The sequence below is a fragment of the Salvelinus namaycush genome, chromosome 34, assembly GCF_016432855.1.
Source record: "Salvelinus namaycush isolate Seneca chromosome 34, SaNama_1.0, whole genome shotgun sequence".
In the NCBI taxonomy this organism is placed as follows: Eukaryota; Metazoa; Chordata; class Actinopteri; order Salmoniformes; family Salmonidae; genus Salvelinus; species Salvelinus namaycush.
In genome coordinates, this window is record NC_052340.1 from 30,243,662 (window position 1) to 30,314,164 (window position 70,503).

Consider the following 70,503-nt stretch of genomic DNA (forward strand, 5'->3'; position numbering starts at 1 on the left):
TTTATGTTACAAACACACTTCTTTGTCTGACATGTCATTGCTGGGTGAGAACACACCACTCCCTTGGGTGTGCATTAACAAAAATGAGTAAAAGCAATTTAGCACATTTTTTAAATAGGGCACCCACCACCTATCACATACACAAAGCTAAATGAAATACATGAACCATTTTAAATCACAAATGGTGGCTAACAGTTATAAGACAGTTATTTTTAACTGTTAAATAACAAGGACTATTCAATGTTGCGCGACATGTTCTTTGTCACTTCCTGTTGACAGCAGCCTACTAATTTAATAGTAGTATTAAACACTTGCAAGTTGTCACTTTCTGCGTTGTTTTTTCCCGAATCGAGTTTCACTGTCGGAAGGGCGGAGTTCAACTCACCAAAGCCCTCCATATTATAATCTAAGTGTCAGATAGAATCTATACCCTTGGGACAAACATCGAAGAGACCTTGTGCCTTGCTATTCACTCTTCTGGTAACTCGAGAGGCTGGTGTTGTATTTGTATTGAGTTACTAACCGGAACCGTTGTATGCTCAAATAACGTTTTTGGACCGTTTAAAACCAAACTATTCAAGTAAGGATCTACTATCTCCACATGGAGACGCGGTATACACTTTAAACATGTATGTAGGATATGGCAATGTAACTATGTTTCAGGCTAGCCTACGTATTATGTTCTTTGTATAGTTAGAGAGAGATGAGTGATGTGAGGCTACATTGTTGCCAGCCAGGATGGACGAGTATTCAACTTCTAGTGCGACTCTTCAAAGTTGATGTATTCTAATTAGCTACTTTGTAAACAATGATCATTATTGGTCAACACTTGGGTCATATTATCATTCTCTCGACTTCACGGTTACTGTACTGTTAGCAAAGCCTACACCCATTTCCATAACTGAAATGCAGAATTATACTTCGTTTTTTGTTTGTTTCAGTCATGGATAGTGTTTCTCAAAGTAAATGTCAAGGTGATTTAGTAGGCTGCTTGTCATCTAATTTCTTCAATCAAATTTCCAGACTGGCGTCCTTCATTTTTGTAACCAATTGTTTTGAATAGCCTACAGTAGGGCAGGCTTTAGCCTACATTTTCCTAACCAACACACACCGAGCTCTGAAGGAGTTTACAGTCTGTACATGTCTGAACTGGAGTTAGTTTAATTAACTTGTGGAGGAGAGGCAGGGGTGTGTTGTCCCCACCCTTAAATACCTCTGCTGCAGGAGGCTATGACTGAGTGTTGTTGATAGTTCCTGGTCATGTCACTGGGCTTGGTGTTGGGTTATCTTGTTCTGTATCTGTCAATAGCCTACTTTTTCTTTTACTAACAGTTTCAGAATAAAGTAACTGTGAAGAGGATTAAAGATCCCAAGGAACATCAGAGAATTCCAATGATTAGCTTGGTAACTTAGTTGATATACTATAGGCCATTGTGCAGAGACAAACTCTTTACCATTTTAAAATTATTTTTATTTAACCTATATTTAATTAGGCAAGTCAGTTAAGAACAAATTCTTATTTACAATGACAGTATACCCCGGCAAGGTCCCTAACCCGGACGACGCTGGGCCAATTGTGCACCGCCCTATAGGATTTTCAATCACGGTCGGTTGTGATACAGGAATCAAACCAGGGTCTGTAGTGACGCCTCTAGCACTGAGATGTAGTGCCTTAGACCACTACGCCACTATTATTTACTATTTTTTATAATATAATTAACCCACCACATCTGTTTCTCAATGTGCACTGAGACAATGGCTGTCTGGGATTTATTGCAAGCTGTTGCATAACTGAATTCATAAAGCCAGTATTTCCACAGGAAGGAGGCTAGAGCTGATGTTGTCTCCTAAAAATGTTATATGACTTTATATGAACTATAGAAAGACTGGCAATGAGGTGCCAATAACAGGATAAGTAGTGCACTACTAGGTCTTGGGGCCTGACAGTGTCTATTAGTCATGTTTAGACAGCATAACTAACACTTCACTTGACAATGGTGATACTGAAGCCAGTGCCATAGGGGCACAGGACATTGTAGCTCCTGTCAAAACCATAAGGAAGAAGGACATGCTAGACTGCTCTCTGTTTGGATTGTGGTGAACTACAGTGAGTCATAATCCTACATGCAAATGACTTCCATTACTCTCTCTCCCCCTCTTCCAGGTGGGTCAGTCAATCAGTGAGTGAGACCTGAGATGGGCCTCCCCTCATTACTGTGCATGTGTGTGCTGGTGACCCTGGGTGGCCACCGGGAGGTGATCTCCCAGGCCCCCTCCACCCCATCCTATGGCGAACGGGGCTCCGACCTGGGTCTCCAGGTGTTCCAGCAGGTGGCCCGCTCCAGACCCCAGGAGAACGTGGTGCTCTCCCCCCACGGCGTGGCATCCATCCTGGGCATGCTGCTGCCAGGCGCCCACGGAGAGACCCGCAGGCAGCTCCTCACAGCACTCCGCTACAAGAAGAATGGTAAGACTCCCTTAATACTAGTCCTTTCATAGCCTCATCCAGTGTCTCTCATTAAAGGGATATTGTGAGATTCTGGCAATTAAGCCACTTTTCTACTTGCCCACGTCCGATAAACTCATGGATACCATTTTTATGTCTCTGCGTGGTAGTTACGCGAGCCAATACTAACTAGTGTTAACGCAATGACTGGAAGTCTACAGGTATGCTAGCGTATGCTACTGTACCTGTTTACTTCCAGTCATACTCCTACCCTGAGGAACGACACTGTTTTCAGAGAATCACAACATATCTCATTGAAATTCCCCAATTCTTCTTTCCAGGCCCTTATAAGATGTTGAGAAAGCTCCACAAGATGCTGACGGCCAAGTCCAACCAGGACATCGTGACTATCGCCAACGCTATGTTCTCCCAGCAGGGCTTCCCTATGGAGGAGGCTTTCATGTCCTCCAACAGGGCCAACTTCCAGTGTGAGAGCCGGACCTTGGACTTCACTGACACCCAGGCGGCTGCAGCCACCATCAATGATTGGGTCAACAACCAGACCAAAGGTGAGACTCCAACTAGATTCAAACTTACTGTTGGACAGTCAATTAAAACATGACCATAGATCTCTAATGGTATGTAATTAGGCTACATTCATATAGAACCAGATATTATTTCACTAGGTATTGTGATGATTTTACATTAAATAGAAGTCACTAACTTGAAGGTTTATTTTGGTCAGTGTGTCATTGGTGTTGGAATGATACATTTTTCTGACTGTTGTGTTCTCATTTACAGGCCACATCCCCACTCTGGTCAAGGCAGACATGTTGGATGGCGCTCTGACCCGCCTGGTGGCCGTCAACGCCATCTACTTTAAAGGCCTGTGGAAGTCCCGCTTCCAGATGGAAAACACCAAGATGAGAACCTTCAACGCGGGAGACGGAAATTCATACAAGATCCCCATGATGTCCCAGCTGTCGGTCTTCAAAATTGGTGAGTTCTGCTCTGAGACCTAAGACACCACTCTGAACCCTTCTGACCTGCTTACTGGGCTAATATTCTGACCTGCTCACTGGGCTAATATTCGGACCTGCTTACTGGGCTAATATATCACTGGGCTAATATTCTGACCTGCTCACTGGGCTAATATTCTGACCTGCTTACTGGGCTAATATTCTGACCTGCTTACTGGGCTAATATATCACTGGGCTAATATTCTGACCTGCTCACTGGGCTAATATTCTGACCTGCTTACTGGGCTAATAGTCTGACCTGCTTACTGGGCTAATAGTCTGACCTGCTTACTGGGCTAATATTCTGACCTGCTCACTGGGCTAATATTCTGACCTGCTCACTGGGCTAATATATCACTGGGCTAATATTCTGACCTGCTCACTGGGCTAATATTCTGACCTGCTCACTGGGCTAATATATCACTGGGCTAATATTCTGACCTGCTCACTGGGCTAATATTCTGACCTGCTCACTGGGCTAATATTCTGACCTGCTCACTGGGCTAATATTCTGACCTGTGTGTGAAATGATATACTGTCTGCTGTAGACCACATAATTCCATCTTGACTGTAGTTTAGCCATTTAAGTGATGTGAGTTTGTCATGTCGGCCTAAGAGTAGTCGAGTTGGGTATTTATCAATGCCTTACAGTTTTAGCACAGAATAGCTACTCTCTGGACGGTCTGGGATTATTTCCCTGACATGCCTAGTTAATTTCTGAGAATAAATTGGGAAAACCTCTTGAATAAAATTACTGCAGTAAAACATTGCTCTTGGGAATCATTTTCATCCTCTATTTACAGAGAAAATGTTACAGAACAACACATTAGGCAAGCATACTTCTCAGACATAAATGACAGATGAAATCACTTTTGATATTTGTGTATAATGGGAAACATTGTTGCTTTATGACATGTGGAGTTCAGCTTTGATGACTTGTTTTATGGCTGTTTCACAGTATGACTGTATATAGTCCTGTCTATGAATGCTTGTGTTGTTGGATCGGTATCACTGTGGTTTTGGTGTCTGTCTTGCCACATCCCACCACAGATTGTTCTGGGAACCAACAAACGGCATCCTTCTCACTATGCAACTAAAGCCAAACTAGACTAGAAAACGAACATATTAATGTCACTATAGATGAGAGATATAGTATTTATTCACAAGATGACTATCCTCAAAGGTGTTGAATAATGTCAGAATTTCAGGTGGACCATGAATACAGTAACACTTCTTAGCCTACGGTATGGATACCCCTCACCACTGACCCCTCATCTCCTAGGTCTGGCCAGCACACCCCAAGGGCTGAATTATAAGGTCATCGAACTACCGTATCACGGCAACAGCATAAGCATGCTGATCGCCCTGCCATCGGAGGAGGACACGCCCCTAGGTGATGTCATCCCTCACATCAGCACAGTCACTGTACAGAGCTGGACCAAGCTGTTGCACCATAGAAAGGTTCGCCTGCTGCTGCCCAAGTAAGACCCAAATGTCACACTTAAATGACTAACTCCTAGGTACAACATTGTGCAATCTTTCTATTTGTTATGTGTATGAAAAGTCTTCACTAATTGTTGAAGGAAAGGCTCATTACGTCGTGTGTGTGTGTGTGTGTAGGTTTACTGCTGAGGCCGAAGTGGACCTGCAAGCCTCCCTCTCAGCCCTGGGGATAACGAACATATTTGATGAGGGGAAAGCTGACTTCAGACACCTCAGTGAGTGGCACTGGGATCATAAATCAAACATCACACAGAACTGTAATGTCTTCTTTATGACAGTGTATCAATCATTGGTCTGTCTGACTTGACACAACAATGACTGGAGCTAATATATGAAAGCATTGTTGACTGTTTACTGCAGTGAGATCTCCAAATAGCCATGATTCATGACTAACTGTCCGGTGTGAAGTGGCGATAAAGCATAAGATGTTCTTTTCTACTAACATCTTCTGCAGGCTTCCTTAAATTATGGATCAGAATTAGTGTGCATACTAATTGGGTTGTCCTTTAGCGCCACCCAGTGGGACATTGTTTTTATCATTGGAACTTTACAGCACTAATATTTTGTCATCCAACTTTTCCCTCAGGTACAGAGCCTGTGTATATATCTAAAGCTCTACAGAAGGCCAAGATCGAGATCAATGAGGATGGAACCAAAGCAGCAGCTGTTACGAGTGAGTGGTTGTTGGTTTAGTCATTTTGTTTCTGTTTGTGTTTAGTTTAGTGTGTGTGAATTGAATTTCGCATCTGTGTGGATATTCTCTCTGAATATTAGAGGAGATCAGGCAGGTTGAACACTTAAGTGATTTCATTTGTATTTCTAATTTTTCTCCAGCTGCCATCTTAATGGCCAGGTCTTCTCCACCTTGGCTCATCATAGACCGACCCTTCCTCTTCCTCATTCGGCACAACCCAACAGGTACAGCATGCTGTCTCTCTGTCAATCTCTCATTTTTCTATTACTTTTAGAATGTACTCTAATGGCTTCAAAAGACTGACATCCTCTTTGGCAAAGATCACTAGTTGTTGTGTAATTGACATGACATGCATCGGGACGCAGGTCAGGTCAAATTCTGATCTCCGGTCATATTCTGTCTTTGTTTTTCTTTCTTATTGACATTTACATTTACATTTAAGTCATTTAGCAGACGCTCTTATCCAGAGCGACTTACAAGTACATACATTCATACTTTTTTTTTGTACTGGCCCCCCATGGGAATCGAACCCACAACCCTGGCGTTGCAAGCGCCATGCTCTACCAACTGAGCCACACGGGGCCTATATGACATGTTGACTATGTTCATTTCCTTATATTTTCTGTAGAATTACTTGTTGTTTCCTTGGTCCTCAGGTACAATCCTCTTTATCGGCCAGGTCAATCAACCTTGAACCTTTCCTGCCTGCAGATATCCCTTTCACTGGAATGTGCCTTCCGAGCTTCAAAATAATACATTTTTAATATACACAGCACACACTTCCTTGCTCACATGCAAACACACCTATACAACACTTGCACACAAACAACATCCACACTATCGTACTCAAAGACTTGTATTTGTGTACAATGTGGACATATTATGATGCTATTTCTTTTAAATGTTTGCATTTGATATTACTTTTATTATGGTCCATAATATAGTGTTCTGCCAATTTCCATTGTGTTTAATTATCCTTTGTATACTTTCTAGAGTATTTGCACCTTTTTTAAATGACCCTGAATGTCAAACGTGTATATTATATGGAGTACATTTCAGTTTGAATTCATGTTATTGGTGATTTTACATGTTCAATTTAAGATTGGAAAGTTACACTCCAAGTCACTGACTTAATTTAGCCACTCAAACCCATGTTTTGATAGGCATTAAACTCTGTTTGAGTACTCCTATACTTTTTATTTTTTAAATAAACATCCTTTCTGTTGTATCAATCAAATTTACAAAACTTTCTATAAAGTAAATTCATATTATGTAAAGGGTACCTTCTATTATTGAAAAGTACCTTTGATGTGCATTTGACTGGGGGAGATTCTCATTTGCGAAAAAGACAGTATTCTCCTTGACTCCTTCATCCCCTCTCCTTCGTGACCTGGAAACCACTCAAGTGATCTAGTGGTCGAGGAGAGTGTCAATTAATTAGTAGGCGAATGGAGGAGTGTCCTCGCCTCCTTCTGCCAACGAAGCACAAGAGTCATGTGAACTAAAGTTTTGTGAGCATGGAGAGGCGAGAGATAGGCAGACTAGTAAATTGGGCTAAGGTGGGCATTGAAGAAAGGCCATCTTTGTGTGTTTTCTGAAAGCAGTACAGCGAATGAAGGCACGGCATGAGCATGGTGAACAGATAGACGTGATTATGGACAGCGAGGAAGAAGGAGAAGATGTTGAAGTACAAAATGTATCCTTCTGTCTCTGATGGCTCAGAAATTGAACCTGACCGAGTGAGAATTAATTACCTGTGATGGCAGGTGTGGTGAAGACCGAGTCCGAGCCTTACCGAGGTGGCGTTGAGGTGGATAAACTGAAGGAAAAAAATCCCTGTGTCTGTGACGCCCACCGTTTGGTGTGACGCAGACCCGGTGTTGAAACTGAGAAGACATTGTCTGTCCTTTTGAGATTTGAAGCAGCTTTTACCTGATAAAGTCATGTTAGGATATGTCAGTTATCCCGTGAGAGCTTTTGTGCCGAACCCACTAAGGTGTTTCAGATGCCAAGCTTATGGTCATGTTGCAACAGTGTGTAGGAGGGAGATTCCAAGATGTGATAAGTGTGTATGAGGGCATGGGACAAAGGAATGTGCAGTATCTGTGGAAAAAACAGTCAATTGTGGGGGTGCCCATGTTGCTGGGGATCAGAAGTGCCCGGTGCAAGAGATAGATTGAGTTTGCCAGGGTCAGAGTAGAACAGAAGGTGTTGTATGCTGAGGCAGTGAAGAGAGAAGAGGATGATGAGTCAAGGGTGAGCAGTAGGCCTAGGCTGATACATAGTGATACAAATTTGTGCTTCAGTAAGGTTGGCTCCTGAGCATTCATTACCATGGTTATCAACTGTACCGTAGAAATGGAACGTAAATCATAGAAGATATATGTTGTGGTGGCAGTTGCAGAGAAGTACTTGGGTGTACAAGGTTTTACTGCAGAAGAGTTACAAGGTGTGTTGAACGAAAGAGTCCCGTCCTTTCACGCCATCGGCCTGGTGTAGGATCAGTTAGGGTCAAAGTAGTGGAATGGGGTGGTGATTTTTATTTGATTAAATAGTGGTCTACAGGTGGAGGGTTAGTTGGTGGTGTTTAACAGGGGTATAGAAGTGGAGGGTTAGTTGGTGGTGTTTAACAGGGGTATAGAGGTGGAGGGTTAGTTGGTGGTGTTTAACAGGGGTATAGAGGTGGAGGGTTAGTTGGTGGTGTTTAATAGGGGTATAGAGGTGGAGGGTTAGTTGGTGGTATGTACTAGCGGTATAGAGGTGGAGGGTTAGTTGGTGGTGTTTAATAGGGGTATAGAAGTGGAGGGTTAGTTGGTGGTATGTACTAGCGGTATAGAGGTGGAGGGTTAGTTGGTGGTGTTTAATAGGGGTATAGAGGTGGAGGGTTAGTTGGTGGTATGTACTAGCGGTATAGAGGTGGAGGGTTAGTTGGTGGTGTTTAATAGGGGTATAGAAGTGGAGGGTTAGTTGGTGGTATGTACTAGCGGTATAGAGGTGGAGGGTTAGTTGGTGGTGTTTAATAGGGGTATAGAGGTGGAGGGTTAGTTGGTGGTGTTTAATAGCGGTATAGAGGTGGAGTGTTAGTTGGTGGTGTTTAATAGCAGTATAGAGGTGGAGGGTTAGTTGGTGGTGTTTAACAGGGGTATAGAGGTGGAGGGTTAGTTGGTGGTGTTTAACAGGGGTATAGAGGTGGAGGGTTAGTTGGTGGTGTTTAATAGCGGTATAGAGGTGGAGGGTTAGTTGGTGGTGTTTAATAGCAGTATAGAGGTGGAGGGTTAGTTGGTGGTGTTTAACAGGGGTATAGAGGTGGAGGGTTAGTTGGTGGTGTTTAATAGCGGTATAGAGGTGGATGGTTAGTTGGTGGTATGTAATAGCGGTATAGAGGTGGAGGGTTAGTTGGTGGTGTTTAATAGCAGTATAGAGGTGGAGGGTTAGTTGGTGGTGTTTAACAGGGGTATAGAGGTGGAGGGTTAGTTGGTGGTGTTTAATAGCGGTATAGAGGTGGAGGGTTAGTTGGTGGTGTTTAATAGCGGTATAGAGGTGGAGGGTTAGTTGGTGGTATGTAATAGCGGTATAGAGGTGGAGGGTTAGTTGGTGGTGTTTAATAGCGGTATAGAGGTGGAGGGTTAGTTGGTGGTGTTTAATAGGGGTATAGAGGTGGAGGGTTAGTTGGTGGTGTTTAATAGCAGTATAGAGGTGGAGTGTTAGTTGGTGGTGTTTAACAGGGGTATAGAGGTGGCGGGATAGTTGGTGGTGTTTAATAGGGGTATAGAGGTGGAGGGTTAGTTGGTGGTGTTTAATAGCAGTATAGAGGTGGAGTGTTAGTTGGTGGTGTTTAACAGGGGTATAGAGGTGGAGGGTTAGTTGGTGGTGTTTAATAGGGGTATAGAGGTGGAGGGTTAGTTGGTGGTGTTTAATAGCAGTATAGAGGTGGAGTGTTAGTTGGTGGTGTTTAACAGGGGTATAGAGGTGGAGGGTTAGTTGGTGGTGTTTAATAGCGGTATAGAGGTGGAGGGTTAGTTGGTGGTGTTTAATAGCGGTATAGAGGTGGAGGGTTAGTTGGTGGTATGTAATAGCGGTATAGAGGTGGAGGGTTAGTTGGTGGTTAATAGTGGTATAGAGGTGGAGGGTTAGTTGGTGGTGTTTAATAGCGGTATAGAGGTGGAGGGTTAGTTGGTGGTGTTTAATAGCGGTATAGAGGTGGAGTGTTAGTTGGTGGTGTTTAATAGCGGTATAGAGGTGGAGGGTTAGTTGGTGGTGTTTAATAGCGGTATAGAGGTGGAGTGTTAGTTGGTGGTGTTTAATAGCGGTATAGAGGTGGAGGGTTAGTTGGTGATATGTAATAGCGGTATAGAGGTGGAGGGTTAGTTTGTGGTGTTTAATAGGGGTATAGAGGTGGAGGGTTAGTTGGTGGTGTTTAATAGCGGTATAGAGGTGGAGGGTTAGTTGGTGGTGTTTAATAGCGGTATAGAGGTGGAGGGTTAGTTGGTGGTGTTTAATAGCGGTATAGAGGTGGAGGGTTAGTTGGTGGTATGTAATAGCGGTATAGAGGTGGAGGGTTAGTTGGTGGTATGTACTAGCGGTATAGAGGTGGAGGGTTAGTTGGTGGTGTTTAATAGCGGTATAGAGGTGGAGGGTTAGTTGGTGGTATGTAATAGCGGTATAGAGGTGGAGGGTTAGTTGGTGGTATGTAATAGCGGTATAGAGGTGGAGGGTTAGTTGGTGGTGTTTAATAGCGGTATAGAGGTGGAGGGTTAGTTGGTGGTGTTTAATAGGGGTATAGGGATGGAGGGTTAGTTGGTGGTGTTTAATAGCGGTATAGAGGTGGAGGGTTAGTTGGTGGTATGTAATAGCGGTATAGAGGTGGAGGGTTAGTTGGTGGTATGTACTAGCGGTATAGAGGTGGAGGGTTAGTTGGTGGTGTTTAATAGGGGTATAGAGGTGGAGGGTTAGTTGGTGGTGTTTAATAGCGGTATAGAGGTGGAGGGTTAGTTGGTGGTATGTAATAGCGGTATAGAGGTGGAGGGTTAGTTGGTGGTGTTTAATAGGGGTATAGAGGTGGAGGGTTAGTTGGTGGTGTTTAATAGTGGTATAGAGGTGGAGGGTTAGTTGGTGGTATGTAATAGCGGTATAGAGGTGGAGGGTTAGTTGGTGGTGTTTAATAGCGGTATAGAGGTGGAGTGTTAGTTGGTGGTATGTAATAGCGGTATAGAGGTGGAGGGTTAGTTGGTGGTGTTTAACAGGGGTATAGAGGTGGAGGGTTAGTTGGTGGTGTTTAACAGGGGTATAGAGGTGGAGGGTTAGTTGGTGGTGTTTAACAGGGGTATAGAGGTGGAGGGTTAGTTGGTGGTGTTTAACAGGGGTATAGAGGTGGAGGGTTAGTTGGTGGTATGTAATAGCGGTATAGAGGTGGAGGGTTAGTTGGTGGTGTTTAATAGCGGTATAGAGTTGGAGGGTTAGTTGGTGGTGTTTAATAGCGGTATAGAGGTGGAGGGTTAGTTGGTGGTATGTACTAGCGGTATAGAGGTGGAGGGTTAGTTGGTGGTGTTTAACAGGGGTATAGAGGTGGAGGGTTAGTTGGTGGTGTTTAATAGCGGTATAGAGGTGGAGGGTTAGTTGGTGGTGTTTAACAGGGGTATAGAGGTGGAGGGTTAGTTGGTGGTATGTAATAGCGGTATAGAGGTGGAGGGTTAGTTGGTGGTGTTTAACAGGGGTATAGAGGTGGAGGGTTAGTTGGTGGTATGTACTAGCGGTATAGAGGTGGAGGGTTAGTTGGTGGTGTTTAATAGGGGTATAGAGGTGGAGGGTTAGTTGGTGGTGTTTAATAGGGGTATAGAAGTGGAGGGTTAGTTGGTGGTGTTTAATAGCGGTATAGAAGTGGAGGGTTAGTTGGTGGTGTTTAACAGGGGTATAGAGGTGGAGGGTTAGTTGGTGGAGTTTAACAGGGGTATAGAGGTGGAGGGTTAGTTGGTGGTGTTTAACATGGGTATAGAGGTGGAGTGTTAGTTGGTGGTGTTTAATAGCGGTATAGAGGTGGAGGGTTAGTTGGTGGTGTTTAATAGGGGTATAGAGGTGGAGGGTTAGTTGGTGGTGTTTAACAGGGGTATAGAGGTGGAGGGTTAGTTGGTGGTGTTTAATAGGGGTATAGAGGTGGAGGGTTAGTTGGTGGTGTTTAATAGCGGTATAGAGGTGGAGGGTTAGTTGGTGGTATGTAATAGCGGTATAGAGGTGGAGGGTTAGTTGGTGGTATGTACTAGCGGTATAGAGGTGGAGGGTTAGTTGGTGGTGTTTAATAGGGGTATAGAGGTGGAGGGTTAGTTGGTGGTGTTTAATAGCGGTATAGAGGTGGAGGGTTAGTTGGTGGTATGTAATAGCGGTATAGAGGTGGAGGGTTAGTTGGTGGTGTTTAATAGGGGTATAGAGGTGGAGGGTTAGTTGGTGGTGTTTAATAGCAGTATAGAGGTGGAGTGTTAGTTGGTGGTGTTTAATAGGGGTATAGAGGTGGAGGGTTAGTTGGTGGTGTTTAATAGCAGTATAGAGGTGGAGTGTTAGTTGGTGGTGTTTAACAGGGGTATAGAGGTGGAGGGTTAGTTGGTGGTGTTTAATAGGGGTATAGAGGTGGAGGGTTAGTTGGTGGTGTTTAATAGCAGTATAGAGGTGGAGTGTTAGTTGGTGGTGTTTAACAGGGGTATAGAGGTGGAGGGTTAGTTGGTGGTGTTTAATAGCGGTATAGAGGTGGAGGGTTAGTTGGTGGTGTTTAATAGCGGTATAGAGGTGGAGGGTTAGTTGGTGGTATGTAATAGCGGTATAGAGGTGGAGGGTTAGTTGGTGGTTAATAGTGGTATAGAGGTGGAGGGTTAGTTGGTGGTGTTTAATAGCGGTATAGAGGTGGAGGGTTAGTTGGTGGTGTTTAATAGCGGTATAGAGGTGGAGTGTTAGTTGGTGGTGTTTAATAGCGGTATAGAGGTGGAGGGTTAGTTGGTGATATGTAATAGCGGTATAGAGGTGGAGGGTTAGTTGGTGGTGTTTAATAGCGGTATAGAGGTGGAGGGTTAGTTGGTGGTGTTTAACAGGGGTATAGAGGTGGAGGGTTAGTTGGTGGTGTTTAACAGGGGTATAGAGGTGGAGGGTTAGTTGGTGGTATGTAATAGCGGTATAGAGGTGGAGGGTTAGTTGGTGGTGTTTAACAGGGGTATAGAGGTGGAGGGTTAGTTGGTGGTGTTTAATAGCGGTATAGAGGTGGAGGGTTAGTTGGTGGTGTTTAATAGCGGTATAGAGGTGGAGGGTTAGTTGGTGGTGTTTAATAGCGGTATAGAGGTGGAGGGTTAGTTGGTGGTATGTAATAGCGGTATAGAGGTGGAGGGTTAGTTGGTGGTATGTACTAGCGGTATAGAGGTGGAGGGTTAGTTGGTGGTGTTTAACAGGGGTATAGAGGTGGAGGGTTAGTTGGTGGTGTTTAATAGCGGTATAGAGGTGGAGGGTTAGTTGGTGGTGTTTAATAGCGGTATAGAGGTGGAGGGTTAGTTGGTGGTATGTAATAGCGGTATAGAGGTGGAGGGTTAGTTGGTGGTATGTAATAGCGGTATAGAGGTGGAGGGTTAGTTGGTGGTGTTTAATAGCGGTATAGAGGTGGAGGGTTAGTTGGTGGTGTTTAATAGGGGTATAGGGATGGAGGGTTAGTTGGTGGTGTTTAATAGCGGTATAGAGGTGGAGGGTTAGTTGGTGGTGTTTAATAGGGGTATAGAGGTGGAGGGTTAGTTGGTGGTATGTAATAGCGGCATAGAGGTGGAGGGTTAGTTGGTGGTATGTAATAGCGGTATAGAGGTGGAGGGTTAGTTGGTGGTGTTTAACAGGGGTATAGAGGTGGAGGGTTAGTTGGTGGTATGTAATAGCGGTATAGAGGTGGAGGGTTAGTTGGTGGTGTTTAATAGCGGTATAGAGGTGGAGGGTTAGTTGGTGGTGTTTAATAGGGGTATAGGGATGGAGGGTTAGTTGGTGGTGTTTAATAGCGGTATAGAGGTGGAGGGTTAGTTGGTGGTGTTTAATAGGGGTATAGAGGTGGAGGGTTAGTTGGTGGTATGTAATAGCGGCATAGAGGTGGAGGGTTAGTTGGTGGTATGTAATAGCGGTATAGAGGTGGAGGGTTAGTTGGTGGTGTTTAACAGGGGTATAGAGGTGGAGGGTTAGTTGGTGGTATGTAATAGCGGTATAGAGGTGGAGGGTTAGTTGGTGGTGTTTAACAGGGGTATAGAGGTGGAGGGTTAGTTGGTGGTGTTTAACAGGGGTATAGAGGTGGAGGGTTAGTTGGTGGTGTTTAACAGGGGTATAGAGGTGGAGGGTTAGTTGGTGGTGTTTAACAGGGGTATAGAGGTGGAGGGTTAGTTGGTGGTGTTTAATAGGGGTATAGAAGTGGAGGGTTAGTTGGTGGTGTTTAATAGCGGTATAGAAGTGGAGGGTTAGTTGGTGGTGTTTAACAGGGGTATAGAGGTGGAGGGTTAGTTGGTGGTGTTTAACAGGGGTATAGAGGTGGAGGGTTAGTTGGTGGTGTTTAACATGGGTATAGAGGTGGAGTGTTAGTTGGTGGTGTTTAATAGCGGTATAGAGGTGGAGTGTTAGTTGGTGGTTTTTAATAGCGGTATAGAGGTGGAGGGTTAGTTGGTGGTGTTTAATAGGGGTATAGAGGTGGAGGGTTAGTTGGTGGTGTTTAACAGGGGTATAGAGGTGGAGGGTTAGTTGGTGGTGTTTAATAGGGGTATAGAGGTGGAGGGTTAGTTGGTGGTGTTTAATAGCGGTATAGAGGTGGAGGGTTAGTTGGTGGTATGTAATAGCGGTATAGAGGTGGAGGGTTAGTTGGTGGTATGTACTAGCGGTATAGAGGTGGAGGGTTAGTTGGTGGTGTTTAATAGGGGTATAGAGGTGGAGGGTTAGTTGGTGGTGTTTAATAGCGGTATAGAGGTGGAGGGTTAGTTGGTGGTATGTAATAGCGGTATAGAGGTGGAGGGTTAGTTGGTGGTGTTTAATAGGGGTATAGAGGTGGAGGGTTAGTTGGTGGTGTTTAATAGCGGTATAGAGGTGGAGGGTTAGTTGGTGGTATGTAATAGCGGTATAGAGGTGGAGGGTTAGTTGGTGGTATGTACTAGCGGTATAGAGGTGGAGGGTTAGTTGGTGGTGTTTAATAGGGGTATAGAGGTGGAGGGTTAGTTGGTGGTGTTTAATAGCGGTATAGAGGTGGAGGGTTAGTTGGTGGTATGTAATAGCGGTATAGAGGTGGAGGGTTAGTTGGTGGTGTTTAATAGTGGTATAGAGGTGGAGGGTTAGTTGGTGGTATGTAATAGCGGTATAGAGGTGGAGGGTTAGTTGGTGGTGTTTAATAGCGGTATAGAGGTGGAGGGTTAGTTGGTGGTGTTTAATAGTGGTATAGAGGTGGAGGGTTAGTTGGTGGTGTTTAATAGGGGTATAGAGGTGGAGGGTTAGTTGGTGGTGTTTAATAGGGGTATAGAGGTGGAGGGTTAGTTGGTGGTGTTTAATAGCGGTATAGAGGTGGAGGGTTAGTTGGTGATATGTAATAGCGGTATAGAGGTGGAGGGTTAGTTGGTGGTGTTTAACAGGGGTATAGAGGTGGAGGGTTAGTTGGTGGTATGTAATAGCGGTATAGAGGTGGAGGGTTAGTTGGTGGTGTTTAACAGGGGTATAGAGGTGGAGGGTTAGTTGGTGGTATGTAATAGCGGTATAGAGGTGGAGGGTTAGTTGGTGGTGTTTAACAGGGGTATAGAGGTGGAGGGTTAGTTGGTGGTGTTTAACAGGGGTATAGAGGTGGAGGGTTAGTTGGTGGTGTTTAACAGGGGTATAGAGGTGGAGGGTTAGTTGGTGGTGTTTAACAGGGGTATAGAGGTGGAGGGTTAGTTGGTGGTATGTAATAGCGGTATAGAGGTGGAGGGTTAGTTGGTGGTGTTTAATAGCGGTATAGAGGTGGAGGGTTAGTTGGTGGTGTTTAATAGCGGTATAGAGGTGGAGGGTTAGTTGGTGGTATGTACTAGCGGTATAGAGGTGGAGGGTTAGTTGGTGGTGTTTAACAGGGGTATAGAGGTGGAGGGTTAGTTGGTGGTGTTTAATAGCGGTATAGAGGTGGAGGGTTAGTTGGTGATGTTTAACAGGGGTATAGAGGTGGAGGGTTAGTTGGTGGTATGTAATAGCGGTATAGAGGTGGAGGGTTAGTTGGTGGTGTTTAACAGGGGTATAGAGGTGGAGGGTTAGTTGGTGGTGTTTAACAGGGGTATAGAGGTGGAGGGTTAGTTGGTGGTATGTACTAGCGGTATAGAGGTGGAGGGTTAGTTGGTGGTGTTTAATAGTGGTATAGAGGTGGAGGGTTAGTTGGTGGTATGTAATAGCGGTATAGAGGTGGAGGGTTAGTTGGTGGTGTTTAATAGCGGTATAGAGGTGGAGGGTTAGTTGGTGGTGTTTAATAGTGGTATAGAGGTGGAGGGTTAGTTGGTGGTGTTTAATAGGGGTATAGAGGTGGAGGGTTAGTTGGTGGTATGTAATAGCGGTATAGAGGTGGAGGGTTAGTTGGTGGTATGTACTAGCGGTATAGAGGTGGAGGGTTAGTTGGTGGTGTTTAACAGGGGTATAGAGGTGGAGGGTTAGTTGGTGGTGTTTAATAGCGGTATAGAGGTGGAGGGTTAGTTGGTGGTGTTTAACAGGGGTATAGAGGTGGAGGGTTAGTTGGTGGTATGTAATAGCGGTATAGAGGTGGAGGGTTAGTTGGTGGTGTTTAACAGGGGTATAGAGGTGGAGGGTTAGTTGGTGGTGTTTAACAGGGGTATAGAGGTGGAGGGTTAGTTGGTGGTATGTACTAGCGGTATAGAGGTGGAGGGTTAGTTGGTGGTGTTTAATAGGGGTATAGAGGTGGAGGGTTAGTTGGTGGTGTTTAATAGGGGTATAGAAGTGGAGGGTTAGTTGGTGGTGTTTAATAGCGGTATAGAAGTGGAGGGTTAGTTGGTGGTGTTTAACAGGGGTATAGAGGTGGAGGGTTAGTTGGTGGTGTTTAACAGGGGTATAGAGGTGGAGGGTTAGTTGGTGGTGTTTAACATGGGTATAGAGGTGGAGGGTTAGTTGGTGGTGTTTAACAGGGGTATAGAGGTGGAGGGTTAGTTGGTGGTGTTTAACAGGGGTATAGAGGTGGAGGGTTAGTTGGTGGTATGTAATAGCGGTATAGAGGTGGAGGGTTAGTTGGTGGTGTTTAATAGCGGTATAGAGGTGGAGGGTTAGTTGGTGGTGTTTAATAGCGGTATAGAGGTGGAGGGTTAGTTGGTGGTATGTACTAGCGGTATAGAGGTGGAGGGTTAGTTGGTGGTGTTTAACAGGGGTATAGAGGTGGAGGGTTAGTTGGTGGTGTTTAATAGCGGTATAGAGGTGGAGGGTTAGTTGGTGGTATGTAATAGCGGTATAGAGGTGGAGGGTTAGTTGGTGGTATGTACTAGCGGTATAGAGGTGGAGGGTTAGTTGGTGGTGTTTAATAGGGGTATAGAGGTGGAGGGTTAGTTGGTGGTGTTTAATAGCGGTATAGAAGTGGAGGGTTAGTTGGTGGTATGTAATAGCGGTATAGAGGTGGAGGGTTAGTTGGTGGTGTTTAATAGGGGTATAGAGGTGGAGGGTTAGTTGGTGGTGTTTAATAGTGGTATAGAGGTGGAGGGTTAGTTGGTGGTATGTAATAGCGGTATAGAGGTGGAGGGTTAGTTGGTGGTGTTTAATAGCGGTATAGAGGTGGAGGGTTAGTTGGTGGTGTTTAATAGTGGTATAGAGGTGGAGGGTTAGTTGGTGGTGTTTAATAGGGGTATAGAGGTGGAGGGTTAGTTGGTGGTATGTAATAGCGGTATAGAGGTGGAGGGTTAGTTGGTGGTATGTAATAGCGGTATAGAGGTGGAGGGTTAGTTGGTGGTGTTTAACAGGGGTATAGAGGTGGAGGGTTAGTTGGTGGTATGTAATAGCGGTATAGAGGTGGAGGGTTAGTTGGTGGTGTTTAACAGGGGTATAGAGGTGGAGGGTTAGTTGGTGGTGTTTAACAGGGGTATAGAGGTGGAGGGTTAGTTGGTGGTGTTTAACAGGGGTATAGAGGTGGAGGGTTAGTTGGTGGTGTTTAACAGGGGTATAGAGGTGGAGGGTTAGTTGGTGGTATGTAATAGCGGTATAGAGGTGGAGGGTTAGTTGGTGGTGTTTAATAGCGGTATAGAGGTGGAGGGTTAGTTGGTGGTATGTACTAGCGGTATAGAGGTGGAGGGTTAGTTGGTGGTGTTTAACAGGGGTATAGAGGTGGAGGGTTAGTTGGTGGTGTTTAATAGCGGTATAGAGGTGGAGGGTTAGTTGGTGGTGTTTAACAGGGGTATAGAGGTGGAGGGTTAGTTGGTGGTATGTAATAGCGGTATAGAGGTGGAGGGTTAGTTGGTGGTGTTTAACAGGGGTATAGAGGTGGAGGGTTAGTTGGTGGTGTTTAACAGGGGTATAGAGGTGGAGGGTTAGTTGGTGGTATGTACTAGCGGTATAGAGGTGGAGGGTTAGTTGGTGGTGTTTAATAGGGGTATAAAGGTGGAGGGTTAGTTGGTGGTGTTTAATAGGGGTATAGAAGTGGAGGGTTAGTTGGTGGTGTTTAATAGCGGTATAGAAGTGGAGGGTTAGTTGGTGGTGTTTAACAGGGGTATAGAGGTGGAGGGTTAGTTGGTGGTGTTTAACAGGGGTATAGAGGTGGAGGGTTAGTTGGTGGTGTTTAACAGGGGTATAGAGGTGGAGGGTTAGTTGGTGGTGTTTAATAGGGGTATAGAGGTGGAGTGTTAGTTGGTGGTGTTTAACAGCGATATAGAGGTGGAGGGTTAGTTGGTGGTGTTTAATAGCAGTATAGAGGTGGAGGGTTAGTTGGTGGTGTTTAACAGGGGTATAGAGGTGGAGGGTTAGTTGGTGGTGTTTAACAGGGGTATAGAGGTGGAGGGTTAGTTAGTGGTGTTTAACAGGGGTATAGAGGTGGAGGGTTAGTTGGTGGTGTTTAATAGCGGTATAGAGGTGGAGTGTTAGTTGGTGGTGTTTAATAGCGGTATAGAGGTGGAGTGTTAGTTGGTGGTGTTTAATAGCGGTATAGAGGTGGAGGGTTAGTTGGTGGTGTTTAATAGGGGTATAGAGGTGGAGGGTTAGTTGGTGGTGTTTAACAGGGGTATAGAGGTGGAGGGTTAGTTGGTGGTGTTTAACAGGGGTATAGAGGTGGAGGGTTAGTTGGTGGTGTTTAACAGGGGTATAGAGGTGGAGGGTTAGTTGGTGGTGTTTAACAGGGGTATAGAGGTGGAGGGTTAGTTGGTGGTGTTTAATAGCGGTATAGAGGTGGAGGGTTAGTTGGTGGGGTTTAACAGGGGTATAGAGGTGGAGGGTTAGTTGGTGGTCTTTAACAGGGGTATAGAGGTGGAGGGTTAGTTGGTGGTGTTTAACAGGGGTATAGAGGTGGAGGGTTAGTTGGTGGTGTTTAATAGCGGTATAGAGGTGGAGGGTTAGTTAGTTGGTGGTATGTAATAGCGGTATAGAGGTGGAGGGTTAGTTGGTGGTGTTTAACAGGGGTATAGAGGTGGAGGGTTAGTTGGTGGTGTTTAACAGGGGTATAGAGGTGGAGGGTTAGTTGGTGGTATGTACTAGCGGTATAGAGGTGGAGGGTTAGTTGGTGGTGTTTAATAGGGGTATAAAGGTGGAGGGTTAGTTGGTGGTGTTTAATAGGGGTATAGAAGTGGAGGGTTAGTTGGTGGTGTTTAATAGCGGTATAGAAGTGGAGGGTTAGTTGGTGGTGTTTAACAGGGGTATAGAGGTGGAGGGTTAGTTGGTGGTGTTTAACAGGGGTATAGAGGTGGAGGGTTAGTTGGTGGTGTTTAATAGCGGTATAGAGGTGGAGGGTTAGTTGGTGGGGTTTAACAGGGGTATAGAGGTGGAGGGTTAGTTGGTGGTCTTTAACAGGGGTATAGAGGTGGAGGGTTAGTTGGTGGTGTTTAACAGGGGTATAGAGGTGGAGGGTTAGTTGGTGGTGTTTAATAGCGGTATAGAGGTGGAGGGTTAGTTAGTTGGTGGTATGTAATAGCGGTATAGAGGTGGAGGGTTAGTTGGTGGTGTTTAACAGGGGTATAGAGGTGGAGGGTTAGTTGGTGGTGTTTAACAGGGGTATAGAGGTGGAGGGTTAGTTGGTGGTATGTACTAGCGGTATAGAGGTGGAGGGTTAGTTGGTGGTGTTTAATAGGGGTATAAAGGTGGAGGGTTAGTTGGTGGTGTTTAATAGGGGTATAGAAGTGGAGGGTTAGTTGGTGGTGTTTAATAGCGGTATAGAGGTGGAGGGTTAGTTGGTGGTGTTTAACAGGGGTATAGAGGTGGAGGGTTAGTTGGTGGTGTTTAACAGGGGTATAGAGGTGGAGGGTTAGTTGGTGGTGTTTAACAGGGGTATAGAGGTGGAGGGTTAGTTGGTGGTGTTTAACAGGGGTATAGAGGTGGAGGGTTAGTTGGTGGTGTTTAATAGGGGTATAGAGGTGGAGTGTTAGTTGGTGGTGTTTAACAGCGATATAGAGGTGGAGGGTTAGTTGGTGGTGTTTAATAGCAGTATAGAGGTGGAGGGTTAGTTGGTGGTGTTTAACAGGGGTATAGAGGTGGAGGGTTAGTTGGTGGTGTTTAACAGGGGTATAGAGGTGGAGGGTTAGTTAGTGGTGTTTAACAGGGGTATAGAGGTGGAGGGTTAGTTGGTGGTGTTTAATAGCGGTATAGAGGTGGAGTGTTAGTTGGTGGTGGTTAATAGCGGTATAGAGGTGGAGTGTTAGTTGGTGGTGTTTAATAGCGGTATAGAGGTGGAGGGTTAGTTGGTGGTGTTTAATAGGGGTATAGAGGTGGAGGGTTAGTTGGTGGTGTTTAACAGGGGTATAGAGGTGGAGGGTTAGTTGGTGGTGTTTAACAGGGGTATAGAGGTGGAGGGTTAGTTGGTGGTGTTTAACAGGGGTATAGAGGTGGAGGGTTAGTTGGTGGTGTTTAACAGGGGTATAGAGGTGGAGGGTTAGTTGGTGGTGTTTAATAGCGGTATAGAGGTGGAGGGTTAGTTGGTGGGGTTTAACAGGGGTATAGAGGTGGAGGGTTAGTTGGTGGTCTTTAACAGGGGTATAGAGGTGGAGGGTTAGTTGGTGGTGTTTAACAGGGGTATAGAGGTGGAGGGTTAGTTGGTGGTGTTTAATAGCGGTATAGAGGTGGAGGGTTAGTTAGTGGTGTTTAACAGGGGTATAGAGGTGGAGGGTTAGTTGGTGGTATGTAATAGCGGTATAGAGGTGGAGTGTAAGTTGGTGGTGTTTAATAGCGGTATAGAGGTGGAGGGTTAGTTTGTGGTGTTTAATAGGGGTATAGAGGTGGAGGGTTAGTTGGTGGTATGTAATAGTGGTATAGAGGTGGAGGGTTAGTTGGTGGTGTTTAATAGCGGTATAGAGGTGGAGGGTTAGTTGGTGGTGTTTAATAGGGGTATAGAGGTGGAGGGTTAGTTGGTGGTATGTAATAGCGGTATAGAGGTGGAGGGTTAGTTGGTGGTGTTTAATAGCGGTATAGAGGTGGAGGGTTAGTTGGTGGTATGTAATAGCGGTATAGAGGTGGAGGGTTAGTTGGTGGTGTTTAACAGGGGTATAGAGGTGGAGGGTTAGTTGGTGGTGTTTAATAGCGGTATAGAGGTGGAGGGTTAGTTGGTGGGGTTTAACAGGGGTATAGAGGTGGAGGGTTAGTTGGTGGTCTTTAACAGGGGTATAGAGGTGGAGGGTTAGTTGGTGTTGTTTAACAGGGGTATAGAGGTGGAGGGTTAGTTAGTGGTGTTTAACAGGGGTATAGAGGTGGAGGGTTAGTTGGTGGTATGTAATAGCGGTATAGAGGTGGAGTGTAAGTTGGTGGTGTTTAATAGCGGTATAGAGGTGGAGGGTTAGTTGGTGGTGTTTAATAGGGGTATAGAAGTGGAGGGTTAGTTGGTGGTATGTAATAGCGGTATAGAGGTGGAGTGTAAGTTGGTGGTGTTTAATAGCGGTATAGAGGTGGAGGGTTAGTTGGTGGTATGTAATAGCGGTATAGAGGTGGAGTGTAAGTTGGTGGTGTTTAATAGGGGTATAGAAGTGGAGGGTTAGTTGGTGGTATGTAATAGCGGTATAGAGGTGGAGGGTTAGTTGGTGGTGTTTAATAGCAGTATAGAGGTGGAGGGTTAGTTGGTGGTGTTTAATAGCAGTATAGAGGTGGAGTGTTAGTTGGTGGTGTTTAATAGGGGTATAGAGGTGGAGGGTTAGTTGGTGGTGTTTAACAGGGGTATAGAGGTGGAGTGTTAGTTGGTGGTGTTTAATAGCGGTATAGAGGTGGAGGGTTAGTTGGTGGTGTTTAACAGGGGTATAGAGGTGGAGTGTTAGTTGGTGGTGTTTAATAGCGGTATAGAGGTGGAGGGTTAGTTGGTGGTGTTTAATAGCGGTATAGAGGTGGAGGGTTAGTTGGTGGTGTTTAATAGCGGTATAGAGGTGGAGGGTTAGTTGGTGGTGTTTAATAGGGGTATAGAGGTGGAGGGTTAGTTTGTGGTGTTTAATAGGGGTATAGAGGTGGAGGGTTAGTTGGTGGTATGTAATAGTGGTATAGAGGTGGAGGGTTAGTTGGTGGTGTTTAATAGGGGTATAGAGGTGGAGGGTTAGTTGGTGGTGTTTAATAGCGGTATAGAGGTGGAGGGTTAGTTGGTGGTGTTTAATAGGGGTATAGAGGTGGAGGGTTAGTTGGTGGTATGTAATAGCGGTATAGAGGTGGAGGGTTAGTTGGTGGTGTGTAATAGCGGTATAGAGGTGGAGGGTTAGTTGGTGGTGTTTAATAGCGGTATAGAGGTGGAGGGTTAGTTGGTGGTATGTAATAGCGGTATAGAGGTGGAGGGTTAGTTGGTGGTGTTTAATAGGGGTATAGAAGTGGAGTGTTAGTTGGTGGTGTTTAATAGCGGTATAGAGGTGGAGGGTTAGTTGGTGGTGTTTAATAGGGGTATATTGGTGGACGGTTCATTGGTGGTGCAATTGTTATCCTTTCCCCCCTTGTTTTTTTATCACAAAATGTAACATGATCGACCACACACTACCGCACATTAGGTGGCGGTATGCACAAACAAAATGTGCGAACGCCATAATACCAAAGAAGAAGAGGAAGCTCAAGAGTATCCTGCCTGAGTCCTATGCAGCAGAGTTTTGAGATCTGCCACACCCCCTTCGAATCAGCCGTTGTTTACTCAGAGATGAAAAACATGCACATATTTAGTAACGACATGCTACTTTTAATTGTATCTATAAAATGTCTAGCACAACTAGGCAAATGTCTTTTTACTTCGTTACAGATTGGGATTCCACCCTTGTAAACACAATTTGCGTGATGGGAGTGAAGTGAAGAAAGAGAGTAATTTCATACAAGCTTATTTGTTTCCACATTTCCTGTCCTCCGTTACCTTTGACCCTTTTCTAAAGGAGTCGAGGAGAGGACGGATGAGTTGAGCAAACCAGTTGAGAATCTCCCTAAGTGTGACCACAGAACAGTGACAGCAGCAAAGAGTTGTGCACCCTAGTAGACAAGGCATTGGCTTTGGATGGACAGTTGAAAAACATATATTTCCATTTCTAAAAACCTGTTTTTGCTTTGTCATTATTGGGTATTGTGTGTAGATTGATGATTAAAACAAATATTTAATACATTTTAGAATAAGGCTGCTATGTAACAACATGTGGAAAAAGTCAAGGGGTCTTAATACTTTCTGAATGCACTGTAAAATGGATATTCGTGCTCCACTGGGTAGAAGTTAGGCCAAATGTAAGATTAAAGCCATTAGATGGGACAGAGCCCTCCAAAGAAAGGTTGGTGGACCAAGATTCAATGGTCAAGTTAGGAAGGAAGAGGTGGTGTTTGCTTTGTTGCGTGTAGGACATTGTACATTGAACATGGTTGACAAGCATGCGAATGGTTTCTGTCTGATTGATGAAACAGTGAAGAAAATAATTTGTTGATGCATTGTTGTAAGTACCGGTAGTGGGCTCACGAGTGGCGCAGCGGTCTAAGGCACTGCGTCTCAGTGCAAGATGCGTCACTATAGACCCTGGTTTGATTCCAGGCTGTATCACAACCGGCCGTGATTGGGAGTCCCATAGGGTGGTGCACAATTGACCCAGCATCATCCGGGTTAGCGTTTGGCCGGGGTAGGCTGTCATTGTAAATAAGAATTTGTTCTTAACTGACTTGCCTAGTTAAATAAAAGGTACAATAAGAAAGATGTGGAAGAGAGGGAAAGATTGATGTGTTGGGTTATTGAGGTTGGACAGGGATGGTGAGGGTTTGATAGAAGGGCTATTTTTTGTCTTAGTAGTATAGGATTAGATAGGAGGGTTTAGTTTCTCTCAATGTTTATTTTCTTTATATTCATTTAGTCTGTAAACTGTGATTGACTACACGCCCCAATGCATTATGAAGCGCTGTGCACCGCTAACGTTTGTTTACGGACCGCCATAATATTATAGTAGAAGAAACAAAGTAGTGCGCTGCTATTCTAGACATTATGGTAATCTTACTCAACTTCCTTAGCCGTCAGCTGATTGTCGAGTTGGGAGGAAAAGAAAACATAGCTATGGCGGCAGAGATTCATTCGAGGCCTCAAAGTTCAAGACCAGTTCTTCTAAATAAAATCGAAGGACACTCGCACACGGTCAATGCTGCAGTTTTGATACCGAAAGAGGACGGAGTGATCACGGTTAGCGAGGACAGGTAGGTTGTCTGACGCCCCATTAGCTGTTTTCCAGATCATTATCTAGCTATTAGCCAGATAACGGTAACGTTAGCTAGCCTGCTTACTATTATTATTTTTTTCACCTTTATTTAACCAGGTAGGCCAATTGAGAACAAGTTCTCATTTACAACTGCGACCTGGCCAAGATAAAGCAAAACAGTGGGACAAAAACAACAACACCGAGTTACACACAAACAAACGTACAGTCAATAACACAATTTGCCATGGGGACCAGACGGTTCTATTCTAAATACACCGTCTGGAACATCATGACAATGTTTGATTCTTGAGATGGTCCTCTTCAAGCCGGAATGTTGAATACAGTTATATTTGAACTTACTCAGCCGATTGTCTGATGTTGGTCCTTCACATGTTCCAATCTTTAGACAAGATATCTACAGGAACATATTTAGTCGACTTTTTATTACACCGGTATTGAAGTTTAAATCTATATCACCTGGTACGTGCGCAAAACCATGTAAATACCTGCAAGACAATAGATATCCTATTAAACTAGAGGGGCTAGCTACAAAGATTTTTATAACTAACCCAGAGCTTGTCTTTCCAATGGGAGCAAATTAATCATAGTGGACAGAACAAGCAAGGAGGTAGGCAGAGCCAAGCAGGAGCTAGTGAGATCCTATTGGCGCGTTTTAGCCTTTATTTTCATATTTCCGTTAGGGAACGCCTACTCTGTTAGGTGCGCGTGTGCAGTAACTCAATTCGCCCTTGCACCCCTTCTAAACGACGCAATTTTTAGAAACTTTGGCAAAAGGCTACAAAACGCAGTCCGCTGTTTGGAGATGAAATGATTAATTGAATGTCGGGCAAAAGCCATCTTGCTCCATCTCCTACCACTGCCAGTAACTGGGCTTCCTCTCATCACCATATTTGGTAGTGAGTGGAAACGCCAACCGGATGCTTCACATTTATACGTCCGGTGAAATATCTGGCTCATTGTTCTATCTGTGTTAGCTTTGTCATAAACCCTCAAATTTCCACAGTAGGGCGAAAATGGAAGCCATCTTACTCAGGGAGAAATCCAAACCCAGTCTAATTGGAATAAATGGCAGTAGAGGCAAATCTTTTTCATAACTAAACCAAGATAGACCACAGCTTGTTGTTTCAAATTGGAACAAATGAGCCATAATGGGAAGAACAAGCAAGGAGGTGGGAAGAGCCAAGCACGAGCTAGCGAGATCCCATTGGCCTGTTCTAGCACACATTTGCATATTTCCGTTGGGGAACTCCTACTCTGTGAAGGGCGCGTGTGCAATAACTAAATTTGCCTTTGTACTGCATTTTTTTGAAACTTTGGCAAAGGGTAAAGTCTACAAAACTTGGTTCACTCTGTTCGTAACAGATTGTAGTTTTGGGAACAGAACTGTATTGAGATCAAATGTTTCATTGATGATTAAATTAGCAGAATGTCCACCAAAATCCATCTCGTTCCATCATCTCCCTCTGCCGGCCACTGAGCTTCCTGTCACTACCATAGTTGGTATGAGTGGAAACGCCAACCAGATGCTTCACATTTATACATCCGGTGAAATATCTGTCTCGTTGTTCTATCTGTGGTTGAGGCATAAGTGATGCCTTTCCTACTTTTACTTATGCAGTGGAAAAAAGTAAGGCATGTGATGTATCAGAAATTGTGTAATGGAATTATAGTCAACTTTACATATTGTCATATAATTATAAATACATTTTATACATACACTCCCGGTCAACAGTTTTAGAACACCTACTCATTCAAGGGTTTTTCTTTATTTTGACTATTTTCTAGATTGTAGAATAATAGTGAAGACAACAAAACTATGAAATCACATATGGAATCATGTAGTATCCAAAAAAGTGTTAAACAAATCAACATATATTTGAGATTTGAGATACTTCAAATAGCCACCCTTTGCCTTGATGACAGCTTTGCACACTCTTGGCATTCTATCAACCAGCTTCACCTGGAATGCTTTTCCAACAGTCTTGAAGGAGTTCCCACATATGCTGAGCACTTGTTGACTGCTGTTCCTTCACTCTGTGGTCCAACTCATCCCAAACCATCTCAGTTTGGTTGAGGTTGGGGGATTGTGGATGCCAGGTCATCTGATGCAGCACTCCATCACTCTCCTTCTTGATAAAATAGTCCTTACACAGCCTGGAGGTTTGTTGGGTCATTGTCTTGTTGACAAACAAATTATAGTCCCACTAAACTCAAAACAGATGGGATGGCTGCAGAATGCTGTGGTAGTCATGCTGGTTAAGTGTACCTTGAATTCTAAATAAATCCCAGAATTCTAAATAATTCACAGACAGTGTCACCAGCAAAGCACCCCCACACCATACCTCCTCCTCCATGCTTTACGGTAGGAAATACACATGCGGCGATCATCCTTTCACCTATTATGCGTCTCATAAAGACACGGCGGTTGGAACCAAAAATCTCCAATTTGGACTCCAGACCAAAGGACAAATTTCCACCGGTCTAATGTCCATTGCTTGTGTTTCTTGGCCCAAGCAAGTCTCTTCTTCTTATTGGTGTCCTTTTAGTAGTGATTTCTTTGCAGCAATTTGTCCATGAAGGCCTGATTCTCGCAGCCTCCTCTGAACAGTTGATGTTGAGATGTGTCTGTTACTTGAACTCTGTGAAGCATTTATTTGGGCTGCAATTTTTGAGGCTGGTAACTTATCCTCTGCAGCAGAGGTAACCCTGGGTCTTCCTTTCCTGTGGCGGTTCTCATGAGAGCCAGTTTCATCATAGCGCTTGATGGTTTTTGTGACTGCACTTGAAGAAACTCTCAATGTGTGACGAATCAACTTCGCTCCTAGAGGCTACTGCATAAACAGTTTACTGCTTTCGTAGGTGTTAGCAATAGCAAATATTATTCTATTGATTTGGCAAGTTAGCTAGTTAGTAGGTTTGGAATGCATATCCTCAGGGCATAACAATGTGTGTAACGCTAGCTAGCTGCACAATCCTGGCACTGACATCAGGATATTGTTGATTTGTGTGCTAGTTGGTATACATTTGGCTACCTGTTACCTTCGTTACATACTAGGACCATGGACCTCATGATACAATATTATCACGATACATAGGTTATGGTACGTATTGCGATTCTCACGATTCTTTATGTATTTCGATTCGATGTTTCAAACATACTGCTCACCGTATGTCTGCTGCAGAGGGACGAGAGAGAGCCATGAGAGAATGAGTTTTGATCAGCTATGGGAATAAAAGTCCTGAAAACAAATTGGCTCCCTATTTAAAAAGATGGAGAACAAGCTATGAAGGAAAAATACTGGTTTTGGTGCAGGTACAGCAAACTAGCATAAAAATACTACCTAATACCCAACGGTCACCATTATTTGAGACGTTATCTTAGGGGTATGCCTTATGTGAATCAATTGACAAGTGTAACTGCCACCTCCAACCCCAATTGCAGTTTAATTTTTATTTTGTTTTCAGTCATTTTGTGCACCGCCTAACCACACAATTTAGACACAAAAGAGATGTAGGCCATTAACACCTACTCCAAAAAGTATTCATAAATGGTGAGGAAGAGATAGTAGGATGGGCACTTCTCTAAAACGGGAGGCCATCCTCTTCTGGTCAACTTTAGGGCACCAGGCAGGCGTAGATCAGAGCAAGTTAATGTGGCGGTCATGCTTGGTCAATTGTACATTGAAGAGCAATATCCTGAGCAAGGTATAGAGAGAATTTAAATACCCTTCCTTGTCCCCAGTAGGATAAGCTTCTCATGGTTGACTAGAAAGGGAACATTTTTGAGGAAGGGAGATTCAAGTAGTATGAGAAGTTCTTTTTTTATATCTTGTGACTGGACTGTCGTAATGACACTGTACTCTCCTTTTGTGTCACAATGATCTTGTGGCTTGAGAGATTCATGGTGTTCTAAAACTGTATTATATTGCAATAGAGGAGCTGACAGTCTTAGACATTTTTCTCCCAAGTAGCCCAAGTTCTAGTACTGTAATCCCTATTCACATTTGAGACTATCATGCTGCACCTGCAGGAACGGTGCCAAGAGGGGCACTTGAAGTTTGAATATGACATTTCCTGTGTCCTATGTCCAGAACTATCCGGGTATGGCTGAAGAGAGACAGTGGACAGTACTGGCCCAGCATCTACCACACAGTCTCCTGTAAGTACCACAAGCGATTAGAAGTAGGCCTCAGCTGAAACGTCCACTAATGTTAGATGCTAAAAATACAGTGCCATGCAAAAGTATTCATCCCCCTTGGCATTTTTCTGATTTTTGTTGCATTACAACCTGTAATTTAAATAGATTTTTATTTGGATTTCATGTAATGGACATACACAAAATAGTCCAAATTGGTGAAGTGAAATGAAAACATTTTTACTTGTTTCAAAAAAAAATTAAACAGAAAAGTGGTGCGTGTATATGTATTCACCCCCTTTGCTATGAAGCCCCTAAATAAGATTAGTTAAAGTCCACCTGGGTGTAATCTAAGTGTCACATGATCTCAGTGTATATATACACCTGTTCTGAAAGGCCCCAGAGTCTCCAACACCACTAAGCAAGGGGCACCACCAAGCAAGCGGCACCATGAAGACCAAGGAGCTCTCCAAACAGGTCAGGGACAAAGTTGTGGAGAAGTACAGATCAGAGTTGGGTTATAAAAAAATATCAGAAACTTTGAACATCCCACGGAGCATCATTTAAATCCATTATTAAAAAATGGAAAGAATATGGCACCACAACAAACCTGCCAAGAGAGGGCCGCCCACCAAAACTCACAGACCATGCAAGGAGGGCATTAATCAGAGAGGCAACAAAGACACCAAAGATAACCCTGAAGGGGCTGCAAAGCTCCACAGTGGAGATTGGAGTATCTGTCCATAGGACCAATTTAAGCCATACACTCCACAGAGCTGGGCTTTACGGAAGAGTGGCCAGAAAAAAGCCATTGCTTAAGTGAAAAAAAGGAGCAAACACATTTGGTGTTTGCCAAAAGGCATGTGGGCGACTCCCCAAACATATGGAAGAAGGTACTCTGGTCAGATGAGACTAAAATTGAGCTTTTGGGCCATCAAGGAACACGCTATGTCTGGCGCAAACCCAACACCTCTCATCACCCCGAGAACACCATCCCCATAGTGAAGCATGGTGGTGGCAGCATCATGCTGTGGGGATGTTTTTCATCGGCAGGGACTGGGAAACTGGTCAGAATTGAAGGAATGATGGATGGCGCTAAATACACGAAATTCTTCAGAGAAACCTGTTTCGGTCTTTCAGAGATTTGAGACTGGGACGGAGGTTCACCTTCCAGCAGGACAATGACCTTAAGCATACTGCTAAAGCAACACTTGAAGGGTTTAAGGGGAAACATTTAAATGTCTTGGAATGGCCTAGTCAAAGCCCAGACCCAATCCAATTGATAATCTGTGGTATGACTTAAAGATTGCTGTACACCAGCGGAACCCATCCAACTTGAAGGAGCTGGAGCAGTTTTGTCTTGAAGAATGGGCAAAAATCCCAGTGGCTAGATGTGCCAAGCTTATAGAGACATACCCCAAGAGACTTACAGCTGTAATTGCTGCAAAAGGTGGCTTTACAAAGTATTGACTTTGGGGGGGGGGGGGTGAATAGTTATGCATGCTCAAGTTTTAAGTTGTTTTGTCTTATTTCTTGTTTGTTTCACAATAAAACATATTTTGCATCTTCAAAGTGGTAGGGATGTTGTGTAAATAAAATGATACAGGCCCCCCAAAAATCTATTTTAATTCCAGGTTGTAAGGCAACAAAATAGGAAAAATGCCAAGGGGGTGAATACTTTCGCAAGCCTCTGTAGCTGAAGCGTATACTATTGAATCAAAACATTGGCCATACACAATTATTTTTTCAATACATATTTTTCATCTCTGTACTAGCGCCGTGCTCCTGTATGTCATACCATCACGACAGCAGGCGCATCTTCATCGGGCAGGACAACGGAGCCATTGTGGTGAGTGAGATGAAGCCTTAAAGATGACCTCATGTGTAAACCCCAGTCTCTGTGTTTTGAGTGGACCCATAACATTCCATTCTGGTTCACACTGACCCCATTTCTAATGTGTCCCTGCTTTGAATGAGAAACAAGCTACAAGTATGAAGTTACATGGAATAAGAGTGGGACTGGTAACTGATCTTTACTATTGTTTGGTGGTGCTAACAGGAACTCCTTCTGTCTGAAGATTTCAACAAGATGAACCATGTGAAGACCTATCCTGGTGAGATTGTAGTGGGGGTTTTCTGCCTTTACAAAGCCAATGAAAACTAAGAAGCTTTGGTGATGTAGACATGATATGATCTCTAGTGTTCAGTAATGGAGTCTTGTGTAACAGTATATATCAGTGATAATGGCTCTTTAGTGTACATTAGTATGTGTGTATACTGGGCTGTGTTCTGAAGCACTGCCCAGTCCCATGAGAAATAATCTGGTCCCTATCCAGCATGCCTCTGGGGAAATGTCTGAACAGGAAATAGAGACCGACGTCATTGCTGCTTAGAACACATGCATGCACACACTCAGACCCAGACCCACAGTGAAAGAGGATAAGTAATTATTGTTCAAGCAATCCAACTTGATGATGATGATCCACCACCACCTCATATTGTCTGACTATTATTATGTTACTACAGTCACCTTCCCCCAGGCTCAGAGAATATGGTCTCTGTGACTAACAGGCTAGCCATGCAGCCTGGACCCTTCTCTCATCACTGGAAAATCCCTGCTTAGGGAAACTTGAGTAAAAATAAAATAAAAAATGTAAGCATTAAATGCCAAAAAACAGATGTCACTGTGGAAGTTTCTAGCAGTTCTCATCCAGCAGTGAAAATGGGCCCAGAACAGAAAAGCTCCATTAAGTAATCTATAGTCATTCTACTCACTCAAACCTTTTGCAGAAAGAGAAAGTTGAGTGGAGAATGAATTCAACATTTGTGTGTGTGTGTATTTAACCCATTGTGGCTGTGTGTGTCCAGCCCATCAGAACCGTGTGTCAGACATGGTGTTTTCTCTGGAGAGCGAGTGGGTGGTGAGCACCGGACACGACAAGAGTGTGAGCTGGATGTGCACCCAGAGCGGCAGTATGCTGGGGCGCCACTACTTCGGCTCCTGGGCCAACTGTCTACAGTATCCTTCTCTGTTTGCGTGAGAGCTGGACAGGGGTCAGTTTATTGTTAATGTTCATATTCCTAAGAATGACTTCTTTGGTCAAAGGTAACTTCCTATCTGTCCTATGTGCTCTTCCTGTGTATCTTCCTTGACTCTGTGTTTAGGTATGACAATGACACCCAGCATGCCTTTGTAGGGGACTACTCAGGACAGATCACCCTGCTGAAACTGGAGAGACAGACCTACTCCACCATCACCACACTGAAGGGCCACGAAGGTAACACACATACCACAGGAGGTTGGTGGCACCTTAATTGGGGAGGATGGGCTCGTGATAATGAGTGGAATGGTATCAAATACATGGTTTTCAGGCGTTTGATGCCATTCCATTTGCTCCATTCCGGACATTATTATGAGCCGTTTGCCACTCAGCAGCCTCCTGTGACACACACAGGGACACACGGACAGCCTATGCACAATATGGAAACGGACGCTACAAAGTGCTCGGATGCCATCTCTAACTGGCAATCATTTAAAAGAGGAAATGTTGCTGGCAGATTGTATGGAGCCATACTATATTGTCATGCAGTGGGGTAACAGTTTTGCACTTGTATGTATACTGCCGTTCAAAAGTTTGGGGTCACTTAGAAATGTCCTTGTTTTTGAAAGAAAAGCAACTTTTTTGTCCATTTAAAATAACAGCAAATTGATCAGAAATACAGTGTAGATATTGTTAATGTTGTAAATGACTATTGTAGCTGGAAACAGCAGATTTTTAATGGAATATCTACATAGGTGTACAGAGGCCCATTATCAGCAACCATCACTCCTGTGTTCCAATGCACGTTGTGTTAGCTAATCCAAGTTTATCATTTTATAAGGCTAATTGATCATTAGAAAACCCTTTTGCAATTCTGTTAGCACAGCTGAAAACTGTTGTTATGCTAAAGAAGCAATAAAACTGTCCTTCTTTAGACTAGTTGAGTATCTGGAGCATCAGCATTTGTGAGTTTGATTACAGGCTCAAAATGGCCAGAAACAAAGAACTTTCTTCTGAAACCTGTCAGTCTGTTCTTGTTCTGAGAAATGAAGGCTATTCCATGCAAGAAATTGCGAAGAAACTGAAGATCTCGTACAACGCTGTGTACTACTCCCTTCACAGAACAGCGCAAACGGGCTTTAACCAGAATAGAAAGAGGAGTGTGAGGCCCCGGTGCACAACTGAGCAAGAGGACAAGTACATTAGTGTCTAGTTTGGGAAACAGACGCCTCACAAATCCTCAACTGGCAGCTTCATTAAATAGTACCCGCAAAACACCAGTCTCAACGTCAACAGTGAAGAGGCGACTCCGGGATGCTGGCCTTCTAGGCAGAGTTGCAAAGAAAAGCCATATCTCAGACTGGTCAATAAGAAGAAAAGATTAAGATGGGCAAAAGAACACAGACATTGGACAGAGGAACTCAGCGCTGTAATCGCTGTCAAAGGTGCTTCAACAAAGTGCAGAGTAAAGGGTCTGCATACTTTTGTAAATGTCATATTTCAGTTTTTTTATTTGCAAAAATGTAAACATGTTTTTGCTTTGTCCAGCTACAATTGTTGTTTACAACATTAACAATGTCTACACTGTATTTCTGATCAATTTGATGTTATTTTAGTTTGCTTTTCTTTCAAAAACAAGGACTGTGTGTGTGTGTGCGTGCGCACGTGATTGCACATTATGTTTTTTACGAAAATTGTGTGTGTACCAGTCAAGTTTGGACACCTGCTCATTCAAGGGTTTTTCTTTATTTTTTACTATTTTCTACATTGTAGAATAATAGTGATGACATCAAAACTATGAAATAACATGTAGTAACCAAAAAAATCTTAAACAAATCATAATACTCTTGGCATTCTCTCAACCAGCCTCACCTGGAATGCTTTTCCAACAGTCTTGAAGGAGTTCCCACATTTGCTGAGCAGTTTTTGGCTGCTTTTCTTTCACTCTGTGGTCCAACTCGGGTGATTGTGGAGGTCAGGTCATCTGATGCAGCACTCCATCACTCTCCTTCTTGGTCAAATAGCCCTTACACAGCCTGGAGGTGTGTGTCATTGTCCTGTTGAAAAACAAATGTTGGTCCCGCTAAGCGCAAACCAGATGGGATGATGTACCGCTGCAGAATGCTGTGGTAGCCATGCTGGTTTAGTGTGCCTTGAATGTCTGTGATTTATTTAGAAGTGTCACCAGCAAAGCACCATCACACCTCCTTCTCCATGCTTCACGGAAGAGGGCCCTATTTGGTAAAAGACTAAGTCCATATAATGGCCAGAACAGCTCAAATAAGCAAAGAGAAACGACAGTCCATTCCTTTTAAAGACATGAATGTCAGTCAATGTGGAACATTTCAATAACTTTTAAAGTTTATTCAAGTGCAGTCGCAAAAACCATCAAATGCGATGATGAAACTGGCTCTCATTTCCCTTTGACTCACCCCAACCTTCTAAAATCAATCAAATGTTATTTGTCAAATGCTTCGTAAACAACCGGTGTAGACTGAAATGTTAATTCGGAAAGTATTCAGATCCCTTCCCTTTTTCCACATTTTGTTATGTTACATCCTCATTCTAAAATGGATTCAATTACATTTTGTTATGTTACATCTTCATTCTAAAATGGATTCAATAACATTTTCCCTGACAATACCCCATAATGACAAAGCGAAAACAGGTTTTTAGAAATGTTTTGCAAATGTATTTAAAAATAAAAAAACAGACCTTATGAGACTCGAAATGGAGGTCAGGTGCATCCTGTTTCCATTGATCATCCTTGATGTTTTTACAACTTGATTGGAGTCCAGCTGTGGTAAATTGAATTGATTGGACATGAATTGGAAAGGCAGATATCTGTCTATATAAGGTCCCACAGTTGACAGTGCATGTCAGAGTAAAAACCAAGCCATGAGGTCGAAGGAATTGTCCGTAGAGCTCCAAGACAGGATTGTGTCGAGACCCAGATCTGGGGAAGGGTACCAAAAAATGTATAGTATTGAAGGACCCCAAGAACACTGTGGCCTCATCACTCTTAAATGGAAGAACTTTGGAACCACCAAGACTCTTCCTAGAGCTGACCGCCCGGCCAAACTGAGCAATCAGGTGAGAAGGTCCTTGGTCAGAGAGCTGACCAAGAACCCGATGATCACTCTGACAGCGCTCCATAGTTCCTCTGTGGCAATGGGAGAACCTTCCAGAAGGACAAACATCTTTGCTGCACTCCACCAATCAGGCCTTTATGGTAGAGTGGCCAGATGGAAGCCACTCTTCAGTAAAAGGCACATGACAGGAAACTTGGCACCATTCCTACGGTGAAGCATGGTGGTGTTTTTCAGCGGAAGGGACTGGGAGACAGGATCAAGGGAAAGATGGACGGAGCAAAGTACAGAGATTCTTGATGAAAACCTGCTCAGGACCTCATACTGGGGCAAAGGTTCACCTTCCAACAGGACAACGACCCAAAGCACACAGCCAAGACAATGCAGGAGTGGCTTCGGGACAAGTCTCGGAATGTCCTTGAGTGGCCCAGCCAGAGCCCGAACTTGAACCCGGTCCAACATCTCTGGAGAGACCTGAAAATAGCTGTGCAGTGACGTTCCCCATCCAACCTGACAGAGCTTGAGAGGATCTGCAGAGAAGAATGGGAGAAACTCCCCAAATACAGGTGTGCCTTGCATGTGGAGTCATACCCAAGAAGACTCAACGCTGTAATCACTGCCAAAGGTGCTTCAACAAAGTACTGAGTAAAGGGTCTGCATACTTATGTAAATGTCATATTTCATTTTTTAAATTTGCAACAAAAAAAAGTCAACATGTTTTTGCTTTGTCATTATGGGGTTGATTGATGTAGATTGATGAGGGGGAAAAACTATTTAATCCATTTTAGAATAAAGCTGTAATGTAACAAAATGTGGAACAAGTCAAAGGGTCTGAGTACTTTCTGAATGCACTGTATGTGACTGGGTACCAGTACTGATTTGATATGCAGGGGTACGAGGTAATTGATGTAGATATGTACATATAGATAAGGATAAAGTAACTAGGCAACAGGATAGATAATTAAGCAATGTGGTATGAAGTGCTGTTATATGGTCAATATACCACGGCTAAGTGTTGTTCTTATGCACAACACTGAGTGCCTGGATACAGCCCTTAGCTGTGGTAGTGTATTGGCCATATACAGCAAACCCCAGATGCCTTATTGCTGCTATTATTATTATTACCAAAGTAATTAGAACAGTAAAAAAATATATGTTTTGTCATACCCATGGTATACAGTCTGATATACCACTGCTTTCAGCCAGTCAGCATCCAGGAGCCAAACTACTTGGTTTATAATAAACATTATACCATGGCATTGTTGAATACTCATTTCTGATTGGCTTGAAGGGCATTCTACAGCGTGCATTATTTCCCTATAATGCACATGTTCTATGTTTGAGCTGCTTTAGAAAGCAAAAGTCCTACTGAACATTTATTGGTATTGTTGAATTTGACTGATGGTTTGGTTAGCGAAACATGCAACCATGTTTGTTTGGTCACCAAGGCAACTAGCTACTGTACTATCTACTGTAGTAAACTTGCTAGCTACTTCAGTGGATGTTGAACACATTTCTAGTGGCAAATGTGGTAAATTATTTATTTTTTATTTAACCTTTATTTAACTAGGCAAGTCAGTTAAGAACAAATTCTTATTTACAATGACGGCCTACCCCTGCCAAACCCGGATGATGCTGGGCCAATTGTGCATCGCCTTATGGGACCACCAATCACGGCCGGATGTGACACAGCCTGGATTCGAACCAGGGACTGTAGTGACTCCTCTTGCATTGAGATGGAGTGCTTTAGACCGATGCTCCACTCGGGAACCATAAATGATGCACCTTCCACATCATTCATAATTTTCCATAGAATGCATAGCCCCTCGTTGATTATCCCTTTTTGCACCAAAAAAGTGCAAAAAGGGTCAATGCAGATAGTAGCTATTGGTTAACTTTTTAGCAATCTTATGCCTTTGGGTTAGAAACTGATAAGGGTCCTGTTGGTTCCTGACTTGGTACAGCTTTTCCGTGTGATAGCAGAGAGATCCGTCTATGACTTGGGTGGTTGGCGTTTTAGAACATTTTTAGGGCTTTCATCTGACACCACCTGGTGTAGAGGGCCTGGATGGCAGGGAGCTCAGTGACGTACTGGGCCGTACGCACTACCCTCTGTAGCGTCTTGCGGTTGGATGCTAAGCAGTTACCATACCAAGCGGTCACACTACCAACCACCCGTCTGTTGTGTCATAACTTCCTGGTCTCTCTCTCTCTCTTTCCCCCCCTTCTCACCATCCTTTCCCCCCCTCAGGTAGTATTGAAGCTCTGTGGTGGGATCCTGTTCAGAGGCTTTTGTTCTCAGGAGCATCTGACCACAGTGTCATCATGTGGGATATCGGGGGCCGCAAGGGACGAACACTACTGCTCCAGGGACACCAGTAAGAGGGAGTGTGTGTGTGTGTGTGTGTGTGTGTGTGTGTGTGTGTGTGTGTGTGTGTGTGTGTGTGTGTGTGTGTGTGTGTGTGTGTGTGTGTGTGTGTGTGTGTGTGTGTGTGTGTGTGTGTGTGTGTGTGTGTGTGTGTGTGTGTGTGTGTGTGTGTCAGCCAGTGCATATGCTTATCAGTAGCAGGGCTCTGTAGGTCAGTACCAGTTGTCGCAGGGAGCTGTTCACTTCCTAATATTTTATTTTGATGTTTTACCATCTGTGAGCTCCTCAGATGGCGTAACTATCAGACCAATTTACGTCTGGAATTCTTTGGAAGATCACTCTATTTTCTACATTCTTCCTCCTTTTTCCCTCTCACCCCTCTCTTTCTATCTCTCTGTTCCTCTCTCTTCCTTTCTCTCTCTCTCTCTCTCTTCCTTTCTCTCTCTCTCTCTCTCTCTCTCTCTCGCTCTCTCTCTCTCTCTTCCTCTCTCTCTTCTTCCCAATATCCAGTGAACGAGTGCAGGCGGTGCGATACCTGCAGCTGACCAGACAGCTGGTGTCCTGTTCTGCAGATGGCGGCGTCACAGTGTGGAACATGGACACTCCCAGAGAAGAGGTAGGTACAGTGCATTCAGAAAGTATTCAGACCCCTTGACTTTTTCAACATTTTGTTAAGTTACAGCCTTATTCTAAAATTGATTGAAGTTTTTTTTCCCACTTATCAATCTAAACACAATACCCCATAATGACAAAGGGGAAAACAGGTTTTTCGAAATGTTTGCAAATTGATTCTAAATACAAAACTGAAATATCACTTTTACGTAAGTATTCAGACTCTTTACTCAGTACTTTGTTGAAGCACCTTTGGTGACTACAGCCTTGAGTCTAATTTGGTATGGCGCTACAAGCTTGGCACACCTGTATTTGGGGAGTTTATCCCATTCTTCTCTGCAGATCCTCTCAAACTCTGTCAGGTTGGATGGACAACGTCGCTGCACAGCTATTTTCAGGTCTCTCCCGGAGATGTTCGATCGGGTTCAAGTCCGGGCTCTGGCTGGGCCACTCAAGGACATTCCGAGACTTGTCCCGAAGCAACTCCTGCGTTGTCAAGGCTGTGTGCTTTGGGTCGTTGTCCTGTTGGAAGGTGAACCTTCACTCCAGTCTAAGGTCCTGAGCATTCTGGAGCAGGTTTTCATCAAGGATCTCTCAGTACTTTGCTCCGTTCATCTTTCCCTTGACCCTGACTAGTCTCCCAGTCCCTACCGCTGAAAAACATTCTCACAGCATGATGCTGCCACCACCACACTTCTCCGTAGGGATGGTGCCAGGTTTCCTCCAGACGTGACGCTTGGCATTCAGGACAAATAGTTTAATCTTGGTTTCATCAGACCAGAGAATCTTGTTTCTCATGGTCTGAACTCCAAGCAGGCTGTCGTGCCTTTTACTGAGGATTAGCTTCCGTCTGGCCAGTACCATAAAGGCCTGATTGGTGGAACGCTGCAGAGATGGTTGTCCTTCTGGAAGGTTCTCCCATCTCCCCAGAGGAACTCTGGAGCTCTTTCGGAGTGACCGTCGGGTTCTTGTTCACCTCCCTGACCAAGGCCCTTCTCCCCCGATTGCTCAGTTTGGCCGGGCGGCCAGCTCTAGGAAGAGTCTTGGTGTTTCCAAACGTCTTTCATTTAAGAGTGATGGAGGCCACTGTTCTTGAGGTACTTCAGTACTGGATAATTTTTTTTGGTACCCTTCCCCAGATCTGTGCCTTGACACAATCCTGTCTTGGAGCTCTACGGACAATTCCTTCGACCTCATCGCTTGGTTTTTGCTCTGACATGCACTGTGAACTGTGAGACCTTAAATCCAATCAATTGAATTTACCACAGGTGGACTCCAATCAAGTTGTAGTAACATCTCAAGGATGATCAATGGTCAATTTCGAGGCTCACAGAAAAGTCTGAATCCTTATGTAAATAAGGTATTTCTGTTTTTGTTTTCTATTAAAAAAAATTTGCTTTGTCATTATGGCGTATTATGTGTAGATTGATGAGGGGGGGAAAAAACAATTCAATTTTAGAATAAGACTAACGTAACAATGCAGGAAAAAGTAAAGGGGTCTGAACTTTCAGAATGCACTGTATATCAGGAGCCAGGAATACATCTCAATGCCTCACTTCACCTCCTCCTTAAAAAGTAGAGGTGGGCAAACTTTTTGGCACCAAATAAAACAAGACCAAAAAACATGTTGTAGTTTTCCCACCCCTGCCTTAGATGCTGCTGAACTCACAATCTGCTTGGTTAAGGAGCTACGTCAACTCACTATTGCCCTTTGGTGTTGAACATTGCTACAAAGTAACATCACTCCCCCTCTACTCTGTAACTTTCTCTTCCTGCTTGACTCTCTACAGGCTCCTCCGTGGTTGGACAGTGACTCATGTCAGAAGTGTGAGCAGCCTTTTTTCTGGAACGTCAAACAGATGTGGGACTCAAAGACCATTGGACTTAGGCAGGTGAGAGGGCAGGCAGCCTCTGGTATAGACCAGAGCCTTGTATTGAGAATATAATACAAGGCTCTGGCATAGCCATTACTGTTGTAAGAATTGCCTTGTAACTGTATAATAGTAATGGTAGAAATATAGGAACTAGGGAGTGATCAGTCCATTTTCTTTGACCCTTGGCTAATGCTGATGTGGGACTCTAAGACCATTGGGCTTCGGCAGGTGAGAGGGCAGGCTGCCCCTGGTGTAGCCATTACTCTAATACAAATATCCTTGTGACTCTATTGTAGTGGTAGAAATATAGATATAGGCACATAGAAATACAGGAACTAGGAGTGATCTGTCTTTATTATTGACCCTTGGCTAACTCTCGTGTTTCCTGTTTTAGCACCACTGCAGGAAGTGTGGCAAAGCGGTGTGTGGGAAGTGTAGTTCCAAGAGCACTACATACCCTGTGATGGGCTTTGAGTTCCAGGTGCGAGTGTGTGACACCTGCTATGACACCGTCAAGGACGAGGAGTGAGTATGATCGACTAGTAATAGAACATAATTGTGATAAAACAATCTTAATCGCTCTGGATAAGAGTGTCTGCTAAATGACTTACAGTGGGGCAAAAAAGTATTTAGTCAGCCACCAATTGTGCAAGTTCTCCCACTTAAAAAGATGAGAGAGGCCTGTAATTTTCATCATAGGTACACTTCAACTATGACAGACAAAATGAGAAAAAAAATTCCAGAAAATCACATTGTAGGCTTTTTAATGAATTTATTTGCAAATTATGGTGGAAAATAAGTATTTGGTCACCTACAAACAAGCAAGATTTCTGGCTCTCACAGACCTGTAACTTCTTCTTTAAGAGGCTCCTCTGTCCTCCACTCGTTACCTATATTAATGGCACCTGTTTGAACTTGTTATCAGTATAAAAGACACCTGTCCACAACCTCAAACAGTCACACTCCAAACTCCACTATGGCCAAGACCAAAGAGCTGTCAAAGGACACCAGAAACAAAATTGTAGACCTGCACCATGCTGGGAAGACTGAATCTGCAATAGGTAAGCAGCTTGGTTTGAAGAAATCAACTGTGGGAGCAATTATTAGGAAATGGAAGACATACAAGACCACTGATAATCTCCCTCGATCTGGGGCTCCACGCAAGATCTCACCCCGTGGGGTCAAAATGATCACAAGAACGGTGAGCAAAAATCCCAGAACCACACAGGGGGACCTAGTGAATGACCTGCAGAGAGCTGGGACCAAAGTAACAAAGCCTACCATCAGTAACACACTACGCCGCCAGGGACTCAAATCCTGCAGTGCCAGACGTGTCCCCCTGCTTAAGCCAGTACATGTCCAGGCCCGTCTGAAGTTTGCTAGAGAGCATTTGGATGATCCAGACGAAGATTGGGAGAATGTCATATGGTCAGATGAAACCAAAATAGACCTTTTTGGTAAAAACTCAACTCTGAGTTGAGAATGCTGAGTTGCATCCAAAGAACACCATACCTACTGTGAAGCATGGGGGTGGAAACATCATGCTTTGGGGCTGTTTTTCTGCAAAGGGACCAGGACGACTGATCCGTGTAAAGGAAAGAATGAATGGGGCCATGTATCGTGAGATTTTGAGTGAAAACCTCCTTCCATCAGCAAGGGCATTGAAGATGAAACGTGGCTGGGTCTTTCAGCATGACAATGATCCCAAACACACCGCCCGGTCAACGAAGGAGTGGCTTCGTAAGAAGCATTTCAAGGTCCTGGAGTGGCCTAGCCAGTCTCCAGATCTCAACCCCATAGAAAATCTTTGGAGGGAGTTGAAAGTCCGTGTTGCCCAGCAACAGCCCCAAAACATCACTGCTCTAGAGGAGATCTGCATGGAGGAATGGGCCAAAATACCAGCAACAGTGTGTGAAAACCTTGTGAAGACTTACAGAAAACGTTTGACCTCTGTCATTGCCAACAAAGGGTATATAACGAAGTATTGAGATAAACTTTTGTTATTGACCAAATACTTATTTTCCACCATAATTTGCAAATAAATTCATTAAAAATCCTACAATGTGATTTTCTGGATTTTTTTCCCTCATTTTGTCTGTCATAGTTGAAGTGTACCTATGATGAAAATTACAGGCCTCTCATCTTTTTAAGTGGGAGAACTTGCACAATTGGTGGCTGACTAAATACTTTTTTGCCCCACTGTAAATGTAATGTCACTATAATAATACTGTAATGGAGTATAATAAAAATGTGACTCAGATTTACATTTATCTTCTTCATGCCACCCCCTCATTTCCTCACGTACCACTTTGTCTCATCTTCCAGTCGTACTGCGTTAGCAACGTTCCATGAGGGGAAGCACAACATAGCCTTTATGGACATGGACCCTTCCAGAGGCCTGATGGTGACCTGTGGCAGCGACCGTGTCGTCAAGGTCAGACATACTATCAGCCTTGATCAGTAACTAGTGGTCAGATACAGTCCCTGATGAGTGGGTTTTAGACTCAATACTACTAAATGTTTTTTAATATGCTTGGAAAGCGGAAATGTTCTAGAACGTCAAAGTTAATATTACTGGAGACCTTGCCGTTTTGGAGACAGCATCGCCTTTGCTAGCAATCAGATTTACAGTGACTAATTTAACAGTACGTAAGTGAATTGTTTCGCCCCAAAGTTAGCCAAGAATATTAGCTTGTCAGCTAAAATTGTTTGCAGTTAGTTAGCAATTGCCTCTACACTATTTTGCTTGCTACAGTAGCACTGACATGTCAATAACCTGTCTCCAAAAATGTTGAGGTGTTGGTTGTTTACATTTGACCATTGTGATGCGCATCAATGCGTGTCTACTTTCTATGCCAATGACTGTCATCTTTACATATTCATCTGACTTTACCGAATTCCTGATTGGCTCTTTCTTTCCACAGATATGGGACATGACGCAAGTGGTTGGCTGTAGCATAGCAACAGGCTTCTCCCCACGTTGATTATCCCCCCCGTCGGCCCTCAAACTCTGTCCTCTACTCTACTGACAGATGTCTCTGTCATTGGGAACTCCTCTGTCTCCTCATCTTTCTGGCTCCTCTTCTGTCCGGCTGCTTCTGTTCTCTCATCTCCCACTGGACGTTTGGATGAAGATACGTGTGTTGTGTTGTGTAAGTGGGTGGGTACTAGTGTTGGTAACCCTTTGCTTGATTTGGTGTCAGTTTTGTACGTGAGAAGTTGAGTCTCAAATGTGTCTCAGGTCTAACTTCCAGTGTGTACCTGTTCAGCGGAGTGCCAAGCACAATGTTCTGTTCTAATGTGTGAATGGAAGGGAGCAGTGTTTGTGTTTACGTATGTTCCACCTCTGTCTGGTTTCTTTGACATAGTGGGTCAGCTCTAATTCCTTTTGCACTGTAACATTGGACTGCTAGACCCGATAATCCACAAGCCCTGCCCAACAGACACACACAGGGATCTCCTATTGGCTGCTTACTTCAACTTTCTACATTTTAAATATCGCAAATGCTAACCATGACAACACAGCTTTTGTATACCCATATGCATAGTGTGTACAGTATGAGATGCAGTGTGCTTATCGCTCTATATCCCTCACTGATCATGAGGTCAGTTTCTCTCTTTCCTCGCTAGTTGTTCTTTCCCTCTCTCTTTCTTTCTCTTCACTAGTTGGCCTTACTCACTCGTTTGTCTCAGGAGGAGAAGATGGAAGAGTCATTAGAGGGCATGGCTGTATGTGCCGTCACCATGGCAACCCTGGCCGAGCTGTAGCCACAGCTGTTCTCCCACAGACCTTGTCCAACTTCATCTCAGACACCTAAAACATCTTTCATCAATTTACACAACTGTACAGATATCACTTCTAGTCCTGATAACCAAGACCCCATACTCTGTTGCCTTTGCGAAAAGTTAAGATGAATTTGCGTATAATGAAAAACGGTGTAAGCTTTTGAACAAGAGGTTTTATTTGGCTTTTGCTCTCTTTAGACAGGCACTTAGGTACTGAAATGGTACTGTATAAAAGGCAATGTAGCGCTAAAGTTCCCATGCACTGATGTTTTACGCTGTTTCATCTCTCACTGTGGGATTGTGGGTAAAATTAGAAGCTGCTTGTGTTTCCTCTAAGGCCTTAAGAGAGAGGGATGGACCAAGCCTTCTAGAACCTTCAAAACTCTCACGACTGTTCTTACACACACTACTCTGTAGCATAGCTGCATTTTTCTCTCAACACTCACCCATGAATACTAAGCATTCAACACTATTTACTAGTTCCTCTGTCACTCTCCCACTCTGTTTTGTTTCCAGAGCCCCATAAGGTTCTCCACTGCACTTAAATGCACTAATTGTGGTTTAGAGAGCAGATGTGCATTAATATAATAAAAAAATAAAAATAAACATTTTGGGGGGGATTTTCTTCGTTACGGCTTGAGTTGCATAACGTCCTTAAACTGGTAGATATTTGGCTAATTTTATGCTAGGTTAGACTAACGCTTGCCTTAAGGTAAAACTGAACATGACGTGGGAGTAACGATTTTCAAATGTAGTCCCATTCCAGTTTTGATCACCTACTGTATAATATTCTATTTCTAGCAAAGTGTTTGATTGTTTCTTGATGTTTACTTCATGTACACTTCATGTATAGGATGGTGGTGAGGTCACACAGACAGGATGATGTGGCCATGTGATGTTTTGATGTCACTGAGAAATCTTTCACAGATGTGCTTGCAATGTTATGCCAGAAACGTGATGACATCTCTGGGAGACATGTTTATGTCACAGAGAGGTGTTGACATCATAAATACATATTGTGGACATCACAGAGATACAGGGGTGTGCATGTTTCACAGAGAGGAGTTAATATCACACAGAACATGCTAATGTCTCAGATTGACATGGCGAGGTCACAGAAGCTGCAGGCAGCCTAGCGGTTAAGAGCGTTGGGCCAGTAACCGGAAAGTTGCTGGTTCGAATCCCTGATTCGACCTAGGTGAACAAAGCACATAACCCTAATTGCTCCTGTAAGTTGCTCTGGATGAGAGCGTCTGCTAAATGTAAAGTACAGTCATCAGGGATGTGCAGTGTTCTTGGGAAACACTTTTGCTACAGTACAATCAAGGCTCAAGATCAGCTTTTTTGAAAATTGTGGTAGATCAAAAGAAATCTCTGTAAGAGGATACCTGTGACAGTTAACTGGAGTCCCAGTGATTTCTGTTCCCAACTATAGATGAATTCCAACTAGATCAATTCCTTTGAGTAATCGAGAGCCACTAACATTTGTGATTCCCTCCACAAATGATTGTTCCCACCACAATTGTGATCAATACAATTCTCTAGGTATGTTGGTTTGTAATGAAGTATAAGTCTGTTTTATGGGGTCGATCCCATGAAGAAGAATTTATATACTTTTTACATGTAGTTTTACTGGTTCTTATATGTAATTTGACTAAACTCCATCCACATTTTCACACATGTATAAAATAGTAAGATCTCAAACTGGAGCCATATCTAGCAGAGGGGTCTAGTGGGAGGAGCTATAGGAGGACAGGTTCAAGGGATGGAACGGAGTCGTATCGTGGTTTCCATGTCTTTGTTTGATACTGTTCCATTTATGCCATTACATTGAACCCTTCATCCTATAGCTCCTCCCACCAGCAGCCTCTGAATTCTACAGTATACATTCTCTACTACTCTGTTAACCTCTTTGTTGCTGTTTGTCATTTTATCATGTCATACTGCTTGTAAAATAATCTTGTTCCGACGGTGTTGTATATCTCTAATAATTGTATTTTTAAAGAGAAACTCCTGTTGATAATGTTGACCGTACTGACTTTAGTCTCCCTGTGGCACTCTGTTCTGTCATGGTGAGGAAATAAATAAAAGCTTAATAAAGATATCCATTCAGACCTGTTATTAAGTCTATAACTCTTGTGTTGGATGCCTCCCCCATCTGCAATATAGTAACACTCAGAAAATACCTTACATCATTTGGGTTTTACATCAGTGTATTTTTTTTTATTCAAGGATGAAATCACAAAATACATGACTGCCTCATCAATAAGAATATTTATATATCTCATTACTTCCTCAAAGTGTTTAAGTTCTCCTTAAACATCAAGTGTTACATAAATATATCTTAGCTGTATTGGCCATGTCAGGTACAGCGGTGGGAACCTCTCTGGTCTGAATAGGTAAAAGCTCCATCTACCTGCTGATAGTGAGAGGTCTCTTCATGCCTGGGCTCAGTATAACCACCCAGAGGGGTCTATTACAATGCAAGATTAATGATTTAACCAGCTAACTTGCCAAAATATTCAGATTATTATAATTTTGTAGATGAGGATGGTGTAATTGACTCAACAACCAAAACCACATATCTAAGTTGACCTTCTAATTGATGTTTCTGGTTGTTAATCAAAGTTAGCTGGCTAACTCATGAATCCTGCTCTGTCGTTTTGCCCTCCTGATGATGTAATTGTGTTAATGCACACCAATGCATTTAATCAGTTATGTACACAAGCGTTGTAGACTTTTCATGGATCAACAGACAACTTCATGAGGTTGTAATACTGAAGAAGCACTTGGGTAAATTAGTTTGAACATTTTCAAAGCAGAGCAAACCAACCAACCCTGTGTTAGGCTGGACCCATAGCAACAGGCTGTGATGTGATTGGTGGATGGATAAGGGAGTGACTTTGGTCACATCAGATTCCCATCTGATTGACAGCTTTCATTGAGTCACTGCTTGAAGTGGTAGAAAAACAACATACTGTGTTTGTTGGGTTAAATGTATAAAGAACTGAAAAGTGCTTTCCCTATCAGCAGCTCAAAGGCTACAAGGTAAAGAACTCTTTTCAGGGAACCCCAAATCAGCATCATCAAACACTGTTCTGTTTTAGCCCTCAGTGCAGGACTTTTTAGCTTAGAATATTAAGTGTTTTAAGCCATGTAGAGGTTATATATTTAAAACGTGTTAGAGGTCAATAAATATCTGAACTGTTAAAGTAGTGCAAATCAAATATAGTAGGACCCCCTCCCTGACAGGTATGTGTAGACTGTTAGCTATGCTGAACTGGTTCCCAGTATACGGCACTGGTTCCAGTGTGTACTGTAGTACTGGTATGGTACTTGTGTGTGGTAGTGGTCTCAGTGGGGCTGGAAGGTCTTGGCCAGATCCTCCATCACACTCATGAACTTCTGCTGCTCCAACTGGGAGCTGTGGGTCCAGGCCAGGGGCAGGTGGGCCGACACCATCCTCCGATCTGACACACACAATACAGTCTGTTTTACAACCTGGTTGGTTAAAATAGTGGCATTTACTATTCACATTGTGATTGATCCATCCTATAGCCATGTCAATGACGTTAGCTAGAAAATACAGTTCAACCAAAACGTAGGCCTAGCTGTTGACCCCAGATCCCCTGACATGTATTGTGTACATGCAGGCACAGAGATGAGAGGATGTGTCTGTGTTAGTGACTCTATTGAAGTGTTTCTTTTCTATCCCGCTGTGCTGGGGAAGGTCACTGAGGTCGCCGCATTGGAGGGAGAGGGTGTGTGTCAGAGGGGGGTTCCACTGTACTCTCTGGTACCGAGAGCTCCAGCTGCAGTGGACCAATGCCAGAAACCCAGCCCAACCCACCGCCCGCCTGCTATCTCCAACCTTCCCCATCCTCTCATGCCCTCAGTCCAACCCACACAGACAAACACTGCATTCAGACAGCACTCGTCTTCTTTCTCTCCTTCTTCCCCACTCTCTAAACCCCTACCATACGCTCCAAATATCCTCTCTCATCTCTTTCTCTCTCTGTCACTATTCTTCTCTCTCTCCCCTTTCCCTCTCCTTCGACCTCTTTTCTCCAATTCTGACTGAGGTCCACTGTACCGAGAAGCCTGGCTGTTTTAGAGAGCTCTTGTTTTCTCCAGAAGCACATATTGAGAACGGGTTGTGAGGAGAGAGAGTGTGTGTGGATCTGACAGTTAACCCATGACACTCTACGCTAGACCTCACTTTGCTGTCTAACTGTAGCTTTCTCTCTCACTCTCTCTCTTCTGGTCATGACCTCAGATACTTGACCATATAACACATATTAAATTGCTACCTGTAATTGCTAAACAAATGGGAACAATCCCATTCTTCAGACAATGCTTCACTTTGTTTGTGATACTTAATTTAGAACTTGTGTTTTCTGTGTCTCTTACTGCCTACCCTGGAAGAAGCTTCCGCTGGGCTTGGTGGCGGTGGCCTCTGAGATGGCCAACCACACCGCGGTGTCAGCCCCCTGCTCCGGGGTCCTCAGGCTGTCCTTCATAGACTGGTAGAAGTCAGGCATGGCATTGGCCACCGCTACAACTCCAGAGAGAGAGAGACGCGTCAGTAACACAGTTTAGTGTATTATGTTTAAAACTGTTTTAGACAATATTAAAACAGAGTTGGATTTATGTATTGAAATAGTACATCTCAATTGTAAATGTCAACCTCCAAATGTGGATATGTGTTTACAATGTTGTCATACTTAGAACCAAAGCTGTTTGTTGCTGGTGATTATGTAGTTGTGGTGTATTGATACAGTACCCGGCGTGTCCACCCAGCCAGGGTGCATCACTGAGAAGTGGACGTTGCTATGGGTCTTGGCCCACTGCTCTGTCATCACCACCTGTTGCCTCTGAAACACACACAATACATACACACACACCAGTAGCTGGGACCAGTTCAAGCACAAATCTCAAATGCAACATTAAAATCTGACCTAGACCATGTCACACAAGCACAGACCAGCAAGAGACCACCACATTATGCATTTAATGGAATTGTCTCCAACCTTGTATGGATCACTGGGGCCAAGCTTCCTCCTGCCATCCAGAACCTCTATACTAGGCGGTGTCAGAGGAAGGCCCAAAAATGTGTCAAGGACTCCAGCCACCCAAGTCATAGACTGTTCTCTCTGCTACCTCACGGCAAGCGGTACCAGAGTACCAAGTCTAGGTCAAAAAGACTCCTTAACAGCTTCTTCTCCCAAGCCATAAGACTGCTGAACAATTAATCAAATGGCTACCCAGAATATTTACATTGCCCCCCCCCCTTAATTACCTCGACTAACCTGCAACCCCACACATTGACTCGGTACTCCCCTGTTTATTGCTATTCTATTGTGTTACTATTTGTAGTTTTCTTAACTCTTATTTTCTTAAATAAGCATTTCACGGTATCTACACCTTTTGTATCCTGCCCCCCCGCCCTCCCGCCCTCCCGCTCCCCCGCCCTCCTGCTCCCCCACCCCCCGCCCTCCAGCTCCCCTGCTCCCACGCCCTCCCACTCCCCCGATCTCCCCCACCCCCCCGCCCACCTGCTCCCCCACCCCCCAGCCCTCCAGCTCCCCTGCTCCCACGCCCTCCCACTCCCCCGATCTCCCCCGCCCTCCCGCTCCCCCGCTCCCCTGCTCTCCTGCTCCCCTGACCTTGTGCTGTGCGTAGACCATGGTCCCGTCATAGCGACCTATTTCTGTCTGCAGGTTCCCTGTCCTCAGCTTCTGGACCAGCATCCCTCCAGATGAAACTGTGATCTGAGGAGGAGGATTTAGTGAAATTACATCTAAGAGAATAACCACCAGTGGTGGTGCCAGTGGGTTGTGGGTTTCAAACTCACCACTCTTGGCTCTGCACTCTTCTCCAGTAAGGGAATCAGGCCCTTGGTCAGGATATACACACCTAGAGAGAGAGAGAGATGTGTGTCTTTCAAAGGGTATTGAGACTGAAGTATTCGTATTCACATTCACCTCTCTCATTGACTCACCCATGACGTTACTGGCAAAGCTCTTCTCCAGCCCCTCAGCGTTCACATCCCTCTCACTCATGATGCAGCCTGCATTATTTATCTGATCACATCAATCAGTCAGTAAATAATCCTACATTATGAATACTGTACACATGTAATAATACATCAAAGATGGGAAGAAGCCCTACATTATGGGAAGGATGAGAGACAGAGAGAGCGAGAGACAGAGAGAGAGCGAGAGACAGAGAGCGAGCGAGAGACAGAGAGGATGATGATGAAAGGCAGGGTGATGACTAGAGGGAGAAAAATATATGTTACAGGGTTATCACTTTGAGTCAAACATATGTTCATCACTCACCAGTACATTCAAGGCTTTGTACTTCCTCTTGAAGGCCTCTGCAAACTCCCAAACCTTCCGTGTCTCCGACAGGTCCAGAATGTGGACATATATTTCCTGAAATTGCATGATTATTACACTCTGGTTTAGAATATCCAAACAGTGTAAAAAGTCCCCCACACAAACATTTTTAAGGTGAGAGAGAGGCCCAAACTCATTCACTTTATTTCCTGACTCCTTGACAATGTCAGCCCTGGCCTCCTCTGCTTTGTCCTTGTTCCTGCACACCATGTGGACTGTACCACCTGTAGACGGGATGGGGGGATAACAGTAGAGCAAGAGTGGCTGAACCAGCGGTGTATTCAGTGCGGTGAAACGTGATGATTCTCTTCCTCCAAAGACACACATACACACACTCACTCACACTTGCACACACACACTCTCTCTACTCTACAGACACACACCGTACCTCTCTTGGCGATGGCCATGGCTGTAGCTCTCCCTATGCCACTGTTGGCTCCGGTGATCATGAAGACCCTGCCTGCCATGGACACCTCCAGGTCCTTTTCCACAAAGTGTTTGGCGGCAGAGAGGAACGCACTCCTGCAACACACACAGTTAGACAGACAGCGGTTAGGTGGAGGATATCCATCCACTGCTCCACTCCACAGGGTGGTAGAGGGGGACTGAGGAGCTCAGTAACAATACACCCTTTTCCACTTGAAATGACTGAATGATCGATTGAAAACAGATTATAAGAAAGTGGGTCAGTGCCAGTGCACATAGATGTCCTGGGGTCAGATAGATGCTGTCTCCCGCCCCGAACCTAAAATGGAGCAAATTCCAAACAGTTTAGATATTCAATCAGCAAGACAAAGGTCTAACAAAGGGAAAGACTGTTGCATCATCTCTTAGGTAATGTGAGAAGGAGAGAGGAGGCGGTTCTGAGGCCACCGCTGGTGACACCGACAGCGGCCTGTGTGCCGCGTCAAGGGGTTCAATGGCAGCCATTGTTCCCAATGGGGGATTAAGGGAGCAAAGCGGTGCTGTGTTTAGGGATTGTTTTCGGCTAAATGCATGCTCTGTTTGGTGGTGTCATGCAGCGTAAACACTAGTGGAGTCCAGGGTCAGGGAGACTGGTTGGTCTCTGCAAGAAAACACAACATTGAACAAAGGAAGTGCTGAATAAATGACAAAGACACCTCTTCAGTTGGATTTGATTGCTTTGTTTTAGAATGAGGAAAGGCAGTGTGTGGTCTGATGCTATTTTTTGTATTTTTTATTTTATTTTTTTGGTCTGATGCTATTGGTAAGCCATTTATCAACAGTTCCACATGATGGCCTTGACTTGAGTTGGTGGATTTCCAAATAAGATTGCAAGCTTTATAGTAAGCATTGATAACCCAATTTATTTAGTAATATGATGGCAAAAAGTAAACAGTTCTTCAACAGTTTAGTCCATTTAGCGGTTTTGACACCACACAGCAGTAAAGGCCCAGGCCCTATTTTGAAGATCTTAGATCAGTTTGCCTATCCTCATTCTTAATCAATGAGGGTGAAAAGAAATCTATAATCTATCTGAAACACTGTGATGTTCACTGTGATTAATTGAATACTATCATGCCAAAGGATGAACACACATACAAACAAAGAGAGAGAGAGAGAGAGAGAGAGAGAGAGAGAGAGAGAGAGAGAGAGAGAGAGAGAGAGAGAGAGAGAGAGAGAGAGAGAGAGAGAGAGAATATACACATTGTTCTGGAAATAGGAAAGATGTATTTTGTATTATTCCGTTTTATACATTTTATTGATTTAGTTTATATTTGTGACATTTGTAGCCAGGGATTTGATTCCATGAAATAACCTGAATCAACCATAACAAATGTGTGTGTATGGACCCAAAAGGTGTGGGACCAGTTATCAGTTGCCTACTGTTCTCCAGAGTAAATATAAAAGCATGAAAGATGATGATGACAGACACACCATAACATAGCAAATCTTACCTGGTGAATTCAGTCATTCCTTTCAGAAACCAAGCGGAGTTGCGGTAAAGAGACATCGTTGTATTACCCATGGAAACCTCTCGTCCCGTCGTCTGTTATTGCACTCTCTCCTCCGGTTTTAACTTGGGCCAAACCCACGTGTTTCAATTTACATTGGATGACACCTTCGGCCACCCAGCGGCGACTAGGGAACAATAACTGAAGCACAATGAAATTCAGTGTCAACTGGTGTCAGCTCGACACTGTCCTTGATGTCTATAGGCTTGAATTAATGAAATAAAATATATTTCCTACTGAATATTCAATAGGCTTACATGGCAAATTCAGGATTTGCTTGTACAGCATTTCAAATGTAAATTAAATGTATTTCAACAACCGCATATTTCAGTAACAGAAGAACATTTTATCAGGGAATTATTGATAACAATTCTGGGGGAAATGAAGCTATTGTCGGTTTTTATTGGCATGTAGGCTACAATAGAAAAAGCTCAAATAACACGCAATATGTCTGGAAATGAAAGAATAGACACACAGACACATAATTTGGTTTGACAAGCAGGATGGTTTCTATATTTTATCCCAAACCAGAGTGTACATACAGTACACTGCAATCCACCTTTCCCAGGAAAGCTCCTGTGACAGGTGTGAACCAATCTCGACCAAGCAAAGCAAAAAACGAGGCGCGGCACAGTCTAGAGAAGGTGTGGTTTCGCAATTTAACCCACAGCATTGTGGGAAGGTTGACGATGCCTCGGCCATATGAATCGGTTTCACGCAAGAATTTAGATAACATATTTTTCCTCAAGTGTCGGCCTTAGCCTCACATTGCAGCTTCACGATGGTGAGTCAAATGTCGTCTTTTGGTTCCATGTTCAAGTTTTGACATATTTTACAGGGCAAGTAAATGCTCTCTTATAACATGCACCTGTCCAAAAGATGAGTAGTCTACTGTAACTGTAACTGTGTGGTCAATGGCGCTCCATCACACTTAGTTCCTTTGGCTGGTCGTTGAACTTGAGTCTTGTCGCCTGAACCTGTTTGCCCGGAGGCTACAGTAGCCTAAAGAAGCGTTGCTGTCATGTTTTTATAGTAGAACGTCTTGAAAGTCATGTGTAAGTTACATTTTTGCTTAAACTGGCCATTATAAGGCTGACCGTGGAGAATTGTGAAATATTGTTTATGTCTGGCACAACAACCACTTATCAGTTAGAAGTGTGGTTTGGATTGCAACACATCTAGGCATAATGAGTATAATTGTGGGGTGTGTTCAAAGTGTCTGAGTATGTGTGAGTGAGTAGCCTTCATGAAAATGTCAATTTGTGTGTTACATGAGCATACTATGTTACATGAGCATACGATGTATCATTCGGTGTATGTGAATACGTATTAATGCAGTTACTGATTAACTAGGCGTTAACAACATGGTTGGACACCAGAGTGACACCAGAGAACCTAATGAACAAGAGGAACTATTCTGCTTCAATCTGTTGCCTGCAATAATACCCATTCTAGTCATTCTATTTCTATGATTTGGTTCCAAGCGGGTCAACTTCCTGCCCCCTCTCCCCACAGATGCGCTTCCTGCTGCTGTTCAGCCGGCAGGGGAAGCTGCGACTGCAGAAGTGGTTCACTCCGGTGACTGAGAGAGAGAAGAAGAAGGTGATCAGGGAAATGACTCTGATGGTGCTGGCTCGCCCTCCTCGCTCCTCTAACTTCCTCCACTGGAGGGACCTCAAGATTGTTTACAAGAGGTGACTGAGGAAGTAGATGATGTGTTTGGGGCTGGATCTGTCTGTGGTTTACCTTCCATCTCTTTCTCTTATATCCCCTTCTCTCTCTCTTTGATTTGCTTTATTTGGCAGATTATTTGGTTTCCTATTTTTGACTTCTGTCTTTTCTTTTGTCTGTTTCTCTGTTTCTCTGCCCTATTGCTGTCTGTTTCTCTGTTGACCCCTATTGTTGTCTGTTTCTCTGTTGACCCCTATTGCTGTCTGTTTCTCTGCCCTATTGCTGTCTGTTTCTCTGTTGACCCCTATTGCTGTCTGTTTCTCTGTTTCTCTGCCCTATTGCTGTCTGTTTCTCTGTTGACCCCTATTGCTGTCTGTTTCTCTGTTTCTCTGCCCTATTGCTGTCTGTTTCTCTGTTGACCCCTTTTGCTGTCTGTTTCTCTGTTTCTCTGCCCTATTGCTGTCTGTTTCTCTGTTGACCCCTATTGCTGTCTGTTTCTCTGTTTCTCTGCCCTATTGCTGTCTGTTTCTCTGCCCTATTGCTGTCTGTTTCTCTGTTGACCCCTATTGCTGTCTGTGTTTCCCCCCTCTCACTATTGTCTCTGGGCTGGAACAGACTATGGTGCCTGTGTACTGTAGGGGGGTGGATGGGGGAGGAAGGGGGTAGACTGGAACCATCCTTGGCCCTTTTTATTAGTGGTTAATGTTTAACCTCTTAAAATCCTTCCTCCTTACCCACAAAAACAAACAGACGCACAAGTTAAATAATAACATTTGATTTGTCACATACACATGGTTAACAGATGTTAATGCGAGTGTAGCGAAATGCTTGTGCTTCTAGTTCCGACCATGCAGTAATATCTAACAAGTAATCTAACAATTTCACAACAACTACCTTATACACACAAGTGTAAAGGAATGAATAAGAATATGTACATAAAAATATATGGATGAGCGATGGCCGAACGGCATAGGCAAGATGCAGTAGATGGTATAGAGTACAGTATATACATATGAGATGAGTAATGTAGGGTATGTAAACATTATATAAAGTGGCATTGTTTAAAGTGGCTAGTGATATACATTTATTACATCCAATTATTAAAGTGTCTAGAGATGAGTCACTATGTTGGCAGCAGCCACTCAATTTTAGTGATGGCTTTTTAATAGTCTGATGGCCTTGAGATAGAAGCTGTTTTTCAGTCTCTCGGTCCCAGCTTTGATGCACCTGTACTGACCTCGCCTTCTGGATGATAGCGGGGTGAACAGGCAGTGGCTCGGGTGATTGTCGTCCTTGATGATCTTTTTGGCCTTCCTGTGGCATCGGGAGGTGTAGGTATCCTGGAGGGCAGGTAGTTTGCCCCCGGTGATGCGTTGTGCAGACCTCACTACCCTCTGGAGAGTCTTACGGTTGTGGGCGGAGCAGCTGCCGTACCAGGCGGTGATACAGCCCGACAGGATGCTCTCGATTGTGCATCTGTAAAAGGTTGTGAGTGTTTTTGGTGACAAGCCGCCTTTCTTCAGCCTCCTGAGGTTGAAGAGGCGCTGCTGCGCCTTCTTCACCACACTGTCTGTGTGGGTGGACCATTTCATTTTGTCCGTGATGTGTACACCAAGGAACTGAAAACTTTCCACCCTCTTCGCTACTGTCCCGTCGATGTAGATAGGGGGCTGCTCCCTCTGCTGTTTCCTGAAGTCCACGATCATCTCCTTTGTTTTGTTGACATTGAGTGTGGGGTTATTTTCCTGACACCACACTCTGAGTGCCCTCACCTCCTCCCTGTAGGCTGTCTCGTCGTTGTTGGTAATCAAGCCTACCACTGTAGTGTTGTCTGCAAACTTGATGATTGAGTTGGAGGAGTGCATGGCCACGCAGTCATGGCCACGCAGTCATGAACAGGGAGTACAGGAGAGGGCTGAGAACGCACCCTGTGGGGCCCCAGTGTTGAGGCTCAGCGGGGTGGAGATGTTGTTTCCTACCCTCACCACCTGGGGGCGGCCCGTCAGGAAGTCCAGGACCCAGTTGCACAGGGCGGGGACGAGACCCAGGGTCTCGAGCTTAATGACGAGTTTGGAGGGTACTATGGTGTTAAATGCTGAGCTGTAATCGATGAACAGCATTCTTACATAGGTATTCCTCTTGTCCAGATGGGTTAGGGCAGTGTGCAGTGTGATTGCGATTGTGTCGTCTGTGGACCTAACAATCATTTTTCCACCTCTCCCACACTTAACTTTACAAAATTCAAACTTGCACTGCTTTTCTTTCATTATTTGTTTTTTATGCATGAATATAATTGCTCACTGTTTGTCGTGGGCATTTCCTGCCTAAGTTTGCCCACTTTGCCAATGTTTTTCAATTCCTCATAAATCCATGGAGCCTTAACAGTTCTAACAGTCAGTCAGTACTTTGGGTGGTGGACCATTCTTAATACACACAGGAAACTGTTGAGCGTGAAAAACCTAGCAGTGTTGCGGTTCTTGACACACTCAAACCGGTGCGCCTGGCACCTACTACCATACCCTGTTCAAAGGCACTTAAATATTTTGTCTTGCTCATTCACCCTCTGAATGGGGCACATACACAATCCATGTCTCAATTGTATCAAGGCTTAAATCCTTCTTTAACCTGTCTCCTCCCCTTCATCGGCACTGATTGAAGTGATTTTAACAAGTGACATCAATAAGGGATCATAGACTGACCAGGTAAATCCAGGTGAAAGCTATGTCATGGAAAGGGCAGGTGTTCTTAATGTTTTGTACACTCACTATACAAGTTAAACACATAACAGACAAGAGCAGTATGTTCTACCCTTAGTCACCATTTGGCTTAAGCATGAACCTCTATGGTAAAGTGACTCTCTTCCATATAAACATTAAAACCATAACCCTGTTCCTTGATCTCTGACCCCCTTGCAGGTATGCCAGCCTCTACTTCTGCTGTGGTTTGGAGGACCAGGACAATGAACTGTTGACCTTGGAGGTGCTGCACCGATATGTCGAGCTGCTGGACAAATACTTTGGCAACGTAAGCATGATGTACAGGCAATGCAAGGGCTATTCATTGGCAGGTTAAGGTCTCTTTGGGGGACAATGTTCAATATAACACAGGGAAAGTTCAGATGGAATTGGTGAATAGAAACTAAATGTGCTTTTTACAGTATTTTCAACATTTTTATAATCTTAATGGTGCCTAATTCCTCTCATTGAAGTGCTGTTGTCGCCCTGTCTGCTCTGCTGCAGGTCTGTGGGATGGATATCATCTTTAACTTTGACAAGGCCTACTTCATCGTGTGTGTACATGTTTTAGTTTACTATTCCCAAGAATAGTAAACAAACAAAAATTCAGATAAGTGAGGAAATTTTGCTGGTCCTCAGTAGGAAAAAAGGCAATTTCAGGATTAGGGGTTAGGTTTAGGGTTAAGGTTAGGGTTGGGGGTTAGGGAAAATAGGATTTTGAATGGGAATCAATGAATGGTCCTCACAAGTATAGTAAGACATGGGTGTGTCTGTGCTCGTGCATGCGTGTGGTTATTACAGAATTACATGAAAAGTGGAGGCTTGTGTTGAAAGTAAAATGAGTCAGTCAAATACATCAACAGAAGCATACAGACACACTGAGACACTAGTTTAATCTAATTGTTACAATGGCAAAACAGAAGTGATCAGAAAGTGTATCAGGAATCAGGATCCATGCTGCCTCCTGACAGAAATGTATAAATGAAAGTGACTGCATCACCCTGACGTGCGACAGACAGGACTTGACAGGCAACCAAAATAAAAGACCACTGGCTGACGATAACCCCGTCATAGGCACCTCCCATACCGCACGGTCTCTTTCTGCAGTCCCCTACAACCCTGCCTCATTCTTTGGTTGATCTTGGGCGTGAGTGAGTCATCGATGGACTTTAACTGTGTACATGTGCATGCACGCTGCAGGTGTGTGAGCTGGACATCATCTTTAACTTTGAGAAGGCCTACTTCATCCTTGATGAGTTCCTGATGGGAGGAGAGATCCTGGAGACCTCCAAGACAGCTGTGGGCATCGCTATGGAGGAGGCAGAGACACTACAAGAGGTGACCCCTCCCCACACACACACACACACACACACACAGTCACTTAAGTGTGACACACTTGCCAAAATATGTAAATATGTTTATTCTGTTCTCTCAACAGACAATGGAGGAGTATATGAGTAAACCGACCTACTGAACCAATAACAGGGACATGAGTTGAACCTTAAGACTGAAGAATCCTTTCCCCAGTTGCCATAAGTGCCACAACATTTAAACTATTAAACTGTAATACACTCTTCCATTCAGACACCACACATAGTAATACACTCTTCCATTCAGACACCGCACATAGTAATACACTCTTCCATTCAGACATCGCACATAGTAATACACTCTTCCATTCAGACACTGCACATAGTAATACACTCTTCCATTCAGACACCGCACATAGTAATACACTCTTCCATTCAGACACCACATAGTAATACACTCTTCCATTCAGACACCGCACATAGTAATACACTCTTCCATTCAGACACCGCACATAGTAATACACTCTTCCATTCAGACACCGCACATAGTAATACACTCTTCCATTCAGACACCGCACATAGTAATACACTCTTCCATTCAGACACCGCACATAGTAATACACTCTTCCATTCAGACACCGCACATAGTAATACACTCTTCCATTCAGACACCGCACATAGTAATACACTCTTCCATTCAGACACCGCACATAGTAATACACTCTTCCATTCAGACACCGCACATAGTAATACACTCTTCCATTCAGACACCGCACATGGTAATACACTCTTCCATTCAGACACCGCACATAGTAATACACTCTTCCATTCAGACACCGCACATAGTAATACACTCTTCCATTCAGACACCGCACATAGTAATACACTCTTCCATTCAGACATCGCACATAGTAATACACTCTTCCATTCAGACATCGCACATAGTAATACACTCTTCCATTCAGACATCGCACATAGTAATACACTCTTCCATTCAGACATCGCACATAGTAATACACTCTTCCATTCAGACATCGCACATAGTAATACACTCTTCCATTCAGACATCGCACATAGTAATACACTCTTCCATTCAGACATCGCACATAGTAATACACTCTTCCATTCAGACACCGCACATAGTAATACACTCTTCCATTCAGACACCACATAGTAATACACTCTTCCATTCAGACACCACATAGTAATACACTCTTCCATTCAGACACCGCACATAGTAATACACTCTTCCATTCAGACACCACATAGTAATACACTCTTCCATTCAGACATCGCACATAGTAATACACTCTTCCATTCAGACATCGCACATAGTAATACACTCTTCCATTCAGACATCGCACATAGTAATACACTCTTCCATTCAGACACCGCACATAGTAATACACTCTTCCATTCAGACACCGCACATAGTAATACACTCTTCCATTCAGACACCGCACATAGTAATACACTCTTCCATTCAGACACCGCACATAGTAATACACTCTTCCATTCAGACACCGCACATAGTAATACACTCTTTCATTCAGACACCGCACATAGTAATACACTCTTCCATTCAGACACCGCACATAGTAATACACTCTTCCATTCAGACACCGCACATAGTAATACACTCTTCCATTCAGACACCGCACATAGTAATACACTCTTCCATTCAGACACCGCACATAGTAATACACTCTTCCATTCAGACACCGCACATAGTAATACACTCTTCCATTCAGACACCGCACATAGTAATACACTCTTCCATTCAGACACCGCACATAGTAATACACTCTTCCATTCAGACACCGCACATAGTAATACACTCTTCCATTCAGACACCGCACATAGTAATACACTCTTCCATTCAGACACCGCACATAGTAATACACTCTTCCATTCAGACACCGCACATAGTAATACACTCTTCCATTCAGACACCGCACATAGTAATACACTCTTCCATTCAGACACCGCACATAGTAATACACTCTTCCATTCAGACACCGCACATAGTAATACACTCTTCCATTCAGACACCGCACATAGTAATACACTCTTCCATTCAGACACCGCACATAGTAATACACTCTTCCATTCAGACACCGCACATAGTAATACACTCTTCCATTCAGACACCGCACATAGTAATACACTCTTCCATTCAGACACCGCACATAGTAATACACTCTTCCATTCAGACACCGCACATAGTAATACACTCTTCCATTCAGACACCGCACATAGTAATACACTCTTCCATTCAGACACCGCACATAGTAATACACTCTTCCATTCAGACACCACATAGTAATACACTCTTCCATTCAGACACCGCACATAGTAATACACTCTTCCATTCAGACACCACATAGTAATACACTCTTCCATTCAGACATCGCACATAGTAATACACTCTTCCATTCAGACATCGCACATAGTAATACACTCTTCCATTCAGACATCGCACATAGTAATACACTCTTCCATTCAGACACCGCACATAGTAATACACTCTTCCATTCAGACACCGCACATAGTAATACACTCTTCCATTCAGACACCGCACATAGTAATACACTCTTCCATTCAGACACCGCACATAGTAATACACTCTTCCATTCAGACACCACATAGTAATACACTCTTCCATTCAGACATCGCACATAGTAATACACTCTTCCATTCAGACATCGCACATAGTAATACACTCTTCCATTCAGACACCACATAGTAATACACTCTTCCATTCAGACACCACATAGTAATACACTCTTCCATTCAGACACCACATAGTAATACACTCTTCCATTCAGACACCGCACATAGTAATACACTCTTCCATTCAGACACCGCACATAGTAATACACTCTTCCATTCAGACACCGCACATAGTAATACACTCTTCCATTCAGACACCGCACATAGTAATACACTCTTCCATTCAGACACCGCACATAGTAATACACTCTTCCATTCAGACACCGCACATAGTAATACACTCTTCCATTCAGACACCGCACATAGTAATACACTCTTCCATTCAGACACCGCACATAGTAATACACTCTTCCATTCAGACACCGCACATAGTAATACACTCTTCCATTCAGACACCGCACATAGTAATACACTCTTCCATTCAGACACCGCACATAGTAATACACTCTTCCATTCAGACACCGCACATAGTAATACACTCTTCCATTCAGACACCACATAGTAATACACTCTTCCATTCAGACACCGCACATAGTAATACACTCTTCCATTCAGACACCGCACATAGTAATACACTCTTCCATTCAGACACCGCACATAGTAATACACTCTTCCATTCAGACACCACATAGTAATACACTCTTCCATTCAGACACCACATAGTAATACACTCTTCCATTCAGACACCACATAGTAATACACTCTTCCATTCAGACACCACATAGTAATACACTCTTCCATTCAGACACCACATAGTAATACACTCTTCCATTCAGACACCACATAGTAATACACTCTTCCATTCAGACACCACATAGTAATACACTCTTCCATTCAGACACCACATAGTAATACACTCTTCCATTCAGACACCGCACATAGTAATACACTCTTCCATTCAGACACCGCACATAGTAATACACTCTTCCATTCAGACACCACATAGTAATACACTCTTCCATTCAGACACCACATAGTAATACACTCTTCCATTCAGACACCACATAGTAATACACTCTTCCATTCAGACACCACATAGTAATACACTCTTCCATTCAGACACCACATAGTAATACACTCTTCCATTCAGACACCGCACATAGTAATACACTCTTCCATTCAGACACCACATAGTAATACACTCTTCCATTCAGACACCACATAGTAATACACTCTTCCATTCAGACATCGCACATAGTAATACACTCTTCCATTCAGACATCGCACATAGTAATACACTCTTCCATTCAGACATCGCACATAGTAATACACTCTTCCATTCAGACACCACATAGTAATACACTCTTCCATTCAGACACCGCACATAGTAATACACTCTTCCATTCAGACACCGCACATAGTAATACACTCTTCCATTCAGACACCACATAGTAATACACTCTTCCATTCAGACATCGCACATAGTAATACACTCTTCCATTCAGACATCGCACATAGTAATACACTCTTCCATTCAGACACCACATAGTAATACACTCTTCCATTCAGACACCACATAGTAATACACTCTTCCATTCAGACACCACATAGTAATACACTCTTCCATTCAGACACCGCACATAGTAATACACTCTTCCATTCAGACACCGCACATAGTAATACACTCTTCCATTCAGACATCGCACATAGTAATACACTCTTCCATTCAGACACCACATAGTAATACACTCTTCCATTCAGACACCACATAGTAATACACTCTTCCATTCAGACACCACATAGTAATACACTCTTCCATTCAGACACCACATAGTAATACACTCTTCCATTCAGACACCACATAGTAATACACTCTTCCATTCAGACACCACATAGTAATACACTCTTCCATTCAGACACCACATAGTAATACACTCTTCCATTCAGACACCACATAGTAATACACTCTTCCATTCAGACACCACATAGTAATACACTCTTCCATTCAGACACCACATAGTAATATAGTAACAACACAGTCTGTTGTTTTATATAAGCACTTTCTAAAAGATGCATTAGGAGTTTGTTTTAAAACACAGTTTTACTTTTTTTACTTTGAGATTTTTTCATGTGATATTAGTTTAAACTATTTTATAATGACATTATATTTGATAGGATCATACATGTTTTAAAAAATGGTAGCCTACTTTGCCTTGTGATTTTCAAGCAAATCAATGTTATTTTAGAATATTGCAGCTGCATTTTCAAATGTTTTAATTCAGTTGTGAGTTGATCCAAAGGATTTAAACCACAATATTACCATTTTGAAAGTCACATTTATTATTTTAATTCTATGTTGGCTAATGTAGCCATTGTCTACACAAGCATAGTGCCTTATTGTAATATGTATCAGTAGTCAAGCTCTAGCCAGAGGGTTCTAAGGCTGAAGTTAAAGGTGGACATTTTGGAAAGTGTTGCAGTACAGTTAAAGTTGTACTGTCTGAGTAGTTTTGTTTCCAGAATAGTCTTTTAAATGTTAGTTGGAGTACGTTGTTTCCAACTTTTGAAAATTGATTATTGCTACTTTATTAGACTATATCTCTTGGTTTTATAGCTGGAATTGACTAGAACTACCCTGCTTGCCCCAGGCAAAGATATTTGTCGTCTTAGTTCGTTGCAACCTGAGTTGACCTATGGTGCTAAAATCATGGAAATAGAATCTCATTCTGTGTGTCGGAAATTCCCAATATCACGTTTTCTCATTATTGTAGCTCCAAATGGATTACAATATACTACTAGCTTACCTGTCAAACTAAGATGTTTGATTGATCGAGGCTACATATTGTTGTTGCTGACACATTGAGGCAGATGGTGTTTTGAATGTGATATCCTGCAGCCTGTTCACCATCTCTGTGTGCTCCAAATGAGTAAACACCACACAGTAAGGAAAAAATAAAGTCAATGCTTTATTCATCTCATACGTCACACATTACCGAACACATGTACGAAATATAATTTACGAGGAATAACACAAGTGGATGTGAAGAATCCAACACTGATTCGGCTGTATGGGCACTGAAATGTACGGCTAGTTTGAAGTGGTGTGTTGTGTTGTTTTATCTAGCCTATCAAAAACATTGAATATTATGCCACACACCCAGTTACAACCACCAATAGGCACTCCCTTGTAGCTACATCAGATCAAGTTCATGTATAAATTGGCTATTTAAAGCATGAGCTGTAGTAAATCTACTGAAGAGACTAAACTCCATTGCATGTATTTATTTTTCAAAATAATTTATTATGATTCCCCCCCATCAAAACAATTATATAATATGTAGCTGCATCTCCCCCATCTACATTCCTTTGACAGTTTTGGCGTAAAGGTCCTTATCTTCGGTCTCTGGGTTCAGATAGCCTAGGACTTTCAGCAGCATGTCGTCATCCAAGCCATGCGTTTGCAAAGCACCGCCCGTGTCCTCCTCGGGTTCTGACTGCCTTTTCTGAGGCTGGCTTTTGTCTGAGTCCATTTGGTCAAAGTAGTCCTGTACCGCCTGCTCGAACTTTCCCTGCACAAGCTTATCGTCTTGTGAGGGAGGCTGCGATGCACGCTTTTTTTGGTCTGCCTTGTTTGCTGCCTGCGGGTACTGCACCAACATCTGGGCAGCCAGATATGTCTCCAGCTCGTCTTCGTCAACAGTGTTGTCGTAGTCGCCCTTTCCTTTCTCTGGGACGTTTGGCTCAGAGAACATGTAGTCTTTCTGCCTTCCAGCTGGTGCGTTTAACCTTAACGGTGGGCTTGTATGCTGTTTCTGCTTCTTGAGTGCGGGTGCATTCTGATTTGCCACACTTCCCAGGCCGAGGATTTTTTGAATGTCTTCTGTGTTTATTTCGTATGGGACGTTGCTTTTTTGGGTCTCAGGCAGCCGTCTGTTGAAGAATGTCTCTGGAGGGATCTTATTTTTCTTAGAGGAGATTTGAGTTAGTTTGTCCTCTACCCTGGCCAGATCGTTGGGTGTCCAAGAATGTGCTTGTGTCCTCAGTGGTGTCCTGTCCTGTTTTGTCATCTCCCCACTCTTCAGCATGTCCATCAGGTCTTCTGGTGGGATCTGTAGTTTCTGGGAGATTTGGATGAGGTGGTAAATGGCTTGTGGATCTACCTTGTCGCTGTACAGAATTTGAGTTGCCCTCCTCTCTTCCCTCTCCTCCTCTTCTTCTAGCTCTCTCTTCCGCTCCTCCTGCTCTGTTTTCTCTAGCACCTTCAGAAGGTAGTAGTCGACCAGTTTGGTGATGTCATCTGGGTCATGTTCTCCCGGAACCGGCTGGCTCGATCGCTTGACCTCATCAATCTCCTCCTCATCTTCATTATCATCATCCTCTTCATCATCCTTCAAGCCTCTGTCAAACTCCTGCCTGTTGTCACTCTCCTCATCGTCCGTCTCCACCTGCTCCTCTAAGGGCGCCCAGTCCTCTCCCCCCATCACATCCTCATAGGCCAGATTCCTCACCCGGAATATGTCGTCATCATCATCATCCTCCTCTTCATCATCCTCAGTCTGGCGTTTGTGCCCAGCCTTGGCATTGGCTATCCTCCCCAGTTCCTCAAACACAGACTGCAGGTTGGCCAGGTTCTGGGGTGTATACTTCCCTTCCATGTTCTCATTGGTGCGTTTGAAGGGGCTCTCGCGGCCTGGGGCTCTGCTTTCTTCCTCACCGTCCTCCTCATCTTCAAACATCAGTGGGTACTTCCTGTTAGGCCGGCTGGTACGCTGCTGCTGTGACCATGGATATGCCACGCCCTCTCCCAACTGGCTCTCCTCCTTCGCCGGTCTCCGCCCTTTGCCCAGAGTGTGGCGGGCTACACTGGGCCTCACAGGGGCTGGCTTGGGGCCCTTTTCGGTCTGCTGGAGGGTACTCAGCACCGCCTGCAGCCACTCCTGGGTCTTGTCCTCCTTGTTTCGCTCCCCTTCCTCATCCTCTTCATCCTGGTCCTGGCCGATCTTACGCTGACTGGTCTGGGCAGGAGAGGCTAGCCTCAGCATGGAGCGGAGTTTCTCTGAGTCTTTGTCCATGTTGGTGGTGTCGTAGTCTGGAGTGAGGGGAGCCTGCTCCTGGGGGGCTGGCGCTCCTCCCCCGGTACGCTGGCGGAGGCTCTCAATGTACTCCAAGGCCTTGAGCATGTCTGCGTTGGTGGGGAGGTAGGGGGTGTCTACTTGCTGGGGGTCCAGCTCACTGCCTTTCAGTCTGTGTTCTCTGAGAGAGGCCCCCTGGACACTGCCAGAGCCCAAGAGGAGGAGGAGCAGTGAGAAGAGGAAGGCCATCCCTACCGAGGAGAGCGTGGGGATTGATGGCATGGTGTCTTCAGCCTGGAGACGACAGACACAACAGAGAGAGAAGTGTCAATGCTAACCTTTAGGTTTAGGATATGATTTTTTCACTGGTCAGACCATTATGTACATATTTCTTTCAAACAAGAATTTGTTAAAGGACTGTGCAGTCAAAATCGTGATTTTCTTGTGTTTTATATATATTTCCACACTGATGTTGGAATAATACTGTGAAAATTCATGCTGGAGAAATTGCTCTTTAATTTAACATAATCCCAGTAAAATACTTAACTGTTACCCAGAAATTATTTGATATTGAGATAAAATGGCTGCAATGGACCTTTTTTTAATGATAAGGCCAGTTGAAATGCTTTTGTAATGATCAGCTCTCATGATCCTCATTTAAATTCTGAAACCTTTCATTTTCAGACCTGCCATTTTATTCCCGTTTGACGCTTCAGATATATTGTTATAGTTTACCAGTGATAGTGATATGCAATGAGTTTTTATCCAGAGATTTAAAATCGCATCGGTTGAATGCCCAAATTATTGTTTGCGGAGCAGTAATAACATGGATATTCAGCTCGCCTGTAAATCTCATTATTTTTCAAATTGCTGCCTTCCGGAATGAGTCACAATCTAGTTGTCTAGGTAACCCTTGGGCTGATGCTGGCTGCTGTCGAAACAGAACTACCTACACACAAGACATCTCTAGCGCACTAAAACGCTGTTGTATTTGTTGCACGAGCTTTTTACTGATAAAATGCGATAGAACTTTATAATCATACACCTAATTTGGATAAAGGTATTGAACACGGCTACTTATAAACCAACTAGTGGATTAATTGGTTTTGAAATCAAATTATTGCTTAATTTAGGCTACTTATCAGTTTAGCCTACATAATAACTGCAAATTACTGAAAACGAAAACTATAATAAACTTTAGTTAGTCTAAGAATGACAGAACAGAGTATGCATCTCTTCACTGCGGCAGACCTGTTTGCAATGCATCAGGTTGGTTGCAAAGCTAAACGGATTTTAAAATGGACAAACATATTAAAAGAACTGAAAATAGTCTTAATTGAAATCCATTTTCTCTAAATAATAATAATTTCGATGTAGGCCCTGAGTAAAGTCTTACCTCTGCAGAATAGTTTCAATTGATCGTCGTGAGTGAATTTAGCATCTCTTTCTCAGTGTGAGCATGAGCAGGGATTCTGTGTTCAGCACCAGGGACAGCTCCTCCCATTATATGAGGCGCCACCTGACTCGTGCGTCACTGTGACATACGCAATACTAGATCCAAAGAAACATACAAACCCAATTAGAACTGGCTCACATTTGTTCAATTATTTTATAATATCTTAACCTCAACTTTCAATTGGAAATGCTATCATGTCTAATTGTATTGGTTGTTAACCAATAGTGATGAATATCTGGACATTAAGGACGTGATTTAATTAGCCCACAGCACAATGTCTATTTAGATGGTCATAGACCTATACAACCATGCCCACGAGTTCGCCAGAGTATAGGCTAATTATAGATTACAGGCCCAGCTATAATAATTTGTACAGGGACTTGAGACTACGTGAAGCATTTCGTATGCTACATAATGCTGCATTATTTGTGTTTACAACTAAACATTTGTGTAGGCTATTACAGAAACGCTGCACAGCATTTTGGATAATAATGCTGGCCAAGCAAGGAGAAATGCAACATCTATTGATTTAAAACATATTGGTAGAGATCACTTCCTGTTCCCGTATCGCGCCCTAATCAGGTAGCCTACCATAACTGCTGATGTTCGTAGTAAATTGTGATTTGTACCTATGCGTCAACAAAAAGGCGTTCGCGGGCGTCCCCCGTGACAGAGAGTAAAGTCCATCGATGACTCACTCCCAAGATCGGCCAAAGAATGATGCGGGGTGATGAGGACTGCAGAGAGACCGTGCGCTATGGGAGGTGCCTATGACGGTGCAATCGTCAGCCAGTGGTCATTTATTTTGGTTGCCTGTCAAGTCCTGTCTGGCGCAGGTCAGGGGGACGCCGTCACTTTCATTCATACATTTATGTCGGGAGTCGGCACTCAGATGTGTACAGTAGTATGATTTGTTTACCTGATTCCAGATACGCTTTCAGATATCACTTCTGTTTTGCCATTGTAACAATTAGATTAGACTGGTGTCTCAGTGTGTCTGTATGCTTCTGTTGATGTATTTGGCTAATAGACCAACCATATTTTACATTCAGCACAAGCCTCCACTTCATGTAATTCCCTAATTACCGCAAGCATGCACACACACACACACACACACACACACACACACACACACACACACACACACACACACACACACACACACACACACACACACACACACACACACACACACACACACACACACACACACACACACACACACACACCAAGCAGTAAAGGAAGTAAGGCTCAAGCAGCTTGGCTAATTGCTTGTGGTTGTGGGGATGCTCCGGGTAAACAGAAACCAATTACCACTCAGTTCCACCCTCTCCCTCCTCCTACAGCCCATCCGCCCAAAACACTGGCCTTTAAGGTCAAATAGAAACTTTCTTGCAGGCTTTTAATTAGCAGCAGTCTCAAGTGTAACTACAGTAATATACATATTGTTGTAATATCTGCATATGTTGCGCCATCTGTTCGATGTAATATCAAATTGTATCAGCCTATTAGAGAGACATAAAAACCTGTTATCTCCAAGTGCCTCAGATACTAATCAACCTGCATCATCCTAGGCCCTGGTTGTAGCCTGAAGACACTGTCTGATGTCAATAAGATAACGTCAGTGAAATTCAGGCCAATTGGTTCTTAATGCTTGCTTGGCATCATATAGACATTGATCTGTAGTAGGCTATTGCTCTGTTCAGTATCAGTAATACCCATACATCTGACACATCTGTACTAATTCTATTTGAATTGATCTAATCAATCAAATTGATTCCAATGCCATACCAATTATCCATATCACATGCTGATGTCATATCATAGGGAAACTGCATCGTGACTGATACTACTCCTTAACCCCAGCTGTCAATGTCCTGGCAGGGTGGAGGGAGGGAGAGAGAGGGATACATTCTATTGGTCTAGAAGCTTTGACGTCAATGGCTCAATTTCCAGGTGGGTCATGTCCCTCTTTGTGTATGTATGTAATGGGCTGGTTGTCTCAACCGTTGTCTGCATGTGTTTGCATATATCTCTGTCTGTGTTGTGACTCATGTTCATGCCCCCACTGAATTCTGTACATTTGTGGCAATGGCAATTTGCTTCAGATATACATTTGTGTGTGGGAAGACTATGAAATTATTTCAATATACTCCAGCCTCCAGAGCCCCAGAACGCCATATGAATACTCATCAATGTGGCATAGGCCTTGTTATTGTGAGGGGATTTACAGGTAGATTACAAAGGCGTCCGTATTATCAAATAAGTTTTAATGTCATGTGCACAATGTCATGACGTTGGCCTAGGGGTAGATTTATGACAGTCATAAATACCTCTTTTCCCCCTTTTCCCTCTCCCTACTATAACTGATGTGACATAAGAAAACCCCTTGGTTAACATAGAGATTCTGGGAACATCAGAAGTGGGGGGAAATGAACTATATTCTGGTAATCCGACCAACTGAACATATGCGGTGGTACTTAAGGTATATTATGTCAGTTCGGTTGCCCTCTGACACATTCTCATCAATGATAGAATGACATAAACTCTACTGTGGAAAGTCTAAACGTCAGAGGTATCGGATTCACATGGAATTGTTGTTTAATTCAAATGTTTGAATATGAAATTATTTGTGAAGAGATTAAATGTAATTTTAGCTTCCAAATGAGAGATTTGGATTTTCATAAATTTGGGCTTCTGCTCAACTAGGGGCCCGCCCCTGTGAAGAGACATGGGTTATAAACTTTTCAGACACACCCCTCTCCCTCCACTATAAAAGCCATTGACAAAAATATAACTTCCTGTTCCGGGTACATTTAGGATGACGATCCGATGTCAGAATGGTTCAGATAATAACTACAGAACTAAGCCAACATCAGCATGGACTTTGGTTTCAAATGGTATGAACTTTGAACTCGTATTCACTACAGAAGTGATACCTCCTAGCCGTTGAGTTAGCAACAGCTGCTACAAACGCAGGTTAGGAAGGACAGTCAGAGTATCCCGTCTACTCCACAACGACGTTACCACATATCCAGTGACCACCAGAGACATTCTTCAAAGGACAGAGGACTCGGGTTGGCGATACGGTCTTCCATCTACCACCAACCTACTGAAGCGCAGCTCAGAGTAAATATTTATTGCATTTTCCTTTTTCAAATGGGCGGTAATTTAGAATGCATAAGATACTGTATTTACGATAACACAGCTCGCCTATGTTCCAGTCTCCCGCTCTTTCACTAAAATCCCGCCCCTTCCCTTTGTGTAACAAGCTGTCATATCTGTTCCGCCCGCTAGGGACGTTTGCCTTTATGACGGCAATTTGTGATCAAGTTATGATTTAATTGTTTATGTGTGATTCTGTGTGATTAGTTAGGTATTTAGTAAATAAATAATTAAACCCAATTTTGTATTGCTGATTCAACTTGTTAGCCAGGATTCTTGCAGATAACCAAGGATTTACCACTTTCAGATGAGACTGAATAAAATGACGATTAATGTGACTGCTATGGATGTAAAATATTACTAAATCTTTAAGAGTTTATTCGGAGATAACAGCTCTATAAATATTATTTCGTGGTGTCCCTCTCTAGTTAATTATATTTACATGATTAGTTCAATCATTAATTACGGAGAAATTATTTTATAGAATAGCATGTCATAGCAATTAATCTGGCATAGCCAAAGACACGACAACAAGTACAGGGAAATGCCTTTCTTGCAAGCTCTAAACCCAACAATGCAGTAATCAATAACAATGTAATACTACAAATAGCATAAGGTAGAACAAAAACATGAGAAATAAAAATAGGAAGAACATGAGAAGTTATAGA

At 43.6% G+C, this 70,503-nt stretch overlaps 5 protein-coding genes across 7 annotated transcripts; 3 read left to right on the top strand and 2 right to left on the bottom strand.

The window, feature by feature from the left end:
• The first annotated feature begins 277 nt into the window (after nt 1-277).
• Nucleotides 278-6,888, top strand: LOC120028649 (glia-derived nexin-like). Of its 3 annotated transcripts, none has more exons than XM_038973860.1 (9): nt 278-629; nt 2,165-2,467; nt 2,788-3,015; nt 3,248-3,445; nt 4,748-4,946; nt 5,086-5,183; nt 5,555-5,641; nt 5,803-5,886; nt 6,319-6,888. In XM_038973860.1, the coding sequence occupies exons 2-9, from the start codon at nt 2,197-2,199 to the stop codon at nt 6,354-6,356; spliced, it is 1,203 nt and encodes a 400-aa protein (XP_038829788.1). In that variant the 5' UTR covers nt 278-629; nt 2,165-2,196; the 3' UTR covers nt 6,357-6,888. The 3 variants fall into 3 exon arrangements, with proteins under 3 accessions (XP_038829788.1, XP_038829787.1, XP_038829789.1); XM_038973859.1 differs by having other exon boundaries at nt 278-580; XM_038973861.1 differs by having other exon boundaries at nt 278-480.
• A 17,377-nt stretch (nt 6,889-24,265) lies between these two features.
• Nucleotides 24,266-45,497, top strand: LOC120028314 (WD repeat and FYVE domain-containing protein 1-like). Its single transcript, XM_038973519.1, has 12 exons — nt 24,266-24,448; nt 28,563-28,630; nt 30,382-30,455; nt 30,666-30,720; nt 31,475-31,625; nt 31,772-31,884; nt 36,988-37,114; nt 37,615-37,720; nt 39,507-39,608; nt 39,985-40,115; nt 41,916-42,024; nt 42,515-45,497. Exons 1-12 carry the CDS (start codon nt 24,312-24,314, stop codon nt 42,572-42,574), a joined length of 1,233 nt encoding a protein of 410 aa, XP_038829447.1. The 5' UTR covers nt 24,266-24,311; the 3' UTR covers nt 42,575-45,497.
• Nucleotides 45,498-46,730: 1,233 nt separating this feature from the next.
• On the bottom strand, nt 46,731-51,767 carry LOC120029061 (dehydrogenase/reductase SDR family member 12-like). Its single transcript, XM_038974361.1, has 10 exons — nt 51,697-51,767; nt 50,166-50,299; nt 49,919-50,001; nt 49,718-49,813; nt 49,378-49,459; nt 49,231-49,292; nt 49,043-49,147; nt 48,160-48,250; nt 47,794-47,931; nt 46,731-46,846 (listed from the first exon to the last, which is right to left on the bottom strand). The coding sequence occupies exons 1-10, from the start codon at nt 51,765-51,767 to the stop codon at nt 46,731-46,733; spliced, it is 978 nt and encodes a 325-aa protein (XP_038830289.1).
• A 1,495-nt stretch (nt 51,768-53,262) lies between these two features.
• Nucleotides 53,263-57,633, top strand: LOC120029039 (AP-1 complex subunit sigma-3-like). The gene is made up of 4 exons (XM_038974331.1): nt 53,263-53,447; nt 56,340-56,448; nt 57,360-57,497; nt 57,598-57,633. Exons 1-4 carry the CDS (start codon nt 53,269-53,271, stop codon nt 57,631-57,633), a joined length of 462 nt encoding a protein of 153 aa, XP_038830259.1. The 5' UTR covers nt 53,263-53,268.
• Nucleotides 57,634-63,498: 5,865 nt separating this feature from the next.
• LOC120028478 (secretogranin-2-like) lies at nt 63,499-65,496 on the bottom strand. The gene has a single exon (XM_038973683.1). The coding sequence runs from the start codon at nt 65,494-65,496 to the stop codon at nt 63,499-63,501; it is 1,998 nt and encodes a 665-aa protein (XP_038829611.1).
• Between the last annotated feature and the right edge of the window lie 5,007 nt (nt 65,497-70,503).

Bases quoted from the DNA above. Each gene is read 5' to 3' on its own strand.
- LOC120028649 (XM_038973860.1), top strand. From the start codon at position 2,197: ATGGGCCTCCCCTCATTACTGTGCATGTGTGTGCTGGTGACCCTGGGT. The intron at 4,947-5,085 runs GTAAGACCCAAA...GTGTGTGTGTAG, and splicing joins GTTCGCCTGCTGCTGCCCAA to GTTTACTGCTGAGGCCGAAG. The intron at 5,887-6,318 runs GTACAGCATGCT...CTTGGTCCTCAG, and splicing joins CATTCGGCACAACCCAACAG to GTACAATCCTCTTTATCGGC.
- LOC120028314 (XM_038973519.1), top strand. From the start codon at position 24,312: ATGGCGGCAGAGATTCATTCGAGGCCTCAAAGTTCAAGACCAGTTCTT. The intron at 31,626-31,771 runs GTATCCTTCTCT...CTCTGTGTTTAG, and splicing joins TCCTGGGCCAACTGTCTACA to GTATGACAATGACACCCAGC. The intron at 37,721-39,506 runs GTAGGTACAGTG...GACTCTCTACAG, and splicing joins TGGACACTCCCAGAGAAGAG to GCTCCTCCGTGGTTGGACAG.
- LOC120029061 (XM_038974361.1), bottom strand. From the start codon at position 51,767: ATGGGTAATACAACGATGTCTCTTTACCGCAACTCCGCTTGGTTTCTG. The intron at 50,300-51,696 runs GTAAGATTTGCT...TGTGTGTTGCAG, and splicing joins GGAATGACTGAATTCACCAG to GAGTGCGTTCCTCTCTGCCG. The intron at 47,932-48,159 runs GTACTGTATCAA...CTGGAGTTGTAG, and splicing joins TGGCTGGGTGGACACGCCGG to CGGTGGCCAATGCCATGCCT.
- LOC120029039 (XM_038974331.1), top strand. From the start codon at position 53,269: ATGCGCTTCCTGCTGCTGTTCAGCCGGCAGGGGAAGCTGCGACTGCAG. The intron at 56,449-57,359 runs GTAAGCATGATG...TGCACGCTGCAG, and splicing joins TGGACAAATACTTTGGCAAC to GTGTGTGAGCTGGACATCAT. The intron at 57,498-57,597 runs GTGACCCCTCCC...TTCTCTCAACAG, and splicing joins AGGCAGAGACACTACAAGAG to ACAATGGAGGAGTATATGAG.
- LOC120028478 (XM_038973683.1), bottom strand. From the start codon at position 65,496: ATGCCATCAATCCCCACGCTCTCCTCGGTAGGGATGGCCTTCCTCTTC.